The 72,089-nt window shown below is 36.3% G+C and overlaps 4 protein-coding genes and 1 long non-coding RNA gene across 7 annotated transcripts; 2 read left to right on the top strand and 3 right to left on the bottom strand.

Annotated features, from left to right (window-relative positions):
• The first annotated feature begins 30,291 nt into the window (after positions 1–30,291).
• On the top strand, positions 30,292–37,935 carry LOC122349798. Its single transcript, XR_006251499.1, has 2 exons — positions 30,292–30,894; positions 31,031–37,935. It is a non-coding gene; the product is annotated as an uncharacterized LOC122349798 (long non-coding RNA).
• suclg1 (succinate-CoA ligase GDP/ADP-forming subunit alph) lies at positions 37,847–52,632 on the bottom strand. Its single transcript, XM_043245957.1, has 9 exons — positions 52,491–52,632; positions 51,094–51,194; positions 48,044–48,160; positions 47,549–47,761; positions 46,866–46,923; positions 45,772–45,855; positions 45,515–45,666; positions 41,185–41,373; positions 37,847–38,036 (listed from the first exon to the last, which is right to left on the bottom strand). Exons 1-9 carry the CDS (start codon positions 52,522–52,524, stop codon positions 38,010–38,012), a joined length of 975 nt encoding a protein of 324 aa, XP_043101892.1. The 5' UTR covers positions 52,525–52,632; the 3' UTR covers positions 37,847–38,009.
• A 765-nt stretch (positions 52,633–53,397) lies between these two features.
• Positions 53,398–55,900, top strand: cisd2 (CDGSH iron sulfur domain 2). The gene is made up of 3 exons (XM_043242532.1): positions 53,398–53,574; positions 54,136–54,350; positions 54,894–55,900. Exons 1-3 carry the CDS (start codon positions 53,472–53,474, stop codon positions 54,981–54,983), a joined length of 408 nt encoding a protein of 135 aa, XP_043098467.1. The 5' UTR covers positions 53,398–53,471; the 3' UTR covers positions 54,984–55,900.
• A 969-nt stretch (positions 55,901–56,869) lies between these two features.
• On the bottom strand, positions 56,870–65,389 carry si:dkey-162b23.4 (sodium/hydrogen exchanger 9B2). 3 transcript variants are annotated; one of them, XM_043242496.1, is made up of 13 exons: positions 65,269–65,389; positions 64,462–64,638; positions 62,859–63,072; positions 62,609–62,779; positions 61,660–61,802; positions 61,364–61,491; positions 61,102–61,277; positions 60,396–60,502; positions 60,140–60,289; positions 59,432–59,540; positions 59,191–59,327; positions 58,901–59,084; positions 56,870–57,484 (listed from the first exon to the last, which is right to left on the bottom strand). In XM_043242496.1, the coding sequence occupies exons 2-13, from the start codon at positions 64,552–64,554 to the stop codon at positions 57,423–57,425; spliced, it is 1,674 nt and encodes a 557-aa protein (XP_043098431.1). In that variant the 5' UTR covers positions 64,555–64,638; positions 65,269–65,389; the 3' UTR covers positions 56,870–57,422. The 3 variants fall into 3 exon arrangements, with proteins under 3 accessions (XP_043098431.1, XP_043098443.1, XP_043098437.1); XM_043242508.1 differs by lacking the exon at positions 65,269–65,389 and adding an exon at positions 64,759–65,262; XM_043242502.1 differs by lacking the exon at positions 65,269–65,389 and adding an exon at positions 64,876–65,262.
• A 310-nt stretch (positions 65,390–65,699) lies between these two features.
• bdh2 (3-hydroxybutyrate dehydrogenase, type 2) lies at positions 65,700–71,459 on the bottom strand. Its single transcript, XM_043242521.1, has 10 exons — positions 71,368–71,459; positions 70,810–70,905; positions 69,861–69,939; positions 68,835–68,931; positions 68,539–68,647; positions 67,814–67,874; positions 67,442–67,555; positions 67,274–67,332; positions 66,233–66,325; positions 65,700–66,065 (listed from the first exon to the last, which is right to left on the bottom strand). Exons 2-10 carry the CDS (start codon positions 70,879–70,881, stop codon positions 66,012–66,014), a joined length of 738 nt encoding a protein of 245 aa, XP_043098456.1. The 5' UTR covers positions 70,882–70,905; positions 71,368–71,459; the 3' UTR covers positions 65,700–66,011.
• Positions 71,460–72,089: the final 630 nt, after the last annotated feature.

Below are 72,089 nucleotides of genomic sequence, written 5' to 3'. Positions count from 1 at the left end.
TGGCAGCATTTCTGCATATTATTTTGTACAGCACCTCATCATTTCTAAGCGTGCTCCAGTTTTATTTAAGGCAGATGAACATGAATCTGCGGCAGTGTTTTATCGTGTAAGCTTAAAATTTGAATTGTCTTGGAGGTGTCACAAAAGGTTAAAGAGGCTCTATAGCACAAGTGCAATGCTTTACCAGGTGAGTTACACAGAACAAGTTTACTATAATGAAATATGATATTCTATGTTGCATATCACGTACTGTGCTCATAAGTGTAGAAGTAAAGTTTTAAGGTTCAAGGAAGCTTGTGAAAAAAGTATTAAAATAATAATATTACTGTGAAATGTTAGTACTATTTGACACATTTTTAAGAACACTTTGGAATAGGGAACACTTGTTCACTGTTTTTGCTATGTGATTTAGGGAGGTAGTTGTTAAGTTTAGGTTTTGGGTAGGATTAGGGATTAGCAGAAGATACGATCGTGTAGAAAAAAGGCTTTTTTATGTATTGCCTAATTGGTTTTAATAAATGCCTAATATTCTAGTAATATGCATGATAATACGCAATTAGTTAAGAGATCCTAAAAAAATTATCGCCGTTGTATTATATTTTAATATATTATTGATGTAAAGTGATTTTTCAACCTCACTCAGTCTTCAGTGTCACGTGATCCTATAAATCGCTACTGTGCTGATTTTGTTCTCAAATGTGATGGTGGACCACAAAACCAGTCATAAGGTCAATTTGTTTGAAATTGAATTTATACGTTATCTGAAAACTGAATAAATAAGATTTTCCAGTAATGCGATTTGACAGAATAGGACAATGTCGGCTGAATCTGAGGGTGCAAAAATCTAAAGATCTGAATGTTAAAGAAAAAACATTAAAAGTTGTCCAAATTAGGTTCTGAGCAAAGTCTATTGTAATCAAAAATAAAGGAATGGAAGGAGGGAAGGAAGGGACACATTATTTTCATGATCAAACTATAAACATTGATAGAAAAATGCGCTCCAGCCTGAACCAGAGCTAGTCAGGAAGGAGGAAACATCTACACCATCTTGATGAATCGTCGAAGAACCTATTAATGAAGCGATCCTCCTACGCGAGGAAGAATGAACAGTTTTAATAGTGACCTTCAATTTATACAACAACACTCTCAGCAAATGATAATGAGCTGTATTACAGAAGAGCGCCAAAACAACGAAAGATTCCTATTTAGGAAAGAGACGGTGATATGGAGGAGAGTACTGGTCAATCTAAACCAGAACCAGTAAACTTTCATCTGTGGCGGCAATTAATAAACTGATCCTTCATGTTCATCTACATTTATTGTCAGTTACATTGAACAACTTTAAAGGAAGAGCCAGAAGTGAGAACCCAAGGCTTTAAAGTAAAAGCAACAAGAATATATATAAATATATACAGTCACTTGTTCCTTCATGATAATAATCAAACACTTTCATATAAATTGTTACAACCCCAATGGCAGAAAAGGTTCAGATAGCTCCTGCTCTGTGAAACCAGAGACTGTTTAGAAATGTGAAGTTGTTAGCCAATTATATTAAAGGAGCACTGCACTTTTTTGGGCGTTTTATGCTAAAGTGCTATAAAGCCTGAACCGGAGATCAATGAATACATTCCAATGAGCTCTGGGAGTTGAAGAACAGTAAAATCTCTCAAAAAAAAAAGTAGAAGCGTTCTTTTGAGAATCTTGCAAAAAAGCAAATGGATAGCGGTTTTAGCGAGTGCTACAAGTTTCTCTTAGAAATACAAATTACAGACATAAAACTTGCTACAATATACTTGCTAGCTCTCATCCTAAAGTCAGTTGTTTTTATGAGTTTTAAATATTGTTTGCATGTAGCACATAACCTCAAAGGTTTTTACTTGCAGTCATTTTAAATTAAACCAAACTATTTTTGGGGTGTCGCTTTACAATGCACTTTAAATATTAGCTAAACTACTGAAGTGAGTTTAATTGCTGGAATCGACTCTTCAGTGTGGTGGTTCAGCTGCCTCACCTGAAAATCGATAACCGGAAGAAAGTCGATCAGTTCAAACGTCCCTCACCAAAAGCTCTTCATTGAAATTGGTCGGTCTGGTTGCTGAAAAGTGGTAAAGAATCTAGATTTGCTTTTCACGTGATGAGATTATGGAGAATCTCAGAAGAAAGAGGAAAAGAAGATATGATGAAAGCCCCGGATATAGAGGCTAATGTAAGTATTATCAATATCACCCTTGTGTCACCGGCGCCGCGATATCACCGGGATGGTGGATACCAGCCACGCTTTGCTGAATTGTACAATATTCCAGCGTTTTAAAATAAAATAAATTACTGCAGATGGCAATCATTTATTTCAATATATGTATTATCTGTACTCGTGCGTATCAAATGCATTGTCATCAGTGCGAATGTAATTAAATATTTATGAATATTTGAGACAATTTAAAAACAGAAGGCAACAAATTTGTTAATTCTGTTTATTCTCTTAACCATTTAATTTGCTTTGAATGATAATAAATACAATTCATTTATTTGATCATTATTTAAATAATTAAATACATTGGTAATCAATTAAATAAAATAGAAATTATTTAGCTAAAATGTAAATCAAGACGATCATTTATTTAGAAATATATTTATTCTAATACTATACTCATGTAAATGATATAAAAATGCAGTGTCTTCTGTACAGTATTTGTTTTGTTATTTGCTCAGATGACAATAAGTATTTATTTGAATTTATTTATAAAAGAATGCATATGTAATCTGTGCAGATTTACATAAAATGTGAATATATTTATTTAACTATTTACAAATATTATAATTAAATGTAAATACATTTGCAATACGTGTATTAATGTCAATAAATGTTTCTTTGATTAATTGATTAGTTGATTAGTTTAAATAAAACTGCTGAATACATTTATTTTAAATATATGTCGATTGATTAATGTATTTGTATTTCTTCATTAAAATAATAGCATTGTCACTCACGATTTAAATAATAAAACAAATAAATATCTTCACATTCTTGACACCTTTGCCTTTAAATTATCATCCAGGTAGGCTCCACCAGGAGACATTTATTAAGTTTGCAGGTGATCTACATTCACGTGACCTTCTAAACCACAGAAATAAATGTCAAATAACAGTTACAATCAAGGCCACCCTTTGTTCCTTAGCAGCATTATGCAAATGTTAAAGTATCCTCAGGAAGCACTTAAGATCTCCATAATGATAAGCAGTCGATAGCAAAGTGTGATATGTTTCAGAGGAAAATAAATGTTTCAAGCAGGAAAGGGAAAAATAAGCAGACCGATACTCTGGTATTAAACAAAACGAGAACAAAATTAAATTCAGAGATGTGTTCATCTTTTGCAAGGGTGATGAATTGTGAACCAGTGCCAGTTTCACGCTTTTAATGGCCAGATTAACGCTATTTAAACAGCCTTAATTTGCGAATATTTACATATTTACAAAAACCAACGTGAAAAGAATAAGCCCCTCACCCGAGAATAATTTGCGCTCCTGTTTTAGTCGTTTAGAGCGAAAACAATTGTTGTTGTTGTTGTTGTTTTTTTTTAACCTTCCAGATGGTAGAAATATCAATTACAAACTAGTTAGCCAGTTTGCAGTGAGTGTGCATTGGGCGCTGCGATTCGTATTAAGCCAGCTGTCAGGAAATCACATCCTGTCATTTTAGAGAGCATGCAACGATCTAAATCAATTAAACAATGAGACGGAAACATAGTCTGCGTTTAGAAGCAGAATCGCAAACCTGCTCCGGCCATTGCTGCTGTAACAGTGGCGAGAGATGGTGGTCAACCTTTAATCAATCACCTGACGGAGAAACCATGCCAAGTGTGCCGCATTTCTCACTAGTGCTTAATGACTGCAATATACCTTTGTCAGTCCTCAGGTTTCTTCTTTTATCATGCGCGGAAAGGAAAAATGGAAAAAACAGTGGTATGGGGCGTGACGATGATAGTGCTAAAATAATAGATGAGTTATTTTAGCTTGATCTGGCCTCAGCGGATCACGTTTCAAGAGCAGATTCCTCACAGCCCAGACTGTGAACTAAAAACTTCTTTAATTTAAATGCCATTATAGCTTAATAATTAGATCGGTTAAATGGAATAATTTCTGGCGTACATTTCATGATCTTTTATGCGATTCCGGTGCAAATGTTGGCGCAGAGGCGAAAATAGCTCGAATTATTCTCAGGCGTTTCACTGACTCTTTGAAGCCGTCACAGGTTGCATGTGATAAAAATGCTGCGTGTATCTGAAGGTAATTAACAATCATGATTCATATGTCAAGTGAAATTTGTGACCCTGGACCAAACCAGTTTTTATCAATTCATTGCTAATCAAAATTAAGTTTGGATATATTCTGATTTATTGCTTGTATACATACACACTGGACTGGTAGCGGCCTTTGTGCCTAATAGCACACATTCCCACAATATCACTATTTTTACTGTATTTTAATCAAATAATAACGACTCATAACACATACACAACGTTTGAAAAGTAATTATTACTTAAACAATTAAACTATATTTTGTTATTGTCATATACACATTAACTAATAAATTTTACACAGCTAATAAAACTTAAGTGTCATTTATTAATTTAATTTTATTGCTGAAGATTCGTACACTTTTAGTGTTGCAAATAGAAAACAGTAAAGCCTTGCTCGTATTTAAAAAAGTAACTAAGTAACATAATTAGTTAATTTTTGAGAAACCATGCAATATTACAAATATATTTTGGGAGGTACATAAGTACAACGTTTTTGGGTTTGCAGATTTTTTCTTCCACCAGAAGAAATGAAAAACTTTTGGATCAGACTTGCACTCCCTGTACTTCCGGTGTTGTAAATAAAATTTGTTAACCAAATAGCAAGCAGTGTTTGGTTTTGAGTTATCACGGGAAGAGGATCGTATTTTACCCTTGGCTGGTGGGTCTGTAATGCAAATGTTGACCTTAAAAAAGTGTGCATTATTGATGGCCCCCAGTGCAAAACCTTTAAAAAATCCTTGGCCCATGAGCTTTTTTTATTTTTAAAATAAAATTTTTTTAGAAATAGTGCATGCCTTGACAGGGCAGTGCTTGAGAAAATCTATTCTAAAGCCTGGAAGTCAGTGCAACATTTAATTTAGAGCGCATTTAGTTAGTTTATAAAAACAGATGCTATGATAATGCATTCATGAAAGCGAGCTGGACAAAGGAATAATGATTCCTGGTTGTTCGGATAAAATAAAAAATATTTTGTGAGATGCTTTCTAAATGGAATACACATGAATCCCCTCTGGGCACAGATGGTAGTCCTTTTCTATGTTTAAATTCAGCAGCCAGTGGAGGAGGACTATGAGGGCAGGGTTCTGCGACAAGTCGGTTAGTTCTGCCGCTGGGTCACTGTCAAGCCCAAACTCTCAGAAACTGCTCTGAAACAAATCAGGTTTTGCTGTGAAACAGCAAATGGAGTGTTACTGTTTTTGCATTATTTATGACAATGCAAACCAGAATGGAGATATGCATGCTTTTCATTCTCACCACATCATCTCAGCTGTACAGGCATTCTGTATACTCACCTCCGTATACAATGAACTTATTTAAGGAACCAGTAAAAAACCCTGATACGCACACATATGTTAGAGTCATTTACATATCTTACAGCACTAAGCCGGCGACAAACCAGCCAACTCACTACACTCTTCTGGGCGTAGACCAGAAAAAGTCAAGACCAGTCTTGCAAGCTAAAGGATGATGATATATTTATACATGTGATGCATCTTTATTAAACATCTAATTTTAAAAAATGTGTCTAATTGCAATGTTTATTTTTGTGGAGATTGTGTTAAATTGTGGTTTTCATGTAAAAACATTAAATTAATGGCGGAAAAACTGGCCAATAATGAAATTATCTATTTTAGCTGCAGATAGCATTCCTTCATTTTAACAAAATGCACTGGATATTTAATAATACATGCAACGTTTTACATTTATTCATTGAATAACATTATAAAATATCGTCATATAAATTGTAAATATTAATCACCATAATATAATTTATAAACGTGACAACTAAAACACTTTTAGTATTTTAATACACCATTTTATTTTCAATTTATTCAGATGAAAAATTGCAATTTGAAATACATACATTTACAATAATAATTAATAATTCAAGATTTAATTTATTCTTATTCTTAATATTATTATGTAAAACTGTGTTTTTGTCAAGTTTATGAATAAATAGAAATTGTGGCAAATCGTATTTATCGTGAACAGTTTCATCAGCGCCACGCACCTGGCATGAATTAACTTCGGTCTGTGTTTGTTATGGGTCTGCTTTGTACTTGGCTACAAACTTAACTACTTGATGATCAATAGCGTTAGTCTCAGCAATGTGCTGTAGGATGTGTTTCCCGGCTGTTAATTTTTGTAGCGATATGCCAATATCAAAACGTATCCACAAGGCATCGCGCGTAATGCACGTTCGGCGTGGTTTTATACCACTGTATTTCTGAAAGGAAAATGTCACTCGGAATTTCATCCTGCGTGTGAGAAGCGTTTGTAAGCTCAGAGTTGCTTTGTCTACAGCCCTTACAAAGAGACTTCTCACTTTCTTTTTAGTACGAGATGTACTTGAGGCCCGAGAGCTCGGTTCAAATCCTGTGTAACTACGATTTACGACAAAACAGTTTCAGATCGTGGCAAAGGAAGTTAAATGGCACTATTGCATCAGCAAATGTCTTTTTATGTCAGTTTTGTATTGCTACGACTAGGGTGGGTTTAGGGTCGGTTGGTGTAGGGCATATTGCCAACATGAGAGAATAGACTTCTAGTTGAATTCCTGAACCGTCGCAATACAAACCTATATCAGCGTAATAAAAACGTGCGGGGTTTTAAACCCGTGTTTAAGCGCCACTTGATGGACGTTGCACGTGTTGCACAATAAGCGCATGTTGATTATTTGATAAATAAAGGATAAAACACCGAAAGTATTGCTTCAAAACCATCTTTTCTAACAATATCACGTTAACTGTAATTTTTATTTTGATCGATTTTACATGCTGAATAAAAGCATTCTTTTTTTCACAATCATTTTATTTTCAATAATAAGAAGAAAAGAAGTGATAAGACGTGCTTGCCGCTGCGTAAGGAACAACGAATAGTTGCAGGGAAGATCTGAAATGTGAAAAATACTTGAAGTGAAGACACTTCAGATGCATATCATGGAAAGAAACCTTGAAAACCTTTGTCCAGGGCAAAATAACATCGAGGACTAAAATAAAAGAGCCAGAGATAAATTAACTTAAAATCATCCACGAGACTTTTCCATTTTTACTTCAGCTGGAGCACTGCATCTGTGATTTATGAGATGTTCTCTCAGTTCGAGGCAGAACCTAATACAACAAGGTCTTCACTTGCGCTTCCTCTCCAGCTCGCTCTTTCTCTCTCTCTCTACTCTCTCTCTCTCTCTCTCTCGGTCTGTTTACACCACGTACTTTTAACCTTCTGTTCTTCTCCCAGATGGTCATCAGACCAGGAGATATCCACAAGCGCTGACCTCTTACAACCCAGGTCCAGCCTCACTCGCTCGGGCGATGGGAGCTCCAGCTTTAAATAACCCATAGCGCAAAACTCGTCTGGCTGGACTACACAAGCGCAGGGCGAGGTGGAAACTTTTCTCGGAATACTCCTATTGGCTGGTTTTATGGGAGAATCTGTGCCTTTCTTTCCAGTTCTTTAAGGCAGATAGGCTTTGAGAGAGGTGAGATGATAATGCCGGGGGATATAAATGGGAGCATTGAAATCCTCAATTTTAAAAAGCAAGGAAAGCGCAGCCTTGTAAACAAAATTCTATTTCACATTGTTAAAGGTAATTTGTCTCCTTCGTGAGCAGGGGCCTTCATAAATAAAACAGTGAGCATTCCAGGTGCTCCGCTCGTCTTCTGTTTCTCTCGCGCGCTTCTCTTAGCTAAACTTTTTCTTTTGCTTTTCTTTTATCGTCTCTGAGCGCGGGCGAGGTTGATGGGGATGAGAAAAGGGACGGCAACATGAGACCAGGCTGAACGGATTTAAGACTTCCAGGCGAGATTAAAAAGGAGAAACTTTTAACCCCTGACGGCACGACTATCTGCTCTGCGTAAAAACCTGTAGGAGAGCGTGTTATTCTCGTCCGTGTCGCGGAGGGAATGCGCCAGGGTTAATGTGTGTATCCAGGGAAAAACGAGCTGGAATTGAAATTTCCGCATGCTGCTTCGCGACACCTCGAGGTGTCTTTCTCGTTAATTTGCATCAGTAGTTATTAAAGAAAAGTCCAAATTACAAAGTCCGCGTGCATGTACGGGAGCCTCATAATGAAGGAAACGGTTGAGAAGACAGATGCTACCAAAGCACGTGAGATATCCAATATTACACGAGGGTCAATGACAAATAAGAGTGCCTGAGAAATTCTTAAGCACCAAAATACATAACACCACTATCATTTTCAAAAGTATTTCAATTCATATATATATATATATATATATATATATATATATATATATATATATATATATATATATACACACATGTTAATTTGGCTTGCAAAAACGCTTAAATATATTAATATCAGATTTTGGAAAAACAAAAAACAAAATACATATTTATTCCATTTACAATGGGAGTTCAATGTTATTATTTTTAGTAAAAGGTCTGAGGCCTAAATAATAAAAATCTGCATATTTCATAATAAAAGTGGACACAAGCTCAAAAGCTATATGTTCGAACACGCACAAACGTTTTTTCAGATTTATAAAACCAGGCGCATGCGCCAGAACCTTCACAAACATCTTTTCGTACCTGCACCAAAAAAAAAAAAAAACTGTCAAAAGAATGTCACCGGCCCTTTAAAATAGTGAAATTGTTCCTAGATTTGAACTAAAACTCTAAATTGCATATAGAACCGCCGGTTCTATCATCAGACACTGCATTTAACATGTAGCTCCATCTGCAGCGAGCTCCATAATACAACAGCAGCGATTTAACACTTAGTAGAAGAATTCCTAAATAAGACAAAATAGGAACAGTGCTGCACTATTTTGAATGAAGGAAGGCTAGTGGTGAGAACACAAGAGACGTTGAGCAGACTGAAACCTTCTAGTATCTATCAGAAGGAGCTGAAAAAAAAAAGACACGGCACATTGTAGAACATCTCCAACTCCCAGAGCGACTGAATCATTAACTACTTCGCACAAGGTTACCCAAAAGGCCCCATGTATTTTACATGCCCTTCTGTACTGACACGGCAACCACTGTCTGTCTGCAGTGTGCTGATTTAAAGCACCAGGAGTTAATGTTGCATCCACAGCTGAATCTATTCCAATTCACCCTCCCCCGAAACAGGGCTCTAAATCAAGCTGAGGCATCTACATGCAAATTCAATTAGTGAGATTTATGTCACTAACGTGCTCGTTATGGTGTTAGTGACAGAAAGGGATGTAAGACATCGCCCACCAACTTTCAAGCACAAATAATGATTCCGCAAGCACTAAGTTTTCACTTACATGTTTGTCTTCTGTGGATGTAAATAACTTCATGAATGTTTTAAAAGAAAATTAGCATGTGTTTAAAGGCAGTTCAACCAAAACAAATTTAAATAAAAAGAAAAACATTTATAAAAACAGATTTCATCCTGAAGTTGCACATATGCACAAAGCTAGATTTTTAATTTTTTCAGATTTATAAATCGCCAGAACCTTTATAAACTTTGAAGAAGTTTGTGCATACATGCATCTCACCCCGACTCCTCCCAGAAATCACCATATATGGACAACGCCTGGTTTTACTGAGCATAACCTGATCTGCATATCATTTCCATGCACATTAATATCCACGTGACACGTGTTTAACACCATCAAAGGTACAAGACATTAAGGAAATATGAGATCCAGACTATACCCTAATTCCATTTGGGCCATAGCCTACATTAATTTTTATTGCTAAAAATTTCCAATATCCTTGTTACATTTTATAATAAATACATGAAAATATCCATAAAACAAAACGCTTTAGAATCGCCGATCTCATTCTTTTACGCCGGTCATATAATATTTCAACTGTTTCAAATAATTCAAATCAAATGAAATTTATGCAGTTTTGCCGATAAGGTGAACTATAAGCTGAATATCTATTTTTAGTGAAAACAGCTGATGTAACAGACCTATATTATTTTGCAGTGCAAATACAAATATCTTACATCGAAGTAAGTGCACATCATTGTTTTCGCTAAATAAATCCTTATATAACGGGATCTGCAGTTGAGTTGAGATCATTGAGAACTAACGTCAATGTGTCTGTCGCTGTAAATTGTGGAATAGTTTAATCCAGTATTTTGTGTTACTTCATGAAAGCCTACACTGCAAAATACTGTTGATTAAAAGGTTCACATTGCTTTTTGAATACGTTGAATGTTGAATTCGTTGTGCAAGGCGCAACATTATATAGCCTTAATACTCTAACCTCGGTGTGATCGTGTCACGTTAGTCCTCTTTTGTGCATTTATTTTAGCATCAGTACAGCACAGGTGCCAAAATAAATGGATTTCCAACACCACATTATCCTTCTGAGGTGCCCACTGAATTCTTTATATTTTCAGCTTATGCTTGTGGGCACAGTTTATAAAAAGGTTACCTTGATACAGCCCTTCTAGCTCGAGGTTGATGGTGTTCAGTGGGGCACTGAGGAGATTACCTCCAGTTTTTATTTAGTCCCAAAATTGATCCGTGTGAACTTTGGGCTGACATTAATGATGGCGGCTATCTGGATCTAAGCTGCTCGCTCTGGCGCAGGGGTGCTATCTGAAATCGATAGGGCCCTCTGTTCCGTTCCTCTCTCCTCTCACTTTCTCTTTCTCCTCTCTCTTTCTTTTTTTTCATATGTGGTTTAAAGCCCATGCTGTGGCCCCGTACTCATGCGTGTCATCTTAGCCACACTTTTCACGTCCCCCCTGCTGTGTGACGGTGATCAACATGATGATTCTCTCTTCTCTCGGCCAGGCTGTCCCCTGTGGTCATTTTTATTCTCTCTCATTCTGTCTCACTGTATTTCTCGATATCACTTTTTTCTCTTCGCATTCATGTCTCTGAAATGAGTCTGAAAGTAGCACTGCAAGTACAGTGGGGTCCAAACCTTTGAGTTTTAAGCTGAAATATGGAATGTTTTATAATTGTGATTTTATGGTCTGAAATGCATAAATTCTGCACTATATTTAGGTAGAGAGTGACAAATAAGGAAATATGTATGAAAAACGCCACCTTGGAGCACTTTTTAGTGAGACACGAAATATGTACCAACAAGTACATATACATAAGACAAGAACACTAGAGGCGGTAAAACTCCAACACCTTTAATTCCTTTTCACGCATCTGTTTTGCATTAGTTAACGCTATCGTGCAAACTATGACTAAATCTACAGTTTAGGGTTGGATTTGGAGTACAGCATATTTCCAACATGAGAGAAAATTAACTTTTAGCAATAGTCCATGAATATGTGCCAGGGTTCACATATTGAACGTGTGTTTTAACGCCACTCAGTGGACATTTCTCTTTAAATGTCTGCTGCAAAAAGTGCAGGGGGGTACGTAAGCCAGGTGACCAGGTAACAAATTACAACCACAGTAACAGAGAATGTGTATCTAAAATGTATTTTATTTGTTTCGGTTATCTCAGAAAACGAGTGCACCATCGGAGTCCTCATGCCACTCGTTAATGTTTCAAATTTCGGAGTTTATCACAAAATGCATCTGCACATCATTAATTTGTCACTGTGCCAATGTGTTACAGGAAGTGAGAAGAAATGTCTAGATTATAATGATCTTTTGCCCCCCAACCCCACACACACAGCAACTTCACACACAACATCATAAATCATGTTACAGTAGGCTGATTCTGATGTTGGCATATGAACGTAAAATAAGGAAATAATGCTGAAATTTTTAGCAAACTTTAATGGTTTCAGTTTTCTAACTTATAAATTGTCATTGTTCTGGTTTTGGTTGCATTTGTGTAATCTTCAAACTATTTAATTAGCAACAGCAGGTTTTCAAACCCCTCTGACTAAAATATGTGGGATATTATAATTTTTTATGTGAAAAGACAAATTTATACTGAGTGAGAAACAAGGTTTATGATAAGATAATGTTTCAAAACAATGTGTTTGCTGCTGATTTGTCATTATACTATAGCCATAAATATTGTCATAAGATAAAATGTAGAAAAGTAAACTGTATGATATAAGATTCATTACGTTTTTCATCGGTTTTAATAAATAAATAATTGTAAGCTGTAAGAATTATGTAATCATATGTATGCAATACTATATATTTTACTATAATCAAACTACACAATATTTAATATAATTTATTTTTTAATATACACAATATAAAATATAGATTTATTCCCTCATAAGCTGTGCACAGACCTCAGTTTGAAAAGCGCTGCAACATACTCATAGCAATATTTCTTACAGAAGAAGAAGATTGAATAAATCGAGTGTTGTATCTCTCGAAAAAGTGATACATTTGTTCAAATATTTGTGGGCAGAATGTGATAAAAATCAGCACATTTAACATTGCAAAGAAGGTTGAAGTCTTCAGATGAATGTTAACATGACGTTTTTATCACATTACCCTAAAATACTGGCACCGCGGCAGAGATATAATATTGTATTGAGCCATATGGTGCACAGAACCCGATTGAAGACCATGATTTGCTTACATATGCTAACAGCCCACACCAATATCCAGCATTGAAGTCTCTCAGGGGAAATTACATTTCCACAGGCAAATTACATTTAACAACCTGACACATTTATGTCTGTTAGTGTGAATGAAATGAAAGCAATGAGTAAAAGAGTATTAATGCTTATTATTTCTCGCCTACTCCTCCTATTCGGAAGGGAAAATTCTGTCATCATTTACTCACTTTGTTACAATATTCAGATGTAGCACAGCAAATTGTATCACAGCAGGTTTAACATCAGCGATGCCAAACGTTATTGGTTCTCATATGTCTTATAACCACAATATGGCACGTTTGAATATGCACACATTCAGTCAAATTAGAGAGATGCGGCATAAAGGATACATTGAAAGTTCACCCAGAAATCAAAACTGTGTCATTCTTAACTCGCACTCAGTGTTTATTTCTTAATGTATGCTGAACACACATGCACCAAAAAAAGATATTTTGAGGTTGTGGGTATGAAAAAAAACTACGTCTATGAGAAGTTATCTACATTTTTGAAAATCTTTTGTGTTTAACCAAGGAAAGAAACTTATGCAGGAACAACATCAGGGTGAATAAATGATGGCAACATATTCATTTTTTTGGGAGACGTTCCTTCTAATTTTTTTTCCTCTCACTGAGCTATCAAATGACTTCTAAAGATTTTGTATTTTTGATGTTCTGTGGGTTTGTTTTTTTTTTTTGGTCGCCATTCACTTTGATTGTATGGAAAAGAGTAGACATAATGTCCCTTCTCTTATGGTGGTCTCAAGAGGAAAGAAAGTCACACAGTTTAACAATATGAGTACATGATGACATGGTTTTTCATTTTGGGTAATCTTTAACTATTTATTTGATACTATTTGTTTAGAAGGAAGAGTTTGGGTTGGAGTACCAAACTTTGAAGTGACAATTCCTTCCGCTGGAGAGGCTTTTGATGCTGAACCGTCTTCTTAAAAAATAATGAGGGAAGGGATGGTGGGTGTACAGCGAAGCAAAGAAAGACGAGAGAAGAGATATGGGTTGGGAGAAGGAGAACTGTTTCCCACCGACTTCAGATCACTAGATGTGTTAGCCGAGGAAGAAAATGAGTTGGGAAGATGGCTGAGATGTTTCTCACTTATTACTAGCCACTGACTGACAAAAAACACATTGGGGTGGAATGAAACCAGTCGGCTCAGCTTTAGTTTATAAAGTGGGCACAATGTCACTGGATCCCACCAGTCATCTATACAATGAGATGTTTCCTTTACTGTGGCTTTATGTCCTGCTTTTGATTCAATTTGTCACACTTGTTATGGTGGCATGATATCCAAACTGGATACTCCATCCAAAAATGAAATATACACATGCCATGTGTGTGTATTTATATATACATAATAAATATATAGAATACACACACACACACACACATATATATACAAAAATTTATTCTGGATGCAATTATTGGTGATTAATCATTTAATGTTTAGTGTGTGTGAGAAAAATACTATTATTTTATTTCAGTACTTATTTATATATATTTGTATAACTTTCACAAGGTGCATTGACAAGCATTGGGCTGAGGGAGCATTGGCTAAATATGTTTTTAAAACTTGTTTTTAATAAGTAATTGCTCTAAATTAATACACATTTTCCAACTTTATACTTTCAGTTGATTTTTATGCAGGTTCACTGGCCCAATAAATTAACCAAAAAAAAAAACCTATTTGCACATGCAACCCACATTATTACTCAAGCTGACATCATACTGCACTGATCTCCATATATTAAGACTTGAACTGTTCATACTGCCATTGACATTTGCCTTAGGAAAGAGTTGCACAGCAATCACAACTTTGTTAACCTGAGTGTGGAAGCAGGCTTAGTAAGTATACTGGCAGAGAATTCATTTATGAGATATGCATATTCCATATTTAACAGAGCAGAGCAGAAAATGTCCATTAGATCTCAGACTGAGGGGAAAGAATTCAAAAAGGGGGAATGGTAAAATTATGCAGAAGTTATCCTTTTGACTGTCCCTTGGTTTGCTGGAGAGTTTTATAATTCAATCTTTTTTTCTCTTTTTTTAATATTAAACTGCAGGTTGTATAATTCATAGAAGGGCCAAGGGTTAGTAACCAACTGAAGTGTCTCTGCAGATACGATTTGCAAGTCTAAATGAACTGCTGAATATGAACTGCTGTATTACTGAAACGTGACCAGAGCTACTCAGAGCTTGGGGCATTGAGCCTATGTATTTTTAATTTGGGGAAAGAATTGACTTCAGCGGAAAAGATCAGAATGGGGAAAAGAAAGTCTAGACAACAATTACTTAAATGGGGTTGTTTTTATTCTGAGAAAGAGTATTTGCTTCAAAATGCTGAAAACTTGAGATCGAAGTTCTGCATAACTTGGAATGGTTGCACTGAAGAAAAGCAAACCAGATCCCCCCCGTGGTCAAGCGTTCACCAGACCATTTCAAGTTAATATTCAAGCGCCAGCATTCAAAAATATATTCATAAGTTACATTAAAACAATAGATCCTTACATAATAAGTGTCAGAAAGGTGTAAGTGTTGAAATTCCTGTTAGTCCAGTTAATTTTGAAAAAGTTTTTTTAAAATGTCTTTGTTAATGCTGGACTTTGGGTTGTGCAATATCACAATTTTTGACTAAATGTTTCCACTATCTGCTTTCGAAGAAATATCTCTGTATCATGCTACAGCACACATTCAGTTGCAGTTCTGGTGCCTCTTTCTCAACTGTGCAACGCGTCAAATGTTAACGTGTGTTATTAGTATATTACGTGTATTTGCAATAGGCATTTTGGTTCTTATTTTTAACAAGAAAAATAAAGTTTTCCCACTTTGGCCTGAATGCCTGCCATTCTTTTGTCATTTATATTGTATGAAGAATTATGATACGTTCATGACATTTTCCTAAAAATAAATCACGACAAACAATGACAGCATTTTCATTTTTGGGTAAACTATCTCTTTATTGTTGCTTTATGAATACATGTTGAAAACTTTTGTTATGTTGCCGCTTTCGGGTTGTTTCTCTATCGCCGTTGTGTTGCTTTCCCAGAGGTCTTCATATACATTGGCCCACATGAGGACTGAGGGAAAAATGATGGTGGAAGAAAGCATAATTGAGAAAAGCAATTTATTTAGCTTATTTAAAGTTTCACGGAGCACTTAATTATCCTTCAGTGAATAATTCCCTAAAGTTTGCCACCATTTCCAAGAGCTAGAGAAGTAATTCTCTAATTTAAACAGAGCGCTGCCTCGCTTTTTCTCACCCCCTGCAATCCTTTTCTCTCTCAAACATACCTGCCTTTCTATGGACCTGCTTTATTCACCGGCTTCATGGCTCATTTTTTCACAGAGCAGCCAATTTAACACAGGCTTAATCCTGTGGAGAATACTGGTGTGCTTCCAGTTCATTCCGTGATTGACGTTTGGAAAGATCTAATCGAATGCAATGTATTAGCAGGATTGACACTCAGGTACGGCACACTGATTCTGTGACTCTGAACAAGGGTTGCTAGGTTTGTGGGAAATTCATTTTTCTGAACAGAGGAAAAGGCGTCGGCCACGAAACGTAAAGGGAATTGCTTCTGGCTTAATCAGTCTGGAGATCGCAAAATCGATCTTTTCTTATTCACTGTACTTTCTAAAATGAGCTTGCAAAAAAGCAGTAAATGCAGCTGAAGTTAGTTAGTTAGCATATTCAAAACACGGCCCTAGATGGGGGTCAGTCCTGTGCTCCCCAGATGTATACGGCACATAAGAAACACATAACTGTGTTCCCAGGCAATACATTAGGCTCTTATCACTCAAACATGCAATTATTATATACTTCTGTAGCAGCTCTACTTCTGTAACAGCTTTCCATCTTCCATCAAGTGAATTATTATGTGTGTTCTCCTGAACTTTTTTTAAAATTAAAATGCAGCTTTATTATTTAAAACTTTTTTAAACATTTAAATTGTGTAAAATTGAGTTAAATTGTGTAAAACAGAATGTGTAAAACAGTTAAAATTGGGAATTTATAACCCTTTTTTGTATGTCACACACACACACACACCTATGGTTCAAAAGTTTAGGGTCATTTGGAGTATGCTGTTCTTTTCAACTTTATATTAATCAGAGTTCTGAAACAAATATCACTTTCCACCAAAATGTCAAGAAACACAGTTTTCAAGATTGTTTTTTGGTTCTGTTTTCCCAAGGACCAAATTGGAATAGTTTTCAAAAGATCAGATGACACTGAAGACTGCAATAACGGCTGGTAAAAAAATCAGCATAGAAATATAAAACAGGTATTTAATAAAATCAATACGATGATAAATACCTGTGCACTGTGCACTTACTTCAAAAATTGTTAAATATATTATATTACATTATATTATATTAAACATTCATTAAACATTCAGACTGATGCTATTTTATGTCATGCACTTAGTATTTTGATTTGTGATTTCTGTTCATAACTGCCAGTTTCCTGCAGTCAATTTTTGAGGAAGAAAGTCAGTCGATACCATGCTGATGTCTGTTTTTCTTAACTATTGCAAAGCAATGAAGGTATGCCAGAAAATGACTCACACTGAGACTTCATCACTTGCAAATTGCAGAGCATACAGTTAGTCCTGTAGGTTGGATTCGAAAAACAGATTGAGTTGACACAGCACAAGTTGCCTGGTAACCATTTCCACTCAGTTCTTTCTTAGTGTTCGATGCAATTTCTCTTCTGTTATGAATCTGTTTATGTGCACTCATACTCTGAGGATGCAGGAAAAACCTTCAGCACTTCTAAAAAGCCCATAGACTAGATAGAGCCAGCAGAAATAAATACACAATTTTTCTTTTAGGTTCCAAAGAACGACAGATACTAAGGAATGAAATTAAACAATTAATTGCATAAGATGACGGGTGGCAGCTCTTTATATAGTTTTTCTGGACAGCAAATGTTTGATACTATTTGCTTATAAAGGTAAATGTTTTAAATGTGCAGCAAAATGTAAAGACTTTTTTTTATGAAATGTACTAATCGTATAGATGAGTTTGTTTCTTTATAGATTTGGGAAAAATTAAGTCACACAGAGGATCAGTCGGTCTCAGTAGTCATATAACATCAACTCTGAACTGGATATCAAAATCAAAAATATAGTAAAAACATCATTAAATAGTAACAAATTACACGATTTACAGTTTAAGACATTAACTTGTAAGCACAGAAAACACAAGATCTTCAGTGAAAAATAATACTTTGCTAAATAAATCTAAAACATGTACATTTATTCTAACACAAACACATATTCTCACACATTCATACAAGTTGAAATCCCAAGTTTACAGCAATGCATTCAATTGCATAGACCTAAACCACCATCAATCACTTAATAACCCCTAGTTCCTCAATGAGGTTAAAAATGTATATTCACCAGGTCAGCGTTTTTATAGGTTACTTGTGTTGCCCGGGAGCTATGGGTTTCCTCTTAGTTGTTATCGCAGAAAGGGGTTTCCCAAGGTGGCTGATTGGCTGGAAGGTTTAGTAGTTCATTAAAGTTTTGGCGAGGTGCTGAAAGTGCAGAGATGTGCAGCGAGTCCGATCAGAGACTTGGAGACACAGTGGGCAAAACTTAACTTTCTCACAGAAAGAAAAGAAACTAAAGTAAAAATAACGAGACGAGAGCAGAGATGGGCCTTGTTTCTCATCGTGGCTACGTGAGCAGTCCATCTTTGTGGAATTTTGACTCCTCTGGTTTCAATGTTATGATCCAATTTTAAATTGTCGGATTCACTCTGAAATCTTATACCAGTGTACTAGATGACCAGGGGTATGTTGCGTACGCACAAAACGGGCATATAATATGCGTAAACAATTTTTCAGCATGTTTTTCTTCCATGAATGAAAATCATAGAGTCCAGTGTTTTTTGCATATTTCCCACAATTTTGCAAATTAAATGACACGAAGGTGAGCTTTATGAACGTTATGAATGGGTTATAAATACTGATACGCTCAGACCGAATCAAGCTCAAGAGAAGGGCCATTTTAGATTTCTATCTGAATATGTAGCTTGCAGAGATCAACAGCGTGCAGTTTTGCCCCCAGCCAGCCACACAATTGCAGTCTTAGATGCATTAATTATGAGTCATTCTGGCTAGTGAAAAGATGTGATGGATTTTATTTATAAACTTTTTGGGGGGTTGTGGTGAATGCTTTCAACTCCTGCGTCTTTCAGAGTGAGTTTCATGCATAAACATTGGCGGTAAAGCGTTGTTTAATACAAGGGGTCATCTGAACTTTTAGGTAACCCTTGGGACTCAGCCTTCAGAGAAACATAAACAAGACTTTTACAGCCTTAAAAAGAAACCAAAAACCTCAGAAAAATAGAAGGGTTTTGCTTTGTGTTATATGATCATTTCAAATACATATATTAATTTTCTTTAATAACATTTTTTCATTATTAAAACTAAGTAAGCCTTATATCAATAATTTAAGCGGGTATTGTTATTTTTGCAATATCTAGAATTAAATACTGGCAGTTTATTAAGACATATGTTTAATCTTTTTTGGCTTTTTCGTTTTTCCTCTACATATTTTTTTATACTGACCAGTTTCATCTTGTTAAGTTAGTAAATGAACAAAATCAAGCATTATATTATTAATATTTGGATTGAAAAAGTCATCTTTAAGTCTAACTCTTATCTTTTAGCTTCCAAACTGCATATCGTTAATACTCAGGTCATTTTATGAAGTTTAAAGAGCAGAGCATGCCTGCTTCACTTTTATTAAAAATAAGTGACACAAGCAGATACATTTTTTACAGTTAGTAGGAGTTCAAAAGGTTCTGCAAAACAGTTTTATATCATAGTTAATTCGCCTAAACTTTTATACTGAACGACAGGCCTGCTCGCTACATAAAAGTTGTCAATTGTAATGAAAAGAAAGCTCAATATCTCATTTCCTATCTTCAAATTGACTTCCCGAAAAGGATTTTGGCAACCTTGAAAACGTTTGGTTCTTAACTGCCATTTAATGTCTATACGGAGGACGTGTTTTACAAGAAATGAGTTCTGAGATGCACATTTTTATCAGCGAGACCCTGAAGGTGAGCCAAGCAAATATTAAGAGAACAAACTGTGTGACGGAGGCCCATCAGAACCATTACCGGGCCGATTATAAAGCATGTAAATCACGGCGAGCTTCGCAGTCGCCAGAGAGGAGCCAGACAGACCGATGACTATTAAGCTGACGGAAACCAAATGAAGAGTAAAAACACCACTGAACTGCACTCGTTTCTCCCCAAGCCAGGTGATTCATAGCCCCCCAGTCATCCCACCCTCGCTGCACTTTTCCCACCCCCCTACAACTGATTAAAGGGCACTTTTTAATATCTGTCTTAAAGCCGTGCCAGGGTCTTTAGAGCAGAAGCTTTAGCAACGAAAGCGAACCGTCATTAAAAATCAGGAAAAGCATAAAATACAGCAGGGAATGAATGTGTTATTTCTCACCTAACAATTAAGTCAGGCTGGAGTGCCACCGATTAATCAATGTCTAAATGACCACAAAAGCAGAGACCGATTAGGGCAGAGGAATGACCTGGACGCATATTATGTGCCATCTGCACGCAGGAAACAAATAACTGTCCACATATCAGAGCAGGCCAAGACGTCTAGCTCGTGAATTTAATTTACCTCCCAATGATTGTGGCCAGAGTATTTACGTCCTTTTTGGGGGGCAGCCTGGGCCAGCTGGACCGGCTGGATTTCTGCAGCAAGGCCAAACTTTAAAATGTAACCTAATTTTAAAGAGATTTTTTTCCACGTCGTCTTAAAAACCACAACAAGAATTTATAAGAAGGCAGACAGCAACATTACATCTATAAAGAAACATTTCACCGCAAAATTAAAATGCTGTCCTCATTTTTGAGTATCAATAAATAATGACTTATATTTGAGTTATTATATGGTTTCATAAGACTTAAACTTTTAGACTTTGCACTTTATAAAGCTTAAAAGTTTTACAACCTATTTAATGTATTCTAGCTTTTTTTTATTCTTTCACGTTACAACAGAGCCCAAAATATTAAGCCGAATGAAAACTAAAACTCAGGGTATTGACACACAAAAATGGTGAGCATAAAATACTCAGTTTTTGTGAGCTTGTGATACGAAATGCATACGATACACAGTTTTCTATTCATCAATAAAACCTGAAATATTAAAGTTTCAATAACAGCACAACTGCTTTCAACATTGGCAATGAGATATGATTAAAATACTGTATATTTTTGTTCATGTTAGTTAATACATTAATAAAGTGTCACGTTATAAAGCGCTACCAATATTGAATAATATTTCAAAATATATATTTTGTATCAAATAAATGCATTTACTAAACTTTTAAAGCGTATGCAGGCACTTTAAACTTCTAAAGCATTTTCTTAATCTAACAAGACCCGAGCTTCATGCTTCGAACTTGCGGAGCTGCATTGATTTGTGTGAATAAAAAGTCAGCACAGACACTTCAGGGATTTTAGAAACTCAAACTGTCACTAGGGCAATCTCTCTAAATATTTATGTACCAACCAACACAAACTCAAAGCAGACTTCTGGACTCGCGGTGCGTAACCTTGGTGGGATAAATTAGACACTGTCCGCTTCAATTCGATTACTAAACGCTTGCTCGGTGAGAATTAATCTTAATTTGCGGAAAGGAAAGGTTTTCTTCATCAATATCGCTCACTCTCTGTGACTTGCATGTTGCTTTTAATTTTACTTTACACAAGCAAATACAAATTTCTTCGTTGGGCCACGCAGCCGTTTTCTGCACCAATGTCTGGCCTCATCATTTCACAAAACTTTAAAAGTGGATGCCTTGTAGCAAGTCTGAAGCTCACATAAAGTCTATCGATGGTGTATTCCCGCACATTTTACGAGTTTGTGGCTAATTACGAATTCGTATGACCTCACTTGTACGATTTCGTACAATGTGTCTAAAACATCCACACACAATATAATTTCTTTTTATAATTTCTTTAACAATAAGGCAATTACAACGGACGCGCACAAGGTCATAAACATCTACACCATTTGAAAAAATATAAAGCACAAGATCTAAACAAGAGAGCACATTAATTGAATTATTTCCTCGTCTTTGAAATGTTAAAAACGCGAAACTGCCGATAAAAGTACTACTTCACAGCTCTATAAAAGGCGGTACTGAATAATTCATTAAGTGCTTTCATGTAATTTAACAACATTATGTAATTAGATGGGAACCATGTCACATGACTGCAGTTTTAGCCACTTCTGAGAGATCAAGTAAGACATCAAGACAAGATAAATGTATGTTATAAATTATTTGAAGTTTTAAAAATAGATACAGCTTAAGTATGAGAACCAAACATCTCAGAGGCTTATTCATTAAAAACAGAATCTGTAAATGACTGGACTGTAAACAAAATCTATAATTCAAGAGTCACATTAATAATGAAACGTGTTTAGATAAGGTAAGAAATTTGATGACTTAGATTTAAGCATGTAAAAGCAAGCTTTGATTTGCGGTGAAATGATCATGCAACAAGATTTTGTTCCTGGAAATTATAAGTGATATAAATTTACTGTGAGCACACAATACTGTTCAGAAAAAAAGTATAATTTTAGTCTGTCGTCATTTGCTAAACTCAAAAAAAGACAAAACAGAAGCAAGTACAATATTAGTACTCGTTTATGAACTTAATTTGCCATAGCAAAGTTTATGAAAGCCCTCAAAACTTAAACACGCTCTTTTTAGGTTATGTGACTTGCTCCGACTTGGAAACAGTGCCATAGCTAATGTTTCGCTTGTCTCTTTCACTCCATAACCAACTATTTGAGGATGTCAACTCAGAGCTGAGAATTCAACTTGGCAGCCCTAAAATTTTACTTTATTTACAAGCAGCCTCTCACTGGCAGTCAAATAAAGGTTCAATTTCACAGAAAAGACAAAGTGCCAAGCACAGCGAGACTGTCATACGTCAGCACGGATCTCCGTCAGATGTCACTGGAGCTACAGACAGACAAGATCAAAAAGATCAAGAGATGATAAAATGTCCAAAAGAAAATGAAAGTCAAAATTCTAAAATTGTTTCAGTCCCCGTCACTGGAGTGACATGATCAATCTAAGCCTTTATCAAAAATTATATTTCTGTGAAGCGTTTGACGAATAAAAACTTCAATGACAAACTAGTTGAGAGCATAAGGGCTGGAATCAAAAGTGGATTCTTGAATGGAAGCCTCGGATGAAAACGGAAAACCTAATGGGTTACAATCACCCACCTGACAGATCATTTCAATCGTGATGTTCCAAACACATACTGCTGGTTTTCTTCTCTAGAAAACAAACATGGAGTGGAAGACCTTTCTTTCAGTATGAAAATGTGGAGCTTTTTGTGCTCCGGTGCATCATTGCATCATTAAGTAACAACTTAAATGTAGGTATTTTCCTCACACAAAGCTCACAGTGCTCACACACTCTGTATAACGGGTCATATAGAATGCTTTTATGAGCTTTCTCCCGTGCTTTTTTTGATTTTTTACTTATTCTTTAAGAGAGGCCTCCTCACAAACATCTCTGTTTTATGTCATTTTTTTTATGGCTGCTAGATCGAATACTTTTGAGAAAACCTGCTAGGTTTTCACAAAAGGCAGTCGCAGAAGAAAAAAAAAAAACTTGTGCCTGCTCTGCTATAGATTCACTTTTATGCCTCCATTATATGTTGTTTTTCTTCAATTCTTCAGCTTTATTATTTTATTATTTATTTATTTTTACCATTTGTGCTGAGGAGTACTTATATGCCTTTGTGTGTCTGCTTGTAATAACAGTGTGACTTATATTGTTTCATGACTGTGACAGTTTCTTTGAAATGAAAGGCACCAATTTCTCTCTATTAAAGAAAATGCACTCTGTCTCACCTCCCAAATCTCTCTAGATATATTCCCTTCGCTTAACTTTACTCTTTTAACTTTTTCCTGGCTCAACCTGAAGTCTGCATCAACTTACACAAAAACCCCCAAAAAACACATGTCAGTGTATCCTTTGAGTTAGCCTTGTTCCTGGGAGTTGAAGTAGAGGTGATTAAAAATACACTCATATTAGAAAAGAAAAAACAGGATCATGACCTTCATTTGCTCTACTGCTTTTCAATATTTGACATCCCCAAACTTGAGAATTAATAAATATTTTAGTAGGCTGAAATTAGTTTAGCTGTTTTCAAAATACTAATCAGATTAACGTGTTTTCACAGTTACAAAGAATCTAAATCACTTGAGGGTTAATAAAATGACTGACACGCTCTGAAATAGCCTTCTTGTCAGTCCACGAAAACGTTTCTTCTGGTGGCTAACGCGACGTTTATTCCAATCGCTGAGATATTTTCTTCTTGGTATTCAATTAACTATCCCAATTGTGTTTTGGTGTGACAGACCACTCCAAACAGTCCAGTAGGCTACGAGTGATCTGCTTGAATGATCAAATCAAACAGTTTTGGTAAGGCGCTTGACTGATTCAAGAAAACAGTTTTTAACAAAATTATTCTTATTATCAATTTTTAAATATAACACAGCACCACTGAAAACATCCTGCAAAGTTTTAAATACGAAACTGCACCATATACAAAGTTATTTTATCTCGAAAGAAAGATTCGACCTGACTCATTGAAACGAATCTTGTATTCCAAGCCGATTCATGTTGATATCAAAATTAAACATTAGAATTGTGTCTGCCCACTTAATGGTCTTGGTAAAAATATACTGTTCACAAATAGAGTCTTTTGCACTCTCAAGCTCATGTCGACGCTCATAATAGAAGCAACGTGCATTTTAACCTTTTAAAATGCCACAAGTGTGCTGAAGGTCATGTGACAAAAATCAACCAATCTGTTACATCCTCTCTCGTAACAACATTGAAAGCTCAACCAAGATGGAGGAACAGCTGATCATAGCTGTACAGGGAGAGCCTTTTTTTAATTAGCAGCAGAGCTACTTCAACTTCACTTTGATTTTTAGCGCTTTTTTTTTTTTTTGCTGAAACGTCCACGTTTTAATAGAGAACGCTGATCATGGTTGCTTAGCAACGGCAGATGCAACGGGAGCGCCAGCTACAGAGCGCTCTGGAAAGAAGGACAAAGAGTACACTGTTTCTACACCAGAGGCCACAGTTGTCGCAGCAGTTGCACAGCAGGATCAAAGTAGGTGAAATATTTAAAATTTGCGGCATAGAATTTGTAAAATACGTCTGATGGGTTTACGACCACACTTCAAAAGGTAGTGCTGAACGTAATGAACTGTGATTGGTTGTTTGATTGTCAGTGAAACTGTCTTATGGGCGGGCCTTGGTCAATGAACGCTACCATAGATTCCAGACCTTCAGCCATCAGTCTGAAAGTCTAACTACACAAGACTAGTCTGGAAAGCCATCTGTTGAAAGTCTTCTGAGACTTGAGTCGATACGTCATAAATAGAACACATTATTAGTTTTCTGTCAGAAACAGCACTGCACAAAGGCTGCTTTATCAGGGATTACAGGCATGAAGAAATGCAAATGAGACCAATCGAACCAATCAACGCAGAGTAGCGCCACATAAAGGAGGAGTTCGAAAACTCAACTATTGAATGAATAATTCAGGAGTCATTGAGCAAGTAAGGTAATAATACATACATATTATAAGATAACGAATGTGTTTTTGACCTTTCATGCATGTCAAAGTGAAAGTTTTGAAGTTTTTATAATAAAAATAATAATAAAATAATAAAAATAATAAAATAATAAAAACCCAGAACAAAATATACAATATATAGAGATAAACACACACACACACACACACACACACACACACACACACACACACACACACACACACACTCAGACAGAGTTTATAAACGACAAAGTGAGTATATTCATTCATTAATCACAAACTGTATTCTTGGAAAATATGACAGTTTCTGTTTCACAACATAATTATTTTAAGAAAATCTGTTTATAAAAGGTTAGCTACAATTTAAATTTAAATATTTTAAATAGCATTTTACTATTTTGTATAACTAATATAAAATTATTAATAATTGTTATTATTATAATTATTATATAAAAATAACTTCTCATATAAATATATTTCTTGAAGATGAAAAGGGTTTAAAAACTAAATAAATTATATTAAGTTGAGCGTACTTTTCTTATACATGCAAGTTCAAAGACATGCTATAAGTCAATGGAACAGTTAGCCTATATCTCTGAATAATAGGTTTGTGATATTTTAAAATATTAGCTGCAGATACAAAGATACATGTTTGATATGAAATAAAAACTGCACAATGGTCAGAAAAAGAATCTTCAGAAGAAACTCCTGAGACACTTTGACCCAGTTATTTTTCTCTCTGGGGTTAAAAAAATACACAAAAATAAGACATGCATGAAGAAGGAACCCCTGTGGAGTAAACTTCATTCAAAATCAACACAGTCTGCACAGCATAATAAGAAGTCCAAAAAACAAATCTATTGTGACTGGGGGTTGTTTCAAACAACACAAAGAAAAACACAACAAACACCAAGAAAGCTGCACATCATATTCAAGATACCAAATAATAAATGCCTGAGTGTTAACGCTTCCTCCATAGCACTAATGGAAGCATCATTTCATCTGATGGAAAATGCAAAATACCGATGCATTCATTTTTAGATACAGTAATAACAAAACTTGCAAACTTAAATGAACCCCTCTCACTTACTTCAACAGTGTTAAAAGCATCCCACTTTAATAGCTCTCCGGCGAAGAGCTCTTCGTTTGACTTTCTCGATCAAAAGATAAATTGATGTGTTTATTTTGACGCTGCTGTTGTATTGTATTTTTTTTTTTCCTTTACTGGGTGGGAAGTTGGCAAGGAAATGGCGCTGCTTCTAATTTCATGATGTGATGGGATCTGCCTCCCTGCCACATGACTGACGAGCTCATCATGTGGATGGATAAGTGATGGTAAGTAAACTGTTTATAATGAAAAACTGTCGCCGTGATGCAATGCTATCGCTTTCTTTTCACAGGCGAACAACAAAGCCTCGGAACTCTTACCAGAAGCGTGATGAATGGAGATGCCTTAATCAGTGACTAGACTGCAAAACGCACCATCAAATTAGCTCAAGATATCACGGGGAGAGAGACGAGGCAAAAAGTGAGAGGGTGAGACAAAGATGAACGATATCCTTGAGGCGAGATGATGGAAGCCCTCTCACTATTTCGCGTATTTTCAGAAGTGTCGCCTTTGAAAGACCGACCTGGGTTCCCTATGCATCGTTATTAAGTTGCAGCCGGGGTGTTTTGCCGCTTGATGAAATCAGCATGGATGTGTGTAGAGGTTAAATTGCATTAGCATGCGGCTGTGGGGGAAAGAGGCGCTTTGAAACGGGATGTGATCAGGCTCCGATGCTTTGAAACGTTCAGACGTTTGCCGTCAACGTAAGCGCACGCTGGTGTAATCACAGACCGAACTCGGAAACCAACCGGGGAGCTCAAGTATAGCCCACAGCTTTTTGAAGTGCAAAAACAGAAAGTATTTAATCTTATTCCAGTGCTAAGTGGGCAGCCAGGGCCGCGTGCTTTATAGCCGTCTTATACGAGCACTTTACCTTTTCTCCAATTTCACAAATTCCGAAAGCTATGAAATAAAAATGGCTGGGGACTCGGGGAGGGAGAGTTTTGAAGCCGGTGCCAGGAGCTGAGCAGTGTTTAATGCGAGTGGATGAAGCATTTTGGCTTTAAGTAAGATGTCAGGTTGACTGCTTGACCAGGGGAAGAGTGTATTTCTCCATCTCACTGAGGTGAGTGCAGCCGAGAAGAGATTAGATGAAGCTGGATCGCAGTGCGTCTCGTTGTCAGCTGTGAAAAGAGTACTAAGAAATTGTACTTAAGTAAAAGTATTGCTACTTAGGGAATAATTACCAGTAAAGGTACTAAAAAATAATATCACTCAAGTAAGAGTAAAAAAGTACTCATGTTACTGTGTTACAAAGTACTTTAGTATTATTTTATATCTGTGTAATAAACAGCTTATTAATAGGAGGAATATGGGTATTCAATGAAAGAAGACGTCTCCCGCAGATTGTTATGTATTTTAAGTTTGAAATGTTCAATGGCAATTCAAAGCAGTTTGATTTTTTAGACTATAAAACATGTTCTTTATCAATTTCCAGGGAGAGAAGCAACTTTTCCATAAACTTCTGTTGCTGGATATATTGGTAGTGGCAGAGAACCATTGCCCTCATCGGACAAGAACATCATCTTTGAATGATTGGGATCTTACCTGATTTTTTGCAAATATTTCTTTGGAGCTCTAGATAAAACAAACACTGCACCCAAGTACGCAAGAGGTTTCACTTTATTCTTATTAGTCTACACTGGCCTTGGATTCGGTACATTAACAGCATATGATAGTTAGGGGGATGGTTCATGCCGTCCCGAATGCATACTACTTCTTTTCTACTGGACAGGTAAAAACAAATGATAAAATAAATAAATTTCTGTGAGTCCGAAAGACGCTTTAAAAACCATGCGCTGTTTGAACGTGACAGTAATCCAGCTGACATAAGTGGTTGAATCAGTGTCTTTTGAGGTGAGACGACAGATAAAACAAGTTCTGTGACAAATTATTTTGACTAGTAATCAGCACATTCAAAAAGAATTCTCCCCCCATGCCCTGGATTATAAGAGGTAAGCTGAAGAACAAACAAAAGTATCTGTCCGCTGAATACAGAGAGCTCTGGCAGAGACATCCCACCTTAGAAACTGCACCCAAGGAAATTAGACTGGTCCCTCTCCAAAAACTCTGGCTTCCATCAGCAACACTCAAAATGAACCCGAATGCCTAAAATAACTGACAGGCGGCAAACGCCTCAGTGTCTTCTGATTGGCCAAACAATGGTGCCCTGCGGTCAGATTCTTTTTTACTGTTGATAAAGCCTAAGGCTGTCAGAGACAGGTGTGATGTCTCAGGACACATATTCCAGTGATATATGTCAAGTAAGAAACATTTTCTATGAGCTATTCTTAAAAAACTAGGAAGCTCAAGAAAGAGCATGGCACTGGCAACAAAATCATGTTTTCGATTCCCTTTAATAGGTGAACTGATCAAATGTTTAGTGGTTATTATAAGTTGCCGTAAATAAAAGTATAAAGTATCTTCCAACTGCGAAAAAGTAATGAAAATTTTATTTTAGCAACATTTGCCAGTTGTCAAACCTTGTTTTTTTTTTCAATAGATGGAGCTGACAATCACTTTGAAACAATGTTGTACTCTAAATTTATTCTTAATCATAATTAAATGCTAGCTTCACAATGTTGATACAAATCCTAATTTGAGAGTAACTACATGTTTTTCATCTGACAGTTTTGACAAATAATAAATGAAAGGCAAAGATAAACATTTTGTGAGAAAACGGATGAAACAGAAGAATAAACGCATTTGAATGCTGTTTAACATGCAGTACAGATCCAAAATAATGCCTTAGTAAACACACTTTTTTCCCAGTTCCATAATCTGTTTTGTTTTGTGAATTATTAATAAATATTCAAGAATTTATTGTGAATATCATTCATTTTCCAGTCCTAGTTTAAAGAAAGAGTTTAATTAACGAGGAAAAACTTTCAGCTTTATCCGATGGAGTTGGTGTGAATTATTGTGTGACTTTATCAGACTCTCATTCTGACGGCACCCATTCACTGTACAGGAGCCATTGGTGAACAAGTGATGTAATGCTGAATTTCTCCAAATCTGTTTTGTTAAACAAACTCATCTACATCTTGGATGGCCTGGGGTACTGTTCATTTCATTTTCAAGTTTCATTTTTGGTCAAACTACTATCAAGATATTGTTTTAGCCTAATTCCGGGCCTTAATGGCTGTTTAAAAAGTCGGTGGCAACATTTATTTGAGTTATCCTGGTTCACTGCAGTGGAATAGAGCAATGCAAAGCCTTAATATGTACTTTCAGCTCGCAAATAGTACTGTCACAGATAGCAACCGTACAAATGCTAATAATACAGAGGCTCATCAGAACAATAACAGTACTGTCCTGTGCGCACATATGAAATGAAGGTATAATTGAGTTTCAAAAGTCCCAGTTAAAACCGTGTTCGCAACAATAGGTGATGTAGTCATTTGCTGGTAGATTTGAAGCCGATTCTGTTAAAATGAATAAAGAACATCACTGAAGCTATCACAGTCTCTTCAGAAACGCATTAGGAGGGAGTTCTTTCCATTTAAGCCATGATCACATTTCTCAAGCGAAGTGTCACAGTGGAAAACAATAGCTTATTCCTACAGAACCGTCTCGCTTTGTACTCATCAGCTTTGCAAGCGTGAAAAATGAAACCTTATTTTCGGCACAGAGCAAAAATCATCTCTAACTGGCTTCAATAGGAGCAACTGTTTATCTTTTTCCCACCCCTGCTCGCCCTCCCTCTCTCTAACCCTCCTCTTCATGTTTTTTGAAGCGCTGCGGTAAGTCTGAGTCACTGCTATTGGCATACAGCAATACCTCATGCAAATTGCATTTTTTTTTTATCAGTTTTTATCGCCTCTCTCTCTCACTCGCACAGGTATGTTCATTTAAAAGGATTGTGATGAACAACCATTGCGGCGACAGAGATGAATCATACGGCCTGTATATCACTCCATGTTTACTTCTAGAACGCGCCGCAGCATCTAATTACATGGATAAACACCCAAGAACGTTAACTATGCAAACTTGGTACTCCGATTTCACAGCGTTTGGAAAATTAAAGGAATAGTTCACCCAAAAATGGAAATGTGTCATCATTCACTCACCCACCACTTGTTCCAAACCTGTACGAGTTTCTTTCACAAATCCAGATATTTTCAATGTCAGTAACCCACAAGTGGCTACTTGCTACAGGAGAAAGAAACTCTACTACTAAATGAAGACAGAATGAATGCCTTTAAAACAAATGTATGGGAGTTTTAATGAGCTTCTGTTTCTTTTCCACACCAACGTCCGTGAGAAGCCTGGTGAGCGGGAACAGTCAAAATGGCAGACTGCTTTACGGCAGCAACCAACGAACATGCGCTGTCCACCTTATAACAGTGAATTTTTCCTTTTATTTTTACTCTCTGTAAAAAAAACACTTAATTTCAAGGGGTGTTACTTCAAGGAGAAACCAAATGAAAAACCTACTGCTGTGATTGGCTAACTTCATGTATTGCACACCCTCCTTTACAGCATGCTGTGTGTTTGATACTGAAAATGGCAAGCGCTGCGATAGAGCCAAATATGTTTGAGTCAGATCTCGAGGAAGACGAAACAAGGCAACGACTGCAACAGTCTAAGCATGGTAATTGCTTTTGCTTGCTTAATTGCTTCATTTTTGGTATATAGTTTAAAAGGGACTATTATTATTTGTCTTGTGACAAAAGATGTACGCTGGGATGTGCTGATTAACACTTATAATTGAAAAACTTGGTGTACTACAAAAATAACTGCATTGCCTTTGAGGAAAAGTTTGGAGTTCTGAAACTTGCAGTACACCGTTTTTTTGTAGAGCATTATCTAAATATGTTTAAGCGTAGCATGGGTGTAAATAACGAGACTATTTCGATTCTCCATTTTGTGACCACCTTTAAAATCTATGCTTTATTTTTTTTTGGTTTTGTGCATTTCCTAAAATGCTGTCCCATTCATCTGCTGTTTGTTCTATGGGACGTGGAGTGCATTTAATGTCGTTCTCATCCAATTCAGAAACCGAGGCCCATTGCAGACAACGGCGGCGGCGACGGCGGCATTCGGAGTGACAGACTTAACAACCATTTTTGAGACTTATCACACAACGAACAGCACTTACCAGTGCCCTAAAGCCTTTTGGGATTGAGGAGGAGGTGGGAAATCTGAACTTTTCTTGCGCCTTTAGACCCATAATGAAAGGCTTGTAGCGATTTTCACGCGTGCCCAAAATCATTCTGAATATATTAGTCATCTCATCTAGCAGGCCTACGTCTGCGCAAATGTAGCTCGCCGGAAGGTCTCTGGTGTCTGGCTTTTGTTAATGAACAATTTTGGTTGATTAATTATGAACAACTTGTTAAGCGCATTGGTGACTCTAAATTACAGGAGTATTAGGTCTCCTTTTCTAAACACATACAGCTGATTTCCCTGTAGAAATGAGAGGTGGTGTTCTTAAAAGTCGTATGGGATTTCTTTACTAAAACTGCATGTTTGGTGTAGCGGCTGTTCAATAAGTATTACTGGATTAATGTGATGCGATGACATGAGCACTGAGGATTCAGCTCAGAATCCAGCTTAATAATGATTCATGTAGCTAATGGTTTTATTTAAAGCAATAAATAAGTAAGCTTTTAATAATGGAACGCAATTGTGACCACTGATTAACTTAATCTGTAAATACAATAAAATTTATATACATTTTATAGCCAAAGTTTGCTTACCGAAGAGGGAGAAATAGTTTAAATGGGTATTTTCTTGAAAAACAGCCACCATTTGTAGTACAGAATAAAGATAAAGATATCATATTCGCCAAATGGTCATTTCTGTCAGTACAAACTGCTAAACACTACATAAACCAAGCAAAGTGTGAAAAACTGTTTAAAATATCATTCGTATGACCCATTCACATATCTGATTTCAGCCAAAAGAAAAATGTTGATATTAATGTATGTATTGATGACTGTGATTTTTTTACTGGGTTAATTTAATATGGCTCATAAAATGAGATACAGACCGCTACAAATACCTACAAAAAAGGATGGACAACGTGTTCAATTCAAGCAACAAATCACTCTGCCCGTGGCCGCAGGATTCACAAACAACTACGAGTCGCTCATATGAGCTGTTATATGAGTGAGACATTGATTCGTCTGAGAGGCGGAGGATTGATTGGGCAGTTGCGTCCTTACAGACTGAGATAACGGTTTAACTACAGAAGGAGAGAGAGCAATGGAGGTGAACAAAAGATATATTATATTGCCGAGGCCACAATGAGATACTTGCAGTCTGGCTACCCTGGAGTGCTGAATTTATTTGACTTAGTGCCCCTTTTGAAAACAGCAAGCGTGTTAGCTTTCCTTTCAGGTACCTTAAAGTACAGCAAGGGCCCAAACCACTGAGCAATCGTACAGTCCTGAAAAACAGATTCTTTGGTTTTTCAGCATCATTTACATACTTGGACCAATTCCAACAACGACTGTAGGATTTTGAGATCCATCTTTTCACACTGAAGGACTCAAACGCAACTATTGCAAAAAGTGCAAACACTTAATGAAAGGCGATGCTTTAAGAGCGTGTTTCATTTTGAACAGAATGAAAGTGTACATTTTTCTTATTTTACCTAAATATCACTTTTTTTTTTGCTTCATTTAGTACTGCACTTCAGAAGCCGCATGCATTTCTCCCACGAGACACTTCAAATTTACACTGATCTTGAAAAAGGTTTCACTTCCAGCATCTCAATGCATAATGCATTTGTGTAACTTTGTTTGAACAGTTGCATGTAAGTCCCTCGGTTGGAGGCCATTCTTGGAACGCTTTTAAATACGCAATAAATACTGGAAAACCAAAGGATTTGCTGGACCTGAAGATTTTTTTCCTGAAAAAAATAAATAAATAAAAAAGTGGGACAAATAAGGGACTCATGCACAGCTAATCACAAATAAATAAAAATAAATAAAAAATATTAATATTAAAAGGGATAGTTCACCAAAAAAAAAAAAATTTTGTCAATATTTACTCCCGCTCATGTCATTTCAAACCCATTATACTTTTGTTCATCTTTAGAACACAAATTAAGATATTTCTAATGAAATAACCCTACATAGACAGGAACAGATCTACCAAAAAGGTAATAAGGTTAGGTAATAGTAAGGTAATAATCACTGAAATAGTAGTTTAACTGTAATTTTAGGGAGCTACAAGAATAGAGCAAAGAAAACAAAAATAACATAGCTTTATAAAACGATGGTTGATGAACTATCCCTTTAAGAATCTGGCAGAAACTTTTGAAAAGGGCAATTTTTATTTTCTCTTGTGAACTATGCAAGCGTCTTTTATGTAAAATGTATTATGCAGGTCAGTGCTAAATAAAAAAAACAACAACATGCATTTTGCATTACCCCTCTTATTTTGGTAAAATATTCAACATGTTGCAGATACTGCGAAGTGTATATAAAATTTTGACCACAGCTGTAAGCATACATTTTTTTTTTCATCATTTAGACGCACCGCATTGAACATATAAATAACACATTCGCGTGAATCTGGAAGTAAAGGCCCACGCGCGCGCGCATCTTGCGTCTTTCCAGGGCTGCGGTGCGTTTGCAAGAGTTCAGTGGGTGTGCGACGACAAAACTCGGCTAAAACCTGACGTGCGTGAGAGAAAAAGCGAGTTATTTTTGTTCGTATTATCGCTTGTCACACTGCCAATGCGCAGCTCCTCATAGCCAAATCGAAGGCACTGAGGTATGAATGAAAAAGCGCAGTGCGCGCCGCTGCTTCATTAGGTATGCGCAAAGATAACGAGCGGCACGGCAGCGCCTGGCCACTGTAACGTTCCGGGAGAGCAGATACCCTAAGCCCCCAAACAAATAAAGCCTTAAATTCGACCTCCAATCTTTATTATGGTAATTTCTCTAATGCAGATTGGAACGTAATTGGTAACAATATGTACACAGCCTAATCTTTTTCTAGGCTGACAGTGACGAACTGGAGATAAGCATACAAAGATGTCTGGTGAAAGAGGACATTTATAGGCCCCATTAGCATCTATTTTTTGGTTTCTACAAAATGTTTTTTGTAGAAGCTGTATGAAGCTAAAGAAACGGTTCACCAAAATATACAATTTCTGTTGTGATTTACTCACCCGCATGTCATTCCCAAAATCAGACCATAACATTTTTTTTTAAACACTGAACACGAAAAAAATTCTCTCCCAAGTCTCTTTCATAAAGCCATAGAAGCCTACAAACTGTAATAGCTTTTTTTGTGTGCAAACGGAACTAACTTTTTATTATTATTTAATGACAGAACACTTTGCGTCGCACCAGAGGTTTTTATAGCGGAATAAGGGTTTTCAAATTATTAAAATGTTCTTCAGAAAAGAAACAAAAATAGCTCTTTTGAAAGATACTTTGGGGAAACCAGTGCGGTTCTTCATATGGCGTTGCTGCGAAAAAACCCTTTTGGAAGTTTTATTTTTAAGGATGTATAAATTGACATGACTCTGAATCTAAATAGTGACATTCATTCATGGGTTATCCATCTTTTAAAGTTTAGAAGAATAAGACTTTGAGTCTGACCAGCCGCATTCAGTGTGTTCGTTGTGTCTCAAAGTTATTCATACATTTCCATAAAGTATTTTATAGTAAGCTCCCATGAGACCCAGTCTTTTTTTTTTGTATGAAAAGATACCGTGTGGAAGAGCTGCGAGGAATGGTAGTGGAAGTGGTGATGATGATGCATGACAATGGAGATAATGCATCTTTATGATAATATGAAGGGTCTGCATCTGTATCTGTGTTAAGTAGCAAGAAACTTCCATTTTTTTCTTCCCATGCTGTGTATTTATAGAGCTTTGCTACTATGACAAGCTGCCACTGATGTAAAATGTACCGTCAGGGTTGTATGACGTAGTACACAAGTAGAAACCTTGCCGTTTTAGACATTTCATGTCATTATTAACATCTGCAGCAACCTAATGGAAGTTGAATCAATAAAAAGCGCAACCCTTTACTGATTTAGCTGTCAAAATCGGTGCGGTTTAAAATGATAAATGCTACTTTTTCCAAGCTGTCAGACACCACATTTAACTTTACGTGAATGAAAACAAGGCTGAGAGAAAGAAGTACAGCCTGTTCAATGGCTTGTACTTTTGTTCACCTTAGTGTCGATCATTCAGCTGCAAGATGCAACATTTAAAATGTATTTCAAGAACATTTCCAAAACGACCAGTGGACATGAATTAAAAAAAAAAAAAGAAGAAAAAGAAAACATGCATTATGAAAATCAGAAACGATAGGAGACGATGTATATTTTTTCCACTTCTACATTGAGTTGAAAATGTTTTGGGGGTGACAAAACCAGATTTGCTCAAGTTAGTTAACCTGGATATGGCTGAAATTGAGTTGAAACTAAGTTGCAATTAAAACTAAAAGTTTGACGTTTAATCTCAAAAGTAATATTTTAATAGACTGCATTAGTGCCAGTTCACGTTTTTAACAGCACAGGTCCTGGAATCATTTTCACCTTAAAAGGTTTGATTAAAAGTGTTGAAATGAGTCACTAAGTAGTAAATCACAGCAATTATAAAAATGTTAAATTACTGATTATCTATGTATAAATTTCAAAAGTATTTTAATGTATTGTGGTTGAGAGTTGCAAGATGCAAAAGAAGCATTAAAAACGTGAACCATGAGATCAAATTGAAATAATCAGCTCCTCAACAATACCTCAGTCCACAGATTTGAAGGACGCTTATTAGGATCTACAAAGATGAATACAAATTACTCGACTGCACTTTATCTAAAAGTGAGCTCATAACTTACAAGCGTTAAGAACTAAAAGAGCAACCATACGAAACAAAGAGTTAGTTACAAACTAAACTAGTTCCTAAGCCATACAGCGTGAACTTTCTGTCCCAATTTAAGAAAGAGTTCACGAACAACTGGTACAATACGTCTACCCTAGTGAGCACTAATAAGCTCAAGTCTTATATCTAAGAATAAAAGCTGGTACGCATCCACACATTTTGCGCCACTGTAGCATTAGATATCACACAGTCAGCGAATCTGTGATCATTTTCTCAAAGTACGTGTCCCAATTTCTGTTCGCCACAAAGGCAGATCCAGAGACGCGATGTGTGTCAGTTGAAGAACTCATCTCACTCAGTGTTTTTCCCGCCCCTATTCTTCCCATTACAGATCAGCTGGAGGGCTGTAACGATACAGTCAGCGCACGATACATTCGCTGACATTTCCTTGCTGACCTCCTCCCACTCATTCCACACAAATTGGTGTTATTGAAATCTGAGCAAACTCGCGCATTTCTCCGATACAGACAACCTGTGCAACCTTGCATAATTGAAGCTGATAAATATGTGATTCCAACTAAGAATATTCATCAACTCTGAGCACTTCTGAAATGCACCTGGCAAGAGAACAAATTTGCATTTTCATTCTTTATCGGAATAAAATGTGAATGCATGTCATTAGGCAGGAGAGATGCAATTACAGGGCGAAAGGAGAAAGTCCTCCCACACACATTTTACCTTCCAGTGAGGCATGTCAGAATTAATAAACCTGTGTCTGCAAATGAAAATCCTTGCTAAAAGCCTGGGACAGGTGACATGCAGTTCCGCTCTTTTCATTGCAAACTAGATTCCAGTAATTTAGTCCATTTAGCGCTCCAATTTCGTCACGCCAAAGTAAAAGTTGTCATACGAAAAAGACTAAATAGTCCATTCTGCGTCAGCTTCCGTTAAAGCTGTGAATGACCAGCATTACCAGACGATGACGTCTTCGGTAGAGCTATCTAAACCTGTCCTGGCCATCTTCACGTCTACAATTGTGCCTGCCATACGGAGCAAAAGCTGTAGAATACGGGAGAAAATGACTGTGCTTTTAATGGCACAGAAAAGTGACATTTAATGCACTCAAAGACTCCAGAAGAAGCCAGAAGGTCACGCCGAGCCAGTGCGAACTGCTAACGGAAGGAACGTCTAAGGTTTTAAATTGCACAAATGAGTTGTAATGCAAAGGGTCAAGGTCAAAAAAAAAAAATCCCACATTAGATCTCACCGAGGGGAGATGCATTCATCAAGACAGCCGAAGGGACAAACATGCAATGAGCTGCTGTCGATGAATGAAGAATGAAAAAAAAAAATCAACTACTACGAGGAAGAGCGTAAGAGATATATTTCCTGTTTCAGAAGGAGAGAAACAGACATGAAAGCAACAACATGGCTGACATCGCTGTGACTGGATTAGAACGCGGATATTTTCCCTGTGCTGTACACTTCTAAGACGAAGGCTGTGATAGACTTTGAAATGTTTTTATTTCTTCTGGTGCAAATATGGAATATGTACTCAAATCACAAAGTGTGCACACTGTTGAGCCTGAAGGAAGGTGGTCGGCTCCAGCTGGGATGAAGGTCCTAAGGCAGGGAGGGCAGTTTGTTTCTCACACTCCCTCTAACAAGTTACAACATCTTCCTCTTCTCAAACTCCTGCGGAGAACAGGGAAGAGTAAACAAGGGTCAAACAAACATGATCGGCAGGGGCCGCCTTCGGTGCGTCCATAGCTGGGGTCTGTTATGCGGTTAGTATTGTTTGAGTCAAAGTTTAGTGCCATGATTTATTAACAACTGCTGAATTTATAAGGAGCACGCCGTGTGCTGAAGCAATAAACAAAAGAACAAAAGAAGAGAAAATCTGTACAGCAGTCAATTGAGATTTTTAATTCTTATCTTTTTTTTTGTTGTCTTTTCAGTTATGTTTCATATGCTGTTTTTAAAATGATAATTTATTGGTAGAACATGTAAATCGCTCTCAGACGTTTCTTTGAAAAGGCATTGTATAAATTAGATACTACTTTTATAATTAAAACAGAAAGAAAAAAGGCAATTAAAAATGAAAAATGGAAACGCAGTCATTTTATTGGCCTCGTGTTTTTTCTCGTATGATTTTGTACGATTTCTTCAAACCCCAGTGACGGGAATGTTTAGAGGCAGGATTAGGTAAAAGTCATTTGTTCAAATTTATACGAATTAGCAACTTCTAAAATATGTACGATATAGCAAAAACGTAGGAATTTGTACAAATGAGGTCGTACGAATCAGCCATCTTGTAAAATATGTATGAATTGCTGTGAGACCAGGCTGAACGTGTTAACTTTATTTCTTCAATGAAACACAAAAACACTTTCCATCTTGGTCTTTCCCATAAAATAAAAGAGGATGAGGATCAAAGATAAAACAGTACAAAAGGACTACTTTGTCTTCCAAACAAGAAAGAAACTCATGCAGGTTTATAAAATGATGATAAGTTTTTCATTTCTGGGTAAATCATTCCTTGAAATGCAAAATATGATCTTCATTAAGAGCCTCAGGTTATGACACACTGATAACTAGCTGCTAAAGTGGCTGTTTTCTCTTCTACCACTTTTGTTTTTCCATCCAGTTAGGAAACTATTCTTGTGGTTTGTATTATATTTATCTCAGATGTTTTGGGGTTTTTTTGACCTTGCATTTTGCGCAAAGTCTTTCATTGCTGGGTTTGTGGACATTTGTATTTGTATTTGTGTGTGTGTGTGTGTAATTTTTTCCAGTGTGTGGACTGCTAAAAATATATATAATAATAATAATAATAATAATAATAATAATAATAATAATAAATTGTTTCAGCTTGGTATATTTTTAATAGTGTAATATGAATCTATATATTTAATATTTAAGTACATCTATATTTGATTTATCAAAAGTGCAAGGTCCAACAGCTGGAAAGCATATAATTGAAAATGGCTCTGTGAATTTCAGGATTTAGGGCCATAGAAAGGTTAAATCACACAGGAAAACATTCACAGAAGCTGTGGGTAAACGCACAACGCATTTCTCACAGCTTTATATGTTACAAAGACAAATGTAGATTGTTCCAGTCAGGAATAGCTATTTACATAGTTAATTTACAAAGGCTTACAGCTACAGAGTGATGCATTGTGCTTTTGAAAATGCATTTTCCTCAACTAAGGGTGACGGAATGGTGCATTTCTGAGAGAATTCCCTTATGCAAATGTCGTGTTTCCAAAAAACCGAAGATGCACTGGTTTATCTGGAAAAATACTTGAAGCTCTACTGCCATCTCATGGTCAAACAGTGCCTTGTCTGCTGCAAACTGAAATAATACGGATTGCAGGAAATGGCCTCGAGAAACAAGAAATTAAGCATTTGCTGTGATTACATCATTAGCAAAAAGAGAGAAAAAGAACGAAAGCTGCTTTAGTATCTTCCTGCGTGCAGTAATAGCAAACTAGCAGGGCTGGGTGACTCACTGATTATTCACAATATATGTGCAAAAATGTTGTAATATAAATTAAGCATCACTGTGAACACTAATTTATATGTATGTTTGTTTGGTCATTAATGCTTCTCAAACTGTGAATTATCTGCCTTAATGTTCCAGAGAGTTCAAACTGTCTGAATAAATGAAGATTTAAAAGACTTTCAAAAATCTTTATATAAGTCACGTATATGGTATATGTCTTTAATGTCACTTTTTGATCAATTTAATGCATTTTTGCTGCATAAATGCATTTATATCTTTAAAAATCTCTGAACGTACATTTTGAATGGCAGTGTAATTGTTTTTATTTTTACAGAATCATTTTTTACAATATATATTTATATTTGGTTAATATTAGCAGTTTGGTCAACAGAGGCCTGAATTTAACGAATACGTTGCCAACTATTTTTGGCTATAACACCCAGTCATGAATGCAAATAATAATGGGAGAATAAAGGGTTAATATTTCGGTTGGGACTGGGGCAGTTACATTGTGAGTGAGTTGCCTCTATATGTGTGTTAACTTGGAGGAGAAGCGGGGAAATACACAAATCAAGTTCGAGGCGTGTGTATGTGCCATCATTATTAAATCGGCCAATGAGATAAACACAGATGTATGAACACAATGGGCTGCAAAATTAACAACCAGCCAGAGTGTTTTTCATCATTACTTCCAATGATTACAAATTAGAATCCAGGGGTGTGGTGGAAGAGGAGAGAAAATGGTATTGATGCAGAGGAAGGAACGTTTGCTGGCGCTGATAATGAAAGGCTAAAATGATGAATGAGTGTAATACACGCTTTCACTTTTTATACATCTTGTTAAAACTCCTGGCTGTGATAAATTGAGATAAAGAGGCAGAGCTGCTAACTCACCAATATAAATGGAGCTTTGTTCATTTCCTCTCTTGCGGTGTAGCTTTCTATTGAATATCTTACGGTAAAAACTGCTGTGATTGTCTAAGGGGGGCCCTTTACATTAGTCACCGCTTTGACCCACAGAACGCTGAAGTTTCCAGAGCTGCTTCGGCTAGAGCCGCACAAGCCGATAAATCTACTTTAAAAAGAGTTATCAGCAAACTGACATAACTGTGAGGCTTTAAACTAAAAAAAAAAAAAAAAAAACATTTTATTTATTTATTTTTTTTTTTACTAAAAAGGTTTCTTTAAAGTCTTGCTCTCAGCATGTTTGAGTTTGCAGAACCAAAAACAGCACTGAGCATTTAGTGAGGTAAAAGACGAGGTGACAGCTCAGTGGTGACTCTACCTCTGAGTTACAGCTCACACTGAGAAGAAAAAAAAAAAAAACCTTCTCACCTTGTACATGGTGCTGCCCAGCTGAGCCGGAGACATGCTGACGACGACTCCAGCCGACTGCAGAGCTGCGATCTTCTCTTTGGCACCCCCCTTGCCTCCGGCAATGATGGCTCCTGCATGCCCCATTCTCCTTCCAGGAGGGGCCGTCAAGCCAGCAATGAATGACACAACTGGCTTAGCATTGACACCCTAAAGAGCATTAAAAAAAAAAAAAAAAAAGCATTGACACACTTTGAAATAAATACACTTTTTGCAAGCATGCGTTGACAATGTATTGACTTTTACGTTTACTTGTAAGCTCCCTTGAGAAATGTTTCCATTTGCTCAAAAAACGTACGCGTTGCGTTCCCCTAAATTACTTTGTGTTCGCTTCCTCGCAAAATGTAAGACAAATCTTCCAAAGCAACTTTTATTTGGCGTGTGCGCGTTAATAAAGTTCAAATATTTAGTAAAAAATGTTTTTGTTTGACCACTGCATTATGGGTCTCCATTAAAATAACCATTGCCATAGTGCTGCTAAGTAAGGCTTCAAGAAAAATGTTTTGAGACACAATTACAGGACATGCAGTCCACAGTCTTGCAAATAAAAGGTAAGGATAAGTGCAAGGGCTTTTAGACTGTGCATACTGCGCTCAAAATTGGCATTAAAAGGGAGGCAGATCAAGGCATGTAATAGCTTGTGTGGGAGTAAGCAGATGGGCAGACAGTGGCTTGAGTATGTCATTTAATACAATCTCACTTTCATGGTAGGCAATTTGTCATGTCCACTGCAATTAGCTGTCATTGCTTATGGACCATCATGTCAGGTCTGTTTTTCCCCTCATTCCCACCATATTCTGTTCTCATGAATGACACCCTTATTCCAGAGTGGGATGTGGGTTGTCTCAATCTCAACTGCAGCTGCCAACAATAGAATAAAATTATAGACTAACATTTTCGATGTTTGAGAGGACATTTGGACATCTTTTCTTAGAAGGCTTAAGCTGTACCTGGCCTACCTTTGAATTTCAAACTAAAAGTCAAGGGTTGGCTGGTTAGCATGTGCCAGCACCATCATTCTGCATCTTTCTCCATCGACGATCACTCAAAAAAAAGCTTTGCTTTCAGATTTTTTCCACAAGGAAACATTTAGAAATATCACATTAGGAGAGATATTTTTGAGGATATTTTTGAGCTGCATAATTCTGGGGGTTCCTGCATCAACTGAGCTACTGCCATCAAGATCAATAGAAATGCTAATGGATCGTTTTCTCTGGTATTATAGACCTCCTTGGGCTCAAATGGAGACAGCACTAATTCAGACATGCTCATTAGCATCTCAGAGCAGAGTAGGTTTCTAAACTTCACTGGCAATTTTTGATTGGACTAAAAAAAACTTTAAATGGGAATGCAAACTTTAGGTGCAGAAGATGAAATGAATGTGACCGCCAGTCAAAGGCAGTCTGACTTAATACTTGATAATCTTCAACTACCCGCTAACATTACAACGCTCCACAGGAGCCGTCTTTGGTTCAAAGCTCAAGCTGTTCATGTTCACGCAGCCGACTAAAGACTAAAGCCTAATCTGGGAAGATTACGATAATGAACTGAGGTAATTATATTTTGTTCATGTACAAAACCTTGAGACAATGTTGGACTGGAACGCCATCCTTTCATTTTGTACGCCCTTTTTTGCTGAATGACAACTGCTTCTTCAAACAGTCTCCGGTCAAATTTATTTTGAGACCGAATCAAAAAAAGGGTCTTAAAGGAACAGTTCTCCCAAAAATGCAAGTGCTTTCCTAATTATTTACTCTGTTTACAGCCTTGTTTTTCTACACAAATCGTTAATACGTATCCCAGAGTAAAACATACTGGAAAAGAATTGTCATTTTTGAGTAAACTATTCCTTTAAGTGTATCAACTGAATTTTGTTGGAACAAACAATAAATAGCTGATAGGTATGCAACGAATGTTTGCAGAAAACACAATTTGTCAGGTTCCCCGTTAACAGTTGGAAAGCTTCCTCTCAATCATTCAGCGGCTCCCAATTGTATTGCAGGGACTGTGGACTGCAAGTGGATCTTAATGGGCAACGTTCCCTAGGTGACAAATGTTAGCAATAAGCAAAAACAAGCGAGAAGCTGACAAGCACTTGAGAGGAATATTCATATCAATATGCTAATTTGGCTGAAAAGCAATTTTGCAGTTTGCCTTGGCAATTCTGACACAAGGACTTACTGGTGTATGCGTGTTTGGAGTTGATAAATTAGAAGAAAAGGGGAAAACAGGGTGCTCGCACCATTATTTGCACAACGCCACTACAGCTAATGGAAAGCAAGTATCAGATATGGATCCAGCAGGAAGTGCGGGGGCGTGTAAAAGCACTGTGAAGTTATGGGATTAGACCATGAGCCCTTTGTCACTACTATTATTCCATAAGAAAAACAGACTTCCTAAGCAAGTCTAAAATGGTTCATACAGCAACATAAATCTGACATGACTTTTTCTGGAGCTAATGGTTTACAAGCTCCTGTATGGATCGCCGCTTCCATTACCGCCTGGAACCTGATGTATCATCCCTGCCCGCATTTCTTAATGAGACCGGCATGCGTTTAACAGTCTGATCAATTCAGGTCTTGTTAACAGTGGCACAGACAGAAAATTTCTGAACTGCCAAATACTTCTCCCAAGGCTAAATCCGCTGCATGAAATGTAGCATGACTATGTATTGATCTCCATTATTCATAGCCAAGGCCATCCTTAAAAACTACCTTGTTGAGGTAATGAGAAAAGTTTACCCTAAAGGAGCAATTTAATACAATTTGCAACTAGTCTGCGAAGAATAATTTCCGGCAAATCAATTCTACCCACTAATTTAATTGACATGTCCGGAAAAGAAGAAACTTTCACAGTGCTAATGTGTGCTCAAAGAGCTACATGCACACTTTTCTCCAGGTGCACTTAATGGTTTCTGCAACTGTGAAACTCCTCAACAATTCTGGTAATAGCAGGTTTTGCTATTTCGGTTCAGTTCAAATGTGGCAACAATAAAAATGAACTATTTAGCATGGTCTGATTCACAGAATGGAGGACCGTTTCTTTGAACATCCAAGCACTTACTCCAAAATGAGGCACTTGTCTGTGCTGTGAATATATTTGGAACGATTTGCTTGATTTTCTGTGGTTACCGTGCCCTAAAACTACCACGCTTTCAGATCTTAAGTTCTGTCTGAATCATGTCTGGCCTGCATGGGTTCCTCTTGAGAAAATAGACGTTCTCATGCCAGTTTGCCACAATCAGCGGGGCTTAAACTATTCCGTGAGTATTCACTATGCCAGGGCTTGTTTTATTTTATTTAACAAAGTGAAATTTCTTTTAATGCAAAACACTTGTTAACACATCAGCCTTCTGTTTCACTACTGGAAGAATACTAAAGAATGACTAAACTGGAGGAATAAATATGACATGGCTAATGATGACTCAAACCGAGGTGCTGTTAGGAGAAGAAGAGGTCTTTGACTGAGTGCAATCCAGTCTGGCTGGTCCAAAGATCACAACAAAAGCTCTACAGACTTTCCTTCACAGCCAAAACAGATCAAAGAGCAGCTAGAGGCTGTTTTCTCATTCACAGAAACAATGTGAGCTCCAGGGGTGAGCAGCTCCTGCTAGCAAGGAAAGAGGAGCTCTATGTGTGGTGAAGGTTCCTGTTTGTTGGAGAAACATGCCAATATCCAGAAGATGAAAAACAACGTGTTCTTCCCAAGGGCTAAGAAAAACGAAACACTGGGTCTAAAAGCGATTCATGAATGAATAACAGAGACGCTTCTCTTTTGAGTGGAGACATGGATAGAAGGTCTGAAAGGACAGTTCACAAAAAAAAAAAAAACTTGTGCGTAATATTGCAAGTCTTTAGAATCCATAAAAATGTCCGTGTGATGAAGAGACAGAGATACAAAAATCTCATTTGCATGTGTTCAAGTATGGTACATTTGATGTCACTGATACAAAACGTCATACTTACATAAGATCATACATAATATACTAACTGTTTGAACTGCACTGCTGTATTTTTCTTTGAATAATGACTCATTTCTTTCTGTTTCGCACAAAGTTTGACTTAAGTTTATTATTAACTTTATTTTGTTTATCAGTTTGGAGCAAGACAACACCTGCTCACAATATAGATTTGTACACACACACACACACACACACACACACACACACACACACACACACACACACACACACACACACACACACACACACACACACACACACACACACACACACACACACACAATAAAAGTATTTTTCCTTTTAGTTATGAATATATGAAAAGCAGCTTACAGAGTTGTGCTGTTTCAGGTACTCTGCTGCATTCTCTTCTGCATCTCCTCCAATCTCTCCAATCAGAATGATGCCCTCAGTTTTAGGGTCCTGCAGGAACACCTCCAGGCAGTCAATGAAGTTCGTACCATTAAAAGGGTCTCCACCGATGCCTAAAAAAAACCCCCAAAAAAACCCACACACCATTTAAAAACCTCTCTGCACTAAACACTGTGTAGACGAATGATAATTGATGACTGATTGCTAGTTTTCCATACCAATGCACAGCGACTGGCCTAGACCCACTTGTGTTGTCTGATGTACAGCTTCATACGTAAGAGTGCCCGATCTAGATACAATGCCTGAAAAAAGGAAAAGAACAGAGCAAGATAAAGATAAATTGCAATACTATAATTTAATTTGGATTGGTAATTAAACATATTAATTCAATGCAATTAACTATTACATTAAAAAGAACGCCAACAATTGAGATTTTCACATTTGAGTACTTAACTGGCAATTGTTCATACATCCGATTAATCAAGAAGTATATAATGAAATTAAACATTTTAATTTAACCAGAGGACATCCATGAATTAAATACAACATTTAACAAGCACAAGTCTCTACTTTTCGTTCACTGATTATATTCTGCAGATCATAATTTCCTGCACTGACAATTTTCTAGAAAGCAAAAATATACATTTATAGCACTTTTTCAACATATTAATGCACTTTTCCATCTGTTCTGTTTCTTTAAGCCCAATGGAACCAGCAATATTTTACACAAAACACACTTTTCAAATGTGAAATGTAACCTAATGAAAAGAAAAAAACTGTTTGGAAAGGGCCAGCTCAACCGTTTCAAGCCAGACATTTTATGAGATCACAACCTTCACTACAGAAACAAGCACAGAGTTCAAGTCTGAGTGCTACTCTTCAGAGCTCTTCAAAAACCTGTGCCATCTGTCTAGTGATTTGCCTTGAAACGACACAGCTCTGCTGTTTAAACTTCCCTGACAGATGACTGATGAGAAGCTATCTGCACCACTCTCTTTTGAGCAGTCTGAACACTGTGCTACGGTCTACATCTGAGTTCATGTCTGAGAAGAGACATCTCATCTTCCCTGACATGGTGAGAAACGCTAACAAATCCACGCATTAAAAACTGTCCATCTCAAAACGAGACCCGCTAGCTCTGGCTTTGATGCTTCTTTTATGAACATGAAGACACGAGGTATGCTAGGCTTGTCAAGGATCTCTTAAGCTTCTATTCGATCAACATGTTATGCTCCGCACTGTCAAAATCTTCTGGAAGGATGACTGAGTTTTCTTTGTCATAAAGAAAGGTGTCATCCAGTGGAGCTCTTACCAATTCTTCCTTTCTTGTGGATGTGTCCAGGCATGATCCCGATTTTGCACTCGCCAGGCTACAAAATCGATAAAAAAAAAATAAATAAAAAAACACACCACTGAAGTTCAGTTAAAATTATACATTTTACTGTAGGCAAATAAAGTTCCCACCTGTCAAGAACTATCCTTCAAAATTTTAAGGTTAGTACAACTTTTTAAGGCTAAATTTACATTTTCTATTTTAATATTGTAAATCGTAAAGTGTGTGTGTGTGTGTGTGTGTGTGTGTATATATATATATATATATATATATATATATATATATATATATATATATATATATATATATATATATATATATATATATATATATATATATATATATATATATATATATATATATATATATATATGCACATTTATATACATTTTTTTATTTATTTATTTATATATTGTTACTGTGATGGCAAAGAGTAGCTTATTTGTAGGACTGGTCCAAATACCATTTTTTTGAGCTTTGACGCTTTGGTAGCTTTTGGTAACACCAAATATTTAAAGCTTAGGAGAGAAGGTGCTGAACATATTCTTCTCTCTAAAAAAGGCAGGGATCTTTGTACGTCTGTCTATTTGCATGTCACACAAAAAAGCTGTGTCGGTACAAAAAAAAACCCAAAAAACAAACAGTATTATTGCAGCACTTACATTGATGACACCGGGACAGTTGGGACCGACAAGGCGGGTCTTGCTCTGGCGGAGCAGCTTGTGTTTGACCCGCACCATGTCCTGCTGAGGGATTCCCTCTGTGATACAGACGGCCAGTGGTATCTCTGCGTCAATCGCTTCAATGATGGCAGCTGCCGCGAAAGGAGGCGGCACGTAGATCACGGTGGCATCGGCCCCTGTGCCATTCTTAGCCTAAAAAAATAAAATAAAATAAATAAAAATTAGGAATCATTCACAGAACCAAACAAAAAAAATTGGTTAAACGTCCAATTTTGGGTATGGTAGTTGGGCTTCGTGTTAGGGTGTTTAAAACTGATTACACAACTGGCCTCTGGCCTTTAACGCTTCCGTTACTGTTGGTGTCACTTGCTCTAAATAAACCCCCTTAAAAGTGCCCTAATGACCTCAGAGAATCAGAGCAGCTGTCCAAAAAGTAACTGTGGCTCACAAGAGACTGTCAGCACAGGCTATTACCTCCTTCACAGAGTTGAAGACTGGCAGACCCAGGTGTGTTTTGCCCCCCTTGCCTGGAGACACTCCTCCTACTAACTGCGAGCCATAGTCCAGAGACTGCTGACTGTGAAAGGTGCCCTAGAGACAGAGAGAGAAAACAGACATCTTCAGCCAAGCCAGTCAGCTTCTATTAAGACCAAAGGGGGGAGATAGATAGATAGATATATGTGTGTGTGTGTGTGTGTGTGTGTGTATGTATGTATGTATATATATATATATATATATATATATATATATATATATATATATATATATATATATATATATATATATATATATATATATATATATATCTCAAAGAATCACATTTTACTTTTAAGTCAAAGTGATTCACGTAGTATGAAAACATACTGTATCAAACACAAAACTTGCCAGTCCAAAAAGATAATTTGTCAATGGTGATCTACAGAGTCCACACTGTTCATTCTAAACAAGCAGATACTGTCATTCAATGCGCACCAAAGGAACTAAAGACACATTCGAGCAAAGTGTGTGAAAGTTCACTAAACCTTGAACTATGGCTGGTTGTGTGAAGCACCTGCTGTTCTACAAATCTCAGCATTAGAAGGAACGACTAAAGGTTATTTGAAAAAGTGCCTCTTCTTAACCTTTACTGCAGCACGTTGTTTTTATTGTTTTGTTAACCTGCACAGATGTAACGCAGAAAGATGTTAATAAAGAATGTTATAGAATAAAATCTGCGCTGAACCCAAAAGCAAACCTGCTGCCAAAGCATGAACAGGGTGCAAAGGTGGCATTTCTCAAAAGCCACAGCAGGGAGGAAAAGTGTTTTATTTCAGAAAATGGGTGGAAAAAATTGCTTAAAAAAAAAAAAATAAATTAAAAAAAAAAAAGTATAAAAATAAAATGACTAAATGGACTTTTAAATAAATTTTTTTTTTATAAAATGGACTTTTAAATAAAAAGAATTTAATAAAAAAAAGAAAAAGAAAAGAAAGGCCAGAGTAAAAACATAAGGAACCAAACACAATACAGTTTATTCAAGAAAATGCAAGAGAACTGTTACTTAAGCAGAGTAGATCCAGTAACCTTTGTGTCCATAAAATTCTAAATCACATCTGAATAACCGGTTGAGCCCAAATCACTATACAAAAGATAAACCATCAATCATCAATAACACAAAGAAAGGAAAACCAGCTTTAAAAAAATGACATGCTTTGGATGGCTTTTTCTAAGCACGCAGATAAATCAATTCACATTTAAAGAGACCAACGCAGCACATGACATATATAATTAATCTGCTTGAACCACGGAACATATACTTACAAATGCAATTTTATTATGCGATGCACTTTAAAATCAATAAAAACGACTATTCCCCTATGATTAGGAATTTGAACAGTCGGTGGAAATTGTACATCGTGAACTTTAACTTTCCTTCCCCGCTACATCCATGTTAATTATTACAAATTATTTTGAAACATCGCAGATAAGTCCAAAGGCAAGGGTCGCCAGCACCAAGTCAATACCTACCACTATAATATTACAAATATAATTAGAAAGAATGAGAAATCTGGCACATTTTCGATCCATTTCCCCTCAGAGTGTCCTCTTGCCAACTTTTCTACTATCATTTGTTCTCATGCTTTCATTAACACTGAAGTGCTGTGCTAACTTTGCCGTTTTTCCCGAACGCTGCCTCCGTTAACAGTGCGGCGATTAATTTGAGGTATGGTTTGCTTATGTAGCCGTACAGCAAAGTTAATATGCCGCGATGACACTCCAGTCATTCCTCATCCCCTTCTAATTATAACGAGTGTTCATTAAAACTTCATCTAATAACCCTTTATTACAGTGAAGAGTCATTTGAAAGAGGGTGAAGGAGAGCGAGAAAAATACAATGAGAGATACGACATAAATCACAGGGGTGAGAAAAGCAAGGTTATTGGCTATTGGAGCCAGAAGTTTTAGTGTAAAAGGCCTATAGACAGACATCAAACCTTATCTAATGAAGCAAAGCAAAAATAGAGTACATTTAAAAACCAACTTATGCACCCATATTATATCTTATATAAAAATGTATTTATTTAATATATTTATCTTATTTCTATTTTGTAATTATTATTATTTATTCATTTACTTTTAATTTGAATTTTATTTTTGTTTCATCATCTCCCAGCTACGTTTCTTTTTTTGGCATCAAAACCCACTTTGCTTTCAAAATGTTATGCCCACGTTATTACAAAAAGGAAGAAATAATGACCACTGTAGCCTACAGATCCTTAAAATGTTGCATCAAAATTATAAATGCTATTTTGAGGTTTTCATAAGCATTTTTATTTTTTTTTTTACATCAAACCCATCTGCGTTCTGTGACTCACTGTTTGCAAAACTGGGTTTTATCCACTTTTGAATATTTTGGGTCAAATAAAACTTCAGCTTTATCAACAGCATCTGTTGTATTATGTAAATTACCACCGAAAACGATGTAGAGTACCTCAGTTTTAAGAACAAGGTTACATTTACTGTTTGAATTTTGCCATCAAATTGAAAGCTGAGACTTTGCGTCGCAGTGTAAACAAAGCTTATTGGAGACTGTTGCATGGAAAGTGTGCACCATGCAGTGTTTAGGGAAGATAAACACGCATATCAACTAAAAACAGCATATACAGCACTGGTGTGTCAAAATGAAGCTTGATTAAAAACAAGAAATCAATATTGCTAATCAAGCGCTGGCTGATATATCTGCCTGTTGCACTCACATTGTTTGCATGGAAAAGACACTTTATCAATCCAATTAAACATCCAAAACTGTTGATTGTAGAGCATCACTAACTTCATATGGTCAGTTACGCTGAGCAGATAAATCAAGTTTAAAATACAGATTTAGTGCTGCTGCGTAGTCTGTTAGTCTCACTCAGACAGGCCACAACCAAAAATACTGCAAATAGTGACTAAATTAAAAAAAAAAAAAAAAAACTGTAGAGCCTTTTCAGGTGTTTAGATTGAAATGCAGGGTGCTGTGGGGGACACAGACTGTGACTACTCACCTGCTTTCCTGTGAAGCCTTGACAGATGACCTTAGTGTTCTTGTTGATGTAAAGGTTGTTCCTGTTGCCAGTATAACAGTGTCTCACCCCAGCCTGCTGCACTGCAAATACAAACAAAAATACCAAGAATCACTAAATACACATTAAAAATATTTTTAAAAATACATATCTTAGTGAGGCACGACCAAATGCTGCAGTTTTTTTATAAATATTGGAATTTATTTTCATCTTCGTAATATTTTTTGGGTTCAACACACCTGCCTGGAGGATATTTATTAATGTCACACTAAATGGAAATGTTTGAACTGTTGGGTTACAACTAAATCAAGTCAGGGAACTGCAAAATAATCAGACCGGTTTTAAAGTCAGCTTGGCAGCTATATTAGTAAACCCTGTCTAGGCCTAAGTTTCATTCATATTACTCCGTAGGTTCCCTACAGGATCTGATGTCCAAAGATCACGCTGCCTTGACCTCAAAAAGTTTGGAAATAAGACAGGGGTCAAACAGACAACACTAGCTACAAAGCACCACGCTGAACTATACATTTCCAATATGTTTATAAGTGACCAGCGTTTTAACTCCTGAATGATGCAACGGAAAAAAACATGACTTCAAGAAACAGGCTATTAATCACAACTGACAAGATTAGGTCCATCTATTTGTCTAGGTTAAAGGTCACTTTAAACCATTCATAGACATTCATTGCGTGTCCAGTTGGTTCAGAAGGAGAATAGTATGCAGAGTATCACAGTGAGAGAGAAGTTAGTCAACACTACTTTCTGTGAGTGAAAATTCCCTTATTGACAGAAACTTGAATTGCACAAGAGTGGAAGAGTTAACAGCGAAGCAAAAGTTTCAAAAGTGGCAATACTCCATTTTGATTTTCTACTCTACCACTATTAAAAAAGAAATAGGATTTAAAGCGTCCTGTCACGATGACAGAGGTACAAGCAACGAGACACAGCTTGTCACACAATAATACCTGGTCTATGAAGGATATGAGGAAAATATTGATCATAACTGTAGCCAAGACACAGACTCTTTACTTTGCAGCATATCAAAAAATATTTGGTTACGTTAAATGATGCTGCTGTCAGCCTGCAACTTTTCAAGTTCACTAACATTGATCTATGACATACATTTTAATAGTTAACCTCCCGTTAGAAATTAGGTATATGCACCGGTGAAGGTCACGTTGCAGAAGTTCACTGTTAAATATGTTACACTTGGTGCCGATAACACCACCACAACAGCATTAGCATTAGCTCATGTGTCTGTTTAAGGAAAATAACAAGAGGTAAATGACTCCGACGTTTACAATGGCGGACGCAGCAATGTCAAAACAAAGACAGCGATGTGTTTCAAATGTAACAACACTCGTGTCAGTTTTACTTACAGAGCAACCGGGCAAACAGCCTGCTATGAGACATCTTCGGTCATTCACCAATGACACCGGACAGACATGGACCTAAACGTCAGCGCACATAGTAGTCCTGCTAGATGCCGGAAGATATAGAAACGCCTTCATAAGGCGTAAATTACATGTTATTTGCAACATAGAATTAAATGTGACTTTAGAAATAAATTTAGCTCTGTGTTTTAAATTAATCAGTCAAAACAGAGAATATTTGCTCAAAGCACAAGGAATGCTGGAGAATGTGGTTCTTTCGTGACTGCCTTGAATAATATAATATAATATAATATAAATTATTGCTAGTGATGTTGTTTTTGTTATTTTTATTATTTTAAAAGAAGATCCATATTATTAATCTATTTTCTTTCATGAATATGATACTTTCCTTGTAAAAAACTAGAATATTATCATGCACAAAAAATCTTTAAAAATATTTTATTAATAATAATAATAATAATAATAATAATAATAATAATAATAATAATAATAATAAACTGAAACATTATTGAAACAAATCTTTAATACACGAAAAAGTTTATTTTGCAAAACCATACATTTTGCAAGAATTTCCATATCCAAATTGATTCAAAGAATTCAAACAATAATTATCTATTTAACTCTTTTTTTTTTTTTTTTTTTTTTTATGAAGAATTAGTCATCGACCAGACTTTTTTATGTACAACAGAAAGTAAAGTAAAGAGCCAATAAAACCAAAAGCAAGTGGCGCGGTGAAAGCACCCAATCGGGCGCAACCAACTCTGCAGATGCTGATTGGTTGTCGCTTTTACTGCGCGTCGTGCACTTACGTTTATTCATGGTTACGTCTACGTCTATTTTCCCAGCCTCGAGTAGCGCCTTCAACGAGCAAACGGAAACGACTACGCAAGTGCACTACGCAATGACGTACAATGCCCAGGAAATATCCTGCTGTCTCCCAATTAGAAGCGCACAAAGTCATTCAAGATGGTGTTAGAAAGTATCTCCAGGATTATCAAAATACAACTTCCAGCCTACCTCAAGAAACTGCCCCTTCCAGAAACAATCGGCGGATTTGCGAGACTCACAGGTTTGCGTTTTATCGCGCGAAATGTCACAAGCGTAGGAAGAAAGTTAAGTTAAGCGCGCATGCTTGCATAGAAAGAGTGATGTAAGTGCCTCTGTTTTCTGTCGGTTAAACGCTAAAATAACCTTCTATGCAAATTCTTGAGGAGATACTCAGCATGTATTGTTCTCTTGCACAAGTGACTGTACTTTCTTGTACAAAATCTCCACAACATCGAGCTCCTGTTTTAGAAATGTGAAGGACAAAATATGCAGAGCATATCTGACAGCATGCTTTGCTTTATTATAGCACTGTAAAAGGCGGCACAATAAATTCCAACGTTAAATATGTTAAAGCAGCCTTTACAAACAACTAAAATAAGCACCAGTTCATGACAGGACACATTTCACTAATGCGCATGTGTATAAATATAATGTATAATTGAAGATTACTTAATTGTCACTTACGACACTTTTTTTTTTCACAGTAAGGAATAGAGCTCTCACTCAAGTAGATAGTTGTCGCTGTGATGATTGAGAAGATGGCGAACCCTGTGCTGAGTTATAACTCTAGATTGTGTCTCAGTTTCAGAGTGGCTCCGGCTCCTACCGTTATTGGGCATTTTGGCTCTGTTGGGTTATCTGACAATCCGGCCCTTCCTGCCCAAGAAGAAAAAGCAAAGAGACAGTCTAATAAATCTAAAGATTCAAAAAGAAAACCCTAGAGTGGTGAATGAGATCGACATAGAGGACCTGAGGACTCCAAATGTTTGCTACTGCCGCTGCTGGCGATCTAAAACGGTAGGAGGTTGAACTCCTGAGAGAAATAGAATATTTCATGTAAAAAAAAAAAAACAAACTGTGTGTTTCTTTTTTTTTTTTATCTTATTCAAATTGGTAATATGAACTGTAATATAATAGCAACAAAGTTAATTCAAATTAGCTAACGTTTCACAACATGCAGAGCAATGGCTTTACAGAAAATCATTATGTTTATGTTTATGATGGCTTTATGAATGCATTAGGGCGATAATATATTTTACAATGATCCAAGCAAAGAAAGGGGGGGAATGGGCATGGAAAAGCTAAAAAAGCTGAAAGTTATTGGCACAAACAAAAAAAACGTTGACTAACATTTTAATTGGATTAAAGAGGGAGTAAGTATTGTAAAACTAACAAAAAACTGCAGTGAAACTATTAAAGTACTTATGCGTGGGGAAAAAAACTACATGTATATGATTTTTACACTTCCTCTTTTTGAGTGTCATTTTTGTCAAAAGCCTCAGGGTGCCTTAAAACCACTGACACTTCTCAGCATTTAATTTGTTCTTTCTTATCTTGCAGTTTCCTGTTTGCGATAAATCGCACATAAAACATAACGAGCTGACAGGAGACAACGTCGGTCCACTTATTCTTAAGAAGAAGACGCTGTAGCCCTTCTGCTTTGGCCCATATTCAATACAGTTTTCTCCACTGAAAAACTACTGTAATTTAGTTTGTAGTACTCACCCAAAACCATTTCCAACTTCTTGTTGTGGCATAGAGCTGTAAATTCTGACTTTAATGCTCAAGATATTGTGGTTAATCTAAGAGATTAAGTATGCATCTTTTTTTGTTACATTGCTCTTGTGTGTTTACTTTTTATACTTGGCAAATGTAGTAGATTTTTGTGTGCAATATAACTTGGCCTTGGAAAAATGGCATGTACCATCACCAATCAGTCTTCTCGGCCACGAAATTGTCCTTTCTGTTCTTAATCTGTATCTAGCTTTAGTTTTAACGTTAAGTTGCCTTTTACTGTTACCGTTGTGTTGTCAATGTGACAAAATTGTGTTCGACGTTTTCTGAGACGATATAAAAAAAAAATCAAATACTTTTAGCTTCTCGATGTGAAGTACGGGATTTGTTTTTGTAGTTTTTTTTTATTTGTAATTTGCTGCAGAATTATTCCTTAAAACGGCAAGAGTTCTACGATGTTTGCTAAATTATTTGAACGTTTTCAAGCGCGGGATGCTGAAGCTGACTTGTGTTTGCGTGGAAAGACGTTTCACATTGCATTAGATCGTAACAAACGCTTACTGTTATGCATTATTCAAATATTACCATGTTTATCATAAGAAATGGCCCCTTTAAACACGCACCTGAACAAAGATGCTGCAACAAATACAATTCGTAATACGTATGCGTTCGTTCCTATTCAAAAGTTTGACAATCCCTCGGTTCTCTTTGTGCCATGTTTCATTTCAGATGAAAGTCTCCTGTTCATAAAAAATACATTTGTGTGTTAACTGGAATGTGCCTACTGACTTTTGCGAAATAAAAGACAACCAAACTTCTTTTACATCACTCTACGCGCCGGTTTTGTTTTGCTTATCTGTTCTGTTAATAAGTCTGGATGACAGATACTGTACGCGACGCTATGCCAACAGTTTTTGTTTCTTTTGTGTACTTTTCCTCAAACACACAATGGTGTAACTCTACCACACCGATGCTTAAAAACTCAAAAAGAAAGTAACAGTGCTGCTTGTTTACATCTGATTTGCCTTAGATGATATAACAAGATACGCTTTCAAATATGAACCGGGGAAGGGCTTTTTACTGAAAAGGCAAACGTCATTCATTTTTCTGCAGCAATACATCTACATATAAACCACACACACACACACACCACAGAAATAAAAGTATAAAGACGACTAGCTAAAAGAATTTAATTGCTTAAATTAACAGTGACTGCATGTAGCATTAACATAACCGTAACAAAACCACGATACTAAACTCTGTAAACCTAACCCACTAACAGCGTTCACCGAATAAATAATATCCACAATGTCTTTTCACGTGACATGATTAAAATACAAATTTTATCAAAACAATAATAGCGAAAAAATAGTCGTATAAATATGGTTGACGGAGAGAAAAACGAGCTGTGCAATGCTGAGGCAAATATACCATGTCATTCTATTAATACAGATAAAAAAAATCCTTCTTTACATTCTAAAATTACTTCCACTGTAAACACCAAACATAACTGAGCTCTCAAGTGACCACAGAATTTTTACAGCAGCAAAAAAAATGATCTTAGAATAAGATCCATGACTGTGTTCAGAATAGCTATTAGCATACTATTCTTACTACAGTATATACGGTGTGTGTGTATACATACACACATACACACACACACACACACACACAAACTGCAGTATAAAATATGGATAGAAGACTTTGTTAAACAACTACGTTTGCCAAAATGTAACTCTTGATATACTTAGTGTATATTATTTATATTACATTATAAAGTCATATAATAAAACCGACAAAGCTTTGAGTACCATTTAATATTATATTATACTTTATTATTATAGACAGGCTGTGAATATAAATATATAAAAATACAGAAAGCTGTGTACAGTATATAATGCAGTGTTCATTAAATAGTAAGCTAGTATTCCATTCTGAACGCAGTCATGACAGCACTGACCACTTCCTGTAACACTGATACACGCAGTCGCTGCAGACTCCTTTGTCATATATCTAACGTAACAAATACTATAAACACAAACACAAACCAGTTAGAAAAAATAATATTCGCAAACATGTTTTTGTACCCGATAGAGCTAACAATGTTCTCTGTATCTCGTCAAAACCCCACCTTTTGGAGGAGAATAATAACTTGTCACCTGTAAAAGCAATATTGCGAGTGACTTGAGTCTTTTCAGTTGGGTTCTTTCATCTGAAAAGTGTGTCTGCCACTTCTACAGTCTGACTTCAGTGGGTCGCGGTAATAAGGAGTTTGAGAATCCACTCTGAAGACAAAAAGGATGATGAGCAGCCTTGGACGTTGGGTTGTCGCTTCCCAGAAGCACTCCGGAAACATCACAGGGCGCTCTCATATGTCACCGGGGTCCCTGAAGCCGACAGAGCACCTTGACTGACAGCTACAATTCAGAAAATGACAATTAACACAAACATTCATTTAACTGCAGTTGCTCTTAATATAGGTTTATACTATTTGTGCACAGAGTAAATAAAAACACGTACAGTAGGCTAGATATAATTGCATGTTTTCACATGTTTATGCATTTGAAGAAAACTGAATCTGCTGGTCTCAGATATGGAAGCTGGAGCATTTGATGTTTTTTTAACAAATCAGTAAAGTGCTACAGCCAGCATCGTACGAACAATAAAGCAAACAGAGTGAAACGGGTGACCTGTCAGCATGCAAATTCCCCGAGCCGTGGTGATACATTTCCATGTGCATCTCATGTCGCACGTCTATTAAAATAGATTAGTTGCCATCCATATATTTTTGATGGCAAGACAACTGCAGAAACCCACTTCAGTGTTATTTGCACAGCTATGCAGTTTAGATCTGACCCAAATTCTGTTTACCATGTAATGAAAATAAAGCAGCATCCTAACCATCATGAGCTTGTGACTGATAAAACATTTTTGCATTGCAACTTGACACTCTTTTACGCACACCTTATAAATAGCACTTATCACGTAAAGAGCAGCTAACGTTCATGTTGCTAAGCAATAACCCAATGCTGTAATACATACTATAGTCATATCTTATAAATGCACCAAAAAACGTTTTTTACGAACACTATTTAAAATGCAATGTTTCCTTTTTTTTTTTTTTTTTTACGTATTAAGTAAAATGTAATTTATTTCCTACAATGGCAAAACTTAATTCATTAATTCAGTGTTGTAATATATTTTATTTTAAATATAATATTTAAATATTACATATTAAATGTAATATTATAAAATATACTGAATAATATTATATTCTAATTATGTTCCAAACATATACTGAAGTCAATAAGTTACTTAATTCCACCAAGCTACACAATTATAGATTTTTCTTTAAGATATTAAGTAAAGATCATGTTCAATTAAGATAATTTGTAAAAAATTTTACCGTAAATATCAAAACTTAATTTTTGCTTAGTAATATGCATAATATATATGCTCAAGAAATTCATTTGAACAACTTTAAAGGTGATTTTTTTCAATATTGTGATTTTTTCGTTTTTTAGTCATATTCTAGATTTTCAAATAGTTGTATCTCAGTATCTCTGGTATCTCTACAAATCTTTTACAATTTCATTCATTTCACAAAATTTACCCAATTCATTTAAATATTTATTTTAACTGTCCAAAATCATTCAAATCACAAAAAACATGATTTGAAACAAAATTATGTTTCCTGACCAAAAACATTTATCCAAGGAAAATCTGTGCCAGCTGTTCAAAACTGACTTCAGAATCTTGCCAATGATTTCTAAAAGTGTTGCCTAGGTGGGCTGCTCGTTCTATATGGTTGTGTGTGTGTGCAAATATCTCACCCCACTCAGGGTTCTTTGGTTTCTGCAGGAGTCGAGGGCCGAGCAGGCTGATGAGGAGCGCTCCAATAGGAGCAGTGATGAGGATGGACAGCACAGCCACGGTGAGTACATCCATGCCGTACCTCTGAAGTTCAACGTCATTTTTGGTGCGTGCCATGTCCAGAGCTGTAGAGCCAATGGCAGCCTGCAACCAATCACACAGCGTTCACAGATGTCACGCGTCTCATTTATTGTCATTAAGCTCACACTTGTCTAAAACACCTAAAAGGACTTTTACTCGGCGAGTATACCTGTACTGTGGCTTTAGGCATCCAGGCTAGAGCGATGAAGACTTTCTCTTTCAGGTTAAAGCCGGCTCGCAGTACCACAACAAAAGTGACAATCAGGCGTACTGTGAGTGCGATGAACAGGGCTGCTATACCCAGAACTGAGGACAGACACATTACATTAGAGCTGATCAACATACTGCTGACATCCCGATTACAGTTTTGTAGAAATGACAGGGTAACAGCTTGAGAGTGTAACACTCACACACAGTCGTGACCTCCAAAGAAGTAATGATAACCTCAGCACCGATGAGACCAAAGAGAAGAGGCTGGAAAACATGCCAAAACCTCTCCACCACCACTTCCACTGGAGCCTGAAACACACACTGACATTAGATCTGAGAAAACGAGGGGATAGATCTTTTAGTGCTGACACAGAGAAAAACAACATGGTCCCATTTTACATTATGTACTTACATTTAAATTAATAATTTGATACAATGCACTTATTGTGTACATACATGTTTTTAATTTGCACTTCTACTTTAAAAAAAATACATGTATGTAATTACATATGTAATTAATTTCTAACTACACTGTTGACCCATACCTTACCGTTTTTCCCACACTTAAACCAACCAAAAAAAAAAAAAAAAACCTGTCCCTTAACCATATCCAATTCAAAAGCAGAAGTGTTTAGAAATACAATATGATCACAATAAGTACATTTTCTTTTTTTATGTAAGTGCATAGTAGTTAGGGCCACCTAATATAAACAACTCTTCCTTCTTAAATAAGTTTTTCACTCCAGATATACTTTATTTAAATCATATGTTGTAAGTTTATGTAATGTAAGTTTAATATGTAGTCTTTGATAAAAAAAAAAAAACGAAGTAAATCAAATGTGCAAAAAAATACATATTTAGTTGACTAGTCTTTCAAATCTCCATAGTTTGGAAGAAGAGATGCAGACCTTAGCTTTCCCCCAGCCTACCGCGGCCACAAACGTCAGCACTAGCGTACAGAGTCCTCCTGCACCAGGAACCCCAGCCACATTACTGCCAAACAAAGCAAACACGGCCAGCCCCAACACCAGGAAGGAACGCTTCAGCACGAGGTTTCCCTGTGTAATGAGAAAAAGACACAACGACCATGAGAACTGTTACCCTCACAACTTTTTTTTTTAAATGAACATGTAATACTTAATTCTAAAGTTGTATCTCTCGTACCTGGTCCCTGCTGGGGAAGTAACGGAGAAAGTACCCTAAGGCCACGCCAGTGACCGCCCCACCTAATACCTCTAGAGGTCCCCTCAGTAAATTTACCCACACAGCGCCTGCAGAGGACGAGAGAGAGAATACTACTGTAAGACTGGCCCGCTAACACCAAGGATGTCCATAAAACCAGGAGAAAGAACCTTTTAAAAAACATCTTAAAAAAAAAAACTATATTTTTACAATTGCATGCATTTAAAACAAATGTAATGATTCATAGGTAAACATTATAAAAAAATCTCCTATATGAAATAAATGCTGATCTTACAACCCGAAACAATATCCATTCTTGTCTTAGGACAACTTTAATGAACCTTTTTGATCCACTTCAAATGTTGACGACTGTAAACATTTATATAGCAAATTAGAAGAATCACGTGACAAAATTGCCACAGAAATAAAAAATCTATTAGAAATAAAAATAGAAAGTTTAATATATTACAAATATCGTATAATAATATATAATAAAATAGAAAATGTAAAATAAACGGTTATCTATAGATAGATAGACTGTAGTCTATTCTAAACATCTTCCATCAATGGAAAAAAATATTTAATTCTTCTGTCAGACTGGTTAAATTATTGATATTAAATGAACATTGCTTTCTTTTAGAAATATACTGTGTGTATTTGTTCCCTTTTTAAATATATTTAAGCTCACCTGTGGCAAAAGCTATACCCAAGCAGGTTGTGAAACAGGTGATGGCGAAGATGTCATCAACGCTGCATGCTGCCATAAGAAGAGTAGGTATACCCTGCTCTACACCGTATCCCTGCTTATTCAGAAGCAGCATAGACGGAACCACAACAGCAGGAGAAACAGCCCCGAGAACAAACCTACAAGGCAAAAACATTGCAGAAATTAGGTTGGTGGCGGCAGACATCGTCAGAGAGCTTCTTGTTTTAGCGAATTAGTGCTTTACCCTAAAATACAGCCCCAGATCCACGGAAGACCCAATATTAAATAGGAGACCACAGCCATAGTGGCTGCTTCAAAGGTCAGAGGGAACAAGGACAAACGCAAACACACGGTTTTCAGCTTCCTCAGAGCCTGGAATACACATAGAAATAATATATTAGGAAGATATATTTAAAAATAAATAAATATTTTAATAAAAGTTTGGCCGAAAGACAGTTCTGAAAAGCATATAGGCACATGCTCTCGAGTTAGCAGCAGTGTTTTTGGTTTAACTCTACAGGGGCCGGTGGGGTTTCATACCTTTTCATCTAATTCCAGCCCAGCCTTGACCAGAATGACACCCAGTGCAATGTTCCTCAGAGAAGCAGACCATCTAACGTCAATGTAAACTGCATCTGTCACCACAGGGATGTTTCTGAGGATAAACCCTGCCAGCAGCATGCCTGCGGACACACACAGAGAAAACAACACTCAATAACAAAAACAGAAACCCCATAGTCGATCATTACAGTTCTCACACTGACAATGAAACTGACCACTCTGAGAAAGAAAGAAAAAAATTAAGAAATAACATACACGGTTTATCTTTGAGCGGTGGGGGAGATTGAATTATACCCTACTGTTAAATAGTTTGGGAGCGGTAAGACTTTTTAAATGGTTTTAAATGGTTTCGAATCAACTCTGCATTTATTTGATTCAATAAAATGCAGTAAAATATTGTTACAATTTAAAATAACTTCTCAAATTTAATACATTTTAAAATTCAATGTAGTCATGTGATTCTAATATAATGATTAGGTGCTCAAATTTTTTTTGTTTTGTTTTTTTTTTTTTACTGTCAATGTTTAAAACTATTTTTTTAAAGTTCAAAAGAATTGCATTTATCCAAAACAGAAATCTATAACATTAACAACTGTCTTCTCTTTCACTTATGATAAAAACTTAATGTGATTGCTGAATAAACCCCATATTTTTGTAAATTAGTCAAATACACATTTGCAATCTAATTAACACTTGCTATAAAGTCGACGTTCAAAATTAAGGTTCTTATAGTAGTTACCATCAGCTCAACCATCGAGCTCACATTTCCCATTTGACATGTTACTGAAATTTCTTGAGTAATAGCAATCAGAAAGGTTCCACATACAGATTTCGCTCAAGTTTGAGTTAGTCACATGAATTTGCCATGCTGACCAAACTGTGTGTTGTAATTACTATATCATCAACAACAAAAAGAAATTGCTCATACCAAGTAGTGGAGGTAAAGGGGGCATGTTCGGAAAGCGTATGAGTCCAAACAGCTTTCCTCCAGCCACAGAACAAATAAACAAGGTCACGATGCCAAAGAGGTTTCCGCCAGGAAGACATTCCTTCTCTGTAATGGACCATACAACCCCAAAGAGCACTGCGGCCATGGACACTACAAAGGGGACAAAAACAAACAGTGTATGCGCAATCTCCATCATCATGTTTATGAAGATTATTGACCCTTTTCTTACCTTTGGTGATAATGGTGGCCAGCAGGCCTCTGGGTGGACACGGGCACAGTCTGCGCAGCCATGGGCAGCATTCGTAGGGAGGGTCTGTGTTAGTGCAAGCGTCAACTGAAGACACCGGTCGAGGGACATAAGTAGTCTCTTCTGTCATACTCGGATTGGGGCTCTCTGAGCGCTTCGGAACCACCAGCACTGTCTGACTGACGGTAAGGTGATGCTGTTGAAGAGAAAAGGAGTAATCTTAGTAGCAGAATATAAACATATAGTGCAACTTATAGTGCATAGTACTCTATGATGTCTGAGATAGGGCTGCAAAATTAACTGCATTTAAAATAAAAGTTTATTTCTACATACTATGTGTGTGTGGGTTGTGTGTTATGTATATATGTATGTATATATGTATGTATGTGTGTGTGTGTATATATATATATATATATATATATATATATATATATATATATATATATATATATATATACACATACATACATATGTATATATGTGTGTGTATGTATATATAAAATAAATATACATAGTACACACACATATAGTTTTTAATGCATTTAATCGCGATTAACAGTTTAAGTCTGTAGATAAAGAAAGAAAAAAACAAAATGTTTTTAAAGTCTCTCATACATTCCAAGGCTACATTTATTTGATCAAAAATACAGTAGAAATTGTGATATTTTTACTATTTAAACAGAATAATTTCCAAAGAATCATATGAAAATAAAGACTGGTAAATTTTATTTTCAGCTTATTCTTGTAATTTAGCCTATTCCTCATATGAATAAATTACTTAATTTAACATTAAAACAGAAAACAATTATTTCACAATTCTATTTTCTGTATTGACGTTCACTATAATTATTATAAAACAAAGATCCAAAAATCAACAATGGTTTTATTATTACACTGCAGGCTTTTTAAAGTTTGCAGATGTATATGTTTTTAAACAAGCATTGTAAATAGCATGTTAAATAATATATATATATATATATATATATATATATATATATATATATATATATATATATATATATATATATATGCTATTTACAATGCTTGTGTAAATATAAGCAACATTAAACAGACTGTGTAAATAAGCATAAATGCCATATCAGATACAGCTTCTGTTCTACCTCTGCAGTTTAAGGATGACTTTGATTGACTAGAAGCACTCTATATAGTGTCATGATTGATTGCACAGCAGAAAGCCCGGGAAGTCGAAAAGAAATAAATATTTGAATTACGTTAAATGAAATCTTCAAGATAGAAGCAAAAAAATGACACTAGAGCGATAGTTCAAATAAGTGCATAAGAAAATACACAGAGAGTAGTGAGATACTACTCTCTGTGTATTTTCTTATGCACTTATTTGAAAGTACGTGAACTATCGCTCTATATAGCATCACAATGTTTGTTACTTGAATAAATTAAGGTTATTATGAAGAGTTAATTATTTTATATAGTCCATTAACGCTTGAAATAATTTTGCTGCAGACAATAACATCAGTAAAGGCAAGACCCCCGTTTTTTAGAACTACTACTGAAGCAATAAAGGCAGAAACAGCATGAAGTCCAAGGATTCTGACTAATAACCTACTTCTGCATGATTTCCCAAAGCGGAGGCTGCATCCTCGGTCCTCTGTGAGTATGTGGAGTGGGCTGAATGGGGTCTGGACTGGGCATCCTCCATGACACTGTACTTCTGCTCTATCCTCGCTCGAGTCTTCTAGCCATTGCACGTGTTCATGACCGGCTCCTGTTTATCAACACTCATCTGTGTAAATATAAGTGGTCGTTACAGCGTCTGCCCATCGACGAAGACTTAGCTGTTCTCAATGAGCTTCGAAGAAGAAATAGCATGAGTACTAGAAAAGAAACCGACTGGTTTATTCACCAGGTTAATCGGATTGTGACAGGACTGAACGCGACGCCTGGGCCATATGGTGCTTTATCGGGCTGAAGAGGGCATGGCATATGGTCTCTGTTTGTAAGACCGTAGTAAACCACTCACTGAATAATATGTTTGACACCAGTGTCCCGAGACCAGGTATTCCTATTTACAGCATCTTCAACTGTCTTCTGTAGTCTAAAATTAATCTCCTTTCTCGTTTCATGACTGTTGCAATCCTGTTGTTTCGCGCGATAAAGACGTCGTTCTTTCTCTGTGACGCTTAATATTTGTTATGGTAATTATGGTCATTATGGTCAATTACATGACATGAAAAAATAAAAACAACCATGGCAATCAAATCAAATCTCATGCGGAAGTATCTGTAACTTTGACCATCTGTAAGGTATTGACCAACATGTGCTAATGTCTACACGTATAAAAACAAATAACACTAAAAATATACGCGCTTGATCTCGGAACGCGCGGATAGATTTTTAAAGATTAATCTTTTACCCGGTAAAGGCATCCGGAAATGTGAGTGACAGCTGGAAGGTGGCTTAACCGTAAGTCCAACCCTAACAATACAATGGTCCAATCCGATCCAAGCAATGCTATAAGTCCCACCTTCTTTGGAGTTGATTGGCTAGAGCTAACAATAACTGACCAATCACTAGACGTCGGCAAGAGAGTTCAGCGTTTATCATAAGTGTGTTCGACTTGAAGCGGCGCTGCAGCCACCGAGCGTTGTGTGACATCAAAGTACCGCGAGAACGTATATACGAGCATATGGAACCATCAGCAGTCAAACGCTCTCGCGGTACTTTGATGCCATATACTTACGATTCCACAATGTTTTACGCTTTATGTGGTTCATTTTTACCACATATAAACGTCATATATAGTCAAGCTAATGCCAGAAAATTAATACAATTAACACAAAGAGCTTCAAAGCTTATTCTTATTTTTTTATTTTTAAATAACTGATTGTTTTAATGCCAGGTTTCGGTTTAAAACATTCAAAAAACTATTCTCAAGCTTTATTTAAGAATTAGAAAATTGTCTAATAGACAGGAATTGGCAGTAAGTGAGCTTGGCATCCGCATTTTTTTACATTAGTGACCAAGAACGATCAAGTTCATATTCAATACAATCAACTGCACCATAGCAGCATTATTTTTAAAAATAAAGAGAATCAGCGACTCTTCGTCAAACTGCATGCATGTTAAAGGTTGTTTAGTAAATGTAACAAAACATCCTCAGAGTCTCCATCCTCCATCAATGATGGCTTCTGTTCCAGTTACATAGGCAGACTGTAGGAATAAAAATCCTTTGATTACTTAAAAAAATCCAGTCATATTTTTAATTCAAGCGAACTGTTAAAAAGGCAACACCACTCTGTTACCACATGGTATGCCTTAAATGATATTACAAAAAAGTAATTGTAAATAAATGAATAAATAATTGGTCAAAGACTCACCTCATCTGATGCCAAGTACACACACAGATGTGCCACTTCCTCTGCAGTGCACAATCTACCAGTCTTCTGTCTGGCCATAAAATCTTTGAAAGCCTGAGAAATGAAACACAGAGATTCTATGCCAGCGAGAATGATATTTGGACTGTATTTTTATATGATTGGTAACTGCTGTTGGAAAAAGTCTCTGTACAAAAAAAGATTTTTGTACTCCGCTGCTAAAATCTGTTGTGCTATGAACCTTCAATAAGGTGCTAATGGCAAAAAAATTGCTTGTGTCAGGAACATTATTTTCACAAAAGCTTCATAGAAGCATCATAAATGTCCATACACATGCATTCTCAAAAGGTTTCAAAAAGCAGTTATTCTGCTGACAGCTAGATCACCGAATTTAGATTCATAGTGAAAAATGGTTTACAATTTTTACAGTGCGGTATCTTTTTTACATCTATAATAATTCTGATACATTAACAGTTGTCACACTGTGTAACATATGTCTTTCTTTGCTATCATATTTCATCCATTTATTGCATCTTTACTAAATCGAAGTATTCAGTTTTTTAATATTCCTTATTGAAAACCTTTCAATACTGGTGCATTACGGTGTTTGGAGATATTAAGCAGCGAAATACAATTTCAACATATATAATACCGTGCGATCATGTGACACTGAAAAGTAAAATAAAACCAGTAGTGTATATTTATATTAACTTTCTCTTTTCGGACGTGCTTCTGCTGTATGACTATAATGCTGTGTATAAAATATAAACTTTAAGCCTCATTAACTTTCATTGTGAGGAGCCAGAGCTTGTCTCTATAATTGCCCAAGTATATCATGACCAAAACTTAGTTGATAAAAGAGTTGCTGGCATGATTCACGCGTGAATCATCCTGGCTGTGCTTCAGTCGGCTGTTAGTTATCGTCCCTAAAAGCTTTGGAAGACTTTTGCATTTGGAAAATGACAATGAAAAATTCCGCGAACAGCTTCAGATTACTGTGTTTCTTGGCTGAACAGTACAACGTCTTGGTAAAGGAAACGGTACCTGCTCTGGGTCAGGTCTGTCCTGGATTCTCTGTCGTAATGAAGGCGTATCTACAGTTCCTGTAAAGGTCAAAAGAAGCAAAATGACTCATAATGTCACTAAGTACAGCAACGTTTTTGCATGTTACAAGGACTTTAACATAGGAAACCGTGAAGTAAAGTGGCATACCGGGACAGATACAATTGCAGCGGATCCCCTGTTCCAGGAAATCAGCTGCCACTGATTTGGTCAGTCCAATGATGGCAGCTTTAGACGTGCTGTAGACACATCTGTTCACAACTCCTGGACATGCAATTAAGGATGAGCAATTAGGAGAGGGCAAACTTCACTTGACCTGGCATTTATCCAATTTCAGCACCAGCCAAACTGGAGATAATGGGGCTAGGATAATATGCCAAGAGCTACATGGAACAATGTCAATCATGACATGTAATTAAGTGCAAAGGGCCAAATCTTGATATATAACATGATGTATTACAGCAGCCCATTTATAATTAAGCATCAAAATGCAAATAGGTTGCAACAGAATATAATTACTACCTTTGATACTAGATGCCACAGATGCCATATTGATGATGTTACCAGATTTACGAGGCAGCATCTATATTAGGGTAGATACAGCAAAATCGATTACATTTTTTCAGCAAGAGTGCATTGGATTGACATCAGTGACTGTAAAGACATTTGTTACAAAAAAATAAATAAAAAATAAAAAAATAAAAAAATAAAAATTATATATATATATATATATATATATATATATATATATATATATATATATATAAAAAATCGTTTTCAGCATCATTAACAGTAATTGAAATGTTCCTTAAGCAACAAATCAACATATTAAAGATTCAGCTTTGCCACCACGGTACGTAACATTTTAAAATGCATGCATATTAATGCATTCAATAGTCATATTAAACTGTAATAAACTTAGCAACCCAATCTTTTGAACGTTAGTATAACAGCTAGTATTAGCGTAGTGATGTATAAAAGTTGCACTAATTTGACAAACATTTAATTTTCTTAAACAAACAAAAAATGTTGAGGCTGCTGTTTGTGCACGTTGGAGACCTCACAGGGATTAAGTATTAAACTGCATAGTGCAGATCTGTTTTGTACTCTTAACCCAAAGAACCAACAAGACAGGGAAGAAAACATAATCTTCAAATACGAAGGTCTTTTCCGGGGATAATGGGGGCCAAAAAGAGGTAGCATGAGGTGTAGTAGGATAATCCGAGAGAGGAGAAGGACAAGATGACCTTAGGCAGGAAGGCCTTGATCATCAGGTACATGCTACGGACGTTCACATTCATAGTGAAGTCCCAATCCGATTCCTCACACTCCAGTATTGAGCCATGATGGACAAATCTATGAAAGAAGAAAGAAGAACGTGTAGCACTCATATGCGCATCAGAGGAACCCATAAAAAATTTATATAGTCACACTATTGCATCATCTCTAGAAGGTGGTATATTCTAGCAAGGATAGACTGCAAATAGAAACTAAAGATATATATATATATATATATTCACTGCTTTTGATGAGAAATACAAACCCAGCAACATTGAAAAGCACATCCACATAGTCAAAGTCTTTTGCCAAGGCCTCTACCTGGTCTTTCTTGGTAACATCAACAACTTTGGTTTTGATCCCTAAAAAAATAAAAATAAATCAAGAACATCAGAAAAAGAATCAGGAGAGCATACAGAAGCCTGTGAGGAGAAGCACCCTTAAACTAAAGCAATTTGTTTCCAACGTAATGGGATTATAGTGGTATTATGGGGTGGGGGGTGGGGGGATCTTACTAGACATGCTCAGAGATCAAAGATAATGCTTGAGGAAATTAAAAATCACTCATATACACCAGATCTAGTCCATCACTACTGTTAGTATTTGAGTTTGTTTAGGCAGTTCGGATAAAAACAACTGGATTATATTAAAAACATAAACATTAACATAATTTTTTTTTTTGAAAAGTCTGACATAAATCAAGTGACAGTAAAGACATTTATAATGTAAGACTGATGTAATGTATAATGTGACATTTCAAATATATTTTTTTCACCTTTCTATTCATAAAATAATCCTGACACGAAATTTCTACGCAAAAAATATTAAGCAGCACAACTGTTTTCAATGTTGATAGTAATATAAAATATTTAAAAGAAAACCAAATCCGTATATTAGAACGACCTCTGAAGGATCATGTGACTAATGAGAACTAATAGCTATACAAGCTAGTTTCCGCATAACGATGTGTAAAATTCGGCTAAATTTAAATTCCATAATTTAATGTCATTAGAAAAGTATCTTGGTTTGCTTTGAAGTAAGATTTTACAACAAATATTGTAAATCATGCTACACTGGTAAATTGCGTATAATTATTAAATCATTCAAAATTGAGCCAATCTGCATAATTAACAAATTATCAAAAATCTGTACAAAAATTCTAATCAATTTGATATCATGCAAAAAAATAGAATAGGAAATAAACACAATAAGGATCTTGTTTATGTTTAGATACGTTTTTGTTTCATGTATATCCCACTAGGTGGCAATACACAACCAGTCAATGAATTACCTGGAATGCCATCCAGCTCTTTGAGTTTCTCTCCATTGATATCTGTAGCTGTGACTTGGGCACCTTCTTTGGCAAAAGCCTGTTACAATTAAGAAGACATTAGTCAGTAAACAATAATATGCACAATTAACATGATCTATCTCAACATTTCAATCTAGTTCATGATGTGGAAATGCAATGCGTGCAATGCAGTATTTTCATCAAATCAGTTTAATACAATCCGTATCTCCTGATGATGAGATATTTTATAGCTCATAGCGAGCAAGGTTAGCGCACACAGCAGGCTGGGCTGACATAAACTCTTGCCACATCTAGACTTTCAATAACATTCAACTGATGATATTTCATTCGACAATAAGACAATCATGAAATAGCATGTGTTCCCTCCACGTGATCTGCCAACTGGATCAGGGCTGCAGTATTTCCTCGATCTGCGGTTTGTCTCATTTAATGCTCATTTGAATATTCACTTGATATGGAAATGTATTCACCTAGCAGGTGTGCATCTTAAGCACCCCCAGCACTCCGCTGATAACGTGCTGTTGACTCATAGAGAATTTGCCTAAATGATCTTAGGCACTCTTTGATTGCCCCCTTAATGATTAATTATAGCATTTTCATATTAAAATACATGTAAAAAATAGGTCACAGATGCTAGAGATATTCTACCCCCAAGCTGGTTTCAGCATTCTTCTTATTGTTACTATGCCCGAGCATTCTGCATCTACACTTGACAGCCTCCAAATGTCATGTTGACAGCCGCTGCATGACAAGCTTTAATTCAAAAGGAAAACACATAGCAACTGTAAACCCTCAGAGTAAATCCATTTATTATACTCATCAAAGCGGCTTGCGGGGCTGTCAATAAAGCCGCAGCAAAATGCAGAAAACTTATAAAGTTGTAAGAATGACTTGAAATCTTTGAAATGGATGCAAGATGAACGGTTACTATAGCAGAAGCTCTTCCAATGCCTTGTGCTGCTGCAGAAAGGACAATCACTTTCCCATCCAACCGGCCCATACTGTTTGCAATAAGTACCTAAACCTGCAGAAAAGAGCATAAAAACGCACGGCTGATTAATTAGACTAAATGCTATAAATGATAATGCATTTAACCTTTGAACGTTATAAAGGTCATGCTCATATCGCAGTTTAACAAAACCTGCACGTAACGTTAGCGAGCTTTCGTTTGCAGCAAACAAATAACCCGAGAATGTTTTGACGGGTAAATGCAGGCGATTAACATTCAAGAGTGTACGATTAATCCCGGGGCATATCGATATATCATGCATTACACGACATTGATTTAGTTACGTTTCATTATGCGGGCGGGATAGTGTCACGTGACGAGTGTAAAGGTAATTCAGCGCAGCAGTAAGTCTTATGAATGCCTGCAAACATAAAAATAAATTGACGCCGTTCAACTTTAAGCGTCGTACTTCACAGCTAGTCAGTGGGAAAACGTCAAAGACTGTTTTGAAAAATGACAAACAGCGGAATAACTTACACACGACTTCTTAACTCACTGGCAACTTCTGCGCTCCAGAAAAAAAACGCACGTGACGGACCGACATCCGCGTCGCGCAGGTTTCCCATTTCTGTCAAAATAAAGGTCATGTAAAGTACAGTGAAATACGATCAATACAATGTCTACTCAAGGTATATAAAATATATGATTTCGAAATGCGATTTAAAAATAATGATAACAACTGTGATTATAATAATATTGCAACATCACTGCAGTAATACTAATAATACTAATAATCATTCCACTCAAGGAAAATACATTGAAGTTAGTTCACATTCGATTCTACTCAACCGGTGTGTTAGAATCTGGCTAGGTCATTCATAATTAACATAAATTTCAGCAGACAAGACAATGGTGCTCTTTATATTGAAAAGACAGTAGAACTGTTTTTATACTCATATTTGTGAAGCACTGAGGAAAAAGGAAATTTAGACTCAGTGGTGCAACTCAGCAGCATGACATGTAATGTTTTGGGTAATAGAAAACTAGCATTAAACACTGATCAAAATCTTAGAAGAGCTTGAGGTGCAAGGGTCAGCTACCACCAAAGAGAGATTTTGGTTAGCCATGTACATGTTAAAAGAGTATATTGAGGTAATTGATTATTTATTTATTTATTGGCCCTTTTTTCTGTTGCTGTGGCTTTTTGTCACAAATGTTGGAAACATGGAAGCATTGATAATGGAGTCACAATTTGTAGA

The sequence above is a fragment of the Puntigrus tetrazona genome, chromosome 1, assembly GCF_018831695.1.
Source record: "Puntigrus tetrazona isolate hp1 chromosome 1, ASM1883169v1, whole genome shotgun sequence".
Taxonomy (NCBI): domain Eukaryota; kingdom Metazoa; phylum Chordata; class Actinopteri; order Cypriniformes; family Cyprinidae; genus Puntigrus; species Puntigrus tetrazona.
Note: the sequence above shows the minus strand (reverse complement) of the source record. Positions and strands in the feature narration are given on the sequence as shown.

Coding starts and splice junctions, on each gene's coding strand:
- si:dkey-162b23.4 (XM_043242496.1), bottom strand. CDS start 64,554: ATGGAGGATGCCCAGTCCAGACCCCATTCAGCCCACTCCACATACTCA. Junction 61,492..61,659: donor GGCTGGAATTAGATGAAAAG/GTATGAAACCCC, acceptor TGTGTATTCCAG/GCTCTGAGGAAGCTGAAAAC. Junction 59,541..60,139: donor TAGGCTGGGGGAAAGCTAAG/GTCTGCATCTCT, acceptor TGTGTGTTTCAG/GCTCCAGTGGAAGTGGTGGT.
- suclg1 (XM_043245957.1), bottom strand. CDS start 52,524: ATGTCTCATAGCAGGCTGTTTGCCCGGTTGCTCT. Junction 48,161..51,093: donor AAGGCTTCACAGGAAAGCAG/GTGAGTAGTCAC, acceptor CTCTGTCTCTAG/GGCACCTTTCACAGTCAGCA. Junction 45,667..45,771: donor AGGCCAGTCGCTGTGCATTG/GTATGGAAAACT, acceptor GGTTTTTTTTAG/GCATCGGTGGAGACCCTTTT.
- cisd2 (XM_043242532.1), top strand. CDS start 53,472: ATGGTGTTAGAAAGTATCTCCAGGATTATCAAAATACAACTTCCAGCC. Junction 53,575..54,135: donor CGGATTTGCGAGACTCACAG/GTTTGCGTTTTA, acceptor ATTGTGTCTCAG/TTTCAGAGTGGCTCCGGCTC. Junction 54,351..54,893: donor GCTGCTGGCGATCTAAAACG/GTAGGAGGTTGA, acceptor CTTATCTTGCAG/TTTCCTGTTTGCGATAAATC.
- bdh2 (XM_043242521.1), bottom strand. CDS start 70,881: ATGGGCCGGTTGGATGGGAAAGTGATTGTCCTTTCTGCAGCAGCACAA. Junction 67,556..67,813: donor TGTGGCATCTAGTATCAAAG/GTAGTAATTATA, acceptor TTGCATGTCCAG/GAGTTGTGAACAGATGTGTC. Junction 66,326..67,273: donor ACAGACCTGACCCAGAGCAG/GTACCGTTTCCT, acceptor TTCATTTCTCAG/GCTTTCAAAGATTTTATGGC.